The 70,204-nt window shown below is 49.1% G+C and overlaps 3 protein-coding genes, 1 long non-coding RNA gene and 3 pseudogenes across 7 annotated transcripts; 5 read left to right on the top strand and 2 right to left on the bottom strand.

The window, feature by feature from the left end:
- Window positions 1-32,327: 32,327 nt before the first annotated feature.
- LOC103646306 (uncharacterized) lies at window positions 32,328-35,495 on the bottom strand. Its single transcript, XM_008671036.2, has 2 exons — window positions 35,197-35,495; window positions 32,328-32,736 (listed from the first exon to the last, which is right to left on the bottom strand). Exons 1-2 carry the CDS (start codon window positions 35,345-35,347, stop codon window positions 32,474-32,476), a joined length of 414 nt encoding a protein of 137 aa, XP_008669258.1. The 5' UTR covers window positions 35,348-35,495; the 3' UTR covers window positions 32,328-32,473.
- Window positions 35,496-39,145: 3,650 nt separating this feature from the next.
- LOC118476303 (uncharacterized) lies at window positions 39,146-41,193 on the top strand. Its single transcript, XR_004856176.1, has 2 exons — window positions 39,146-40,280; window positions 40,395-41,193. It is a non-coding gene; the product is annotated as an uncharacterized lncRNA (long non-coding RNA).
- An 11,074-nt stretch (window positions 41,194-52,267) lies between these two features.
- On the top strand, window positions 52,268-52,759 carry LOC103646309 (histone deacetylase pseudogene; annotated as a pseudogene). Its single transcript, NR_161209.1, has 3 exons — window positions 52,268-52,455; window positions 52,551-52,612; window positions 52,695-52,759. The product of NR_161209.1 is annotated as a histone deacetylase pseudogene (transcript).
- A 233-nt stretch (window positions 52,760-52,992) lies between these two features.
- LOC103646310 (polycomb protein pseudogene) lies at window positions 52,993-54,407 on the top strand (annotated as a pseudogene). Its single transcript, NR_161208.1, has 4 exons — window positions 52,993-53,097; window positions 53,231-53,286; window positions 54,103-54,210; window positions 54,307-54,407. The product of NR_161208.1 is annotated as a polycomb protein pseudogene (transcript).
- Window positions 54,408-54,589: 182 nt separating this feature from the next.
- Window positions 54,590-55,382, top strand: LOC103648568 (histone deacetylase pseudogene; annotated as a pseudogene). The gene is made up of 3 exons (NR_161207.1): window positions 54,590-54,829; window positions 54,919-54,981; window positions 55,058-55,382. The product of NR_161207.1 is annotated as a histone deacetylase pseudogene (transcript).
- A 1,151-nt stretch (window positions 55,383-56,533) lies between these two features.
- LOC100304283 (Eukaryotic translation initiation factor 4B2) lies at window positions 56,534-60,868 on the top strand. Its single transcript, NM_001165725.2, has 3 exons — window positions 56,534-57,771; window positions 59,702-60,094; window positions 60,502-60,868. The coding sequence occupies exons 1-3, from the start codon at window positions 56,603-56,605 to the stop codon at window positions 60,524-60,526; spliced, it is 1,587 nt and encodes a 528-aa protein (NP_001159197.2). The 5' UTR covers window positions 56,534-56,602; the 3' UTR covers window positions 60,527-60,868.
- Window positions 60,869-61,152: 284 nt separating this feature from the next.
- LOC778428 (high affinity nitrate transporter) lies at window positions 61,153-62,724 on the bottom strand. The gene is made up of 2 exons (NM_001112454.1): window positions 62,542-62,724; window positions 61,153-61,881 (listed from the first exon to the last, which is right to left on the bottom strand). Exons 1-2 carry the CDS (start codon window positions 62,675-62,677, stop codon window positions 61,430-61,432), a joined length of 588 nt encoding a protein of 195 aa, NP_001105924.1. The 5' UTR covers window positions 62,678-62,724; the 3' UTR covers window positions 61,153-61,429.
- Between the last annotated feature and the right edge of the window lie 7,480 nt (window positions 62,725-70,204).

The following is a 70,204-nucleotide window of genomic DNA, read 5'->3' as shown; positions in this document are numbered from 1 at the left end:
GACAGTGTCCAGTGGTGCACCGGACTGTCCGGTGCACCACCCGACAGAAGGCAAGGATAGCCTTCCTGGATTGCTCTCAATGGCTCCTAGCTGCCTTGGGGCTATAAAAGGGACCCCTAGGCGCATGGAGGAGTACACCAAGCATTCTTTGATCATCTCTAAGCACCAAGTCTTCATTCTAGCGCATTTGATTCTTTGTGATAGCAATTTGACCTCCTCTTGTGTTGAGAACTTCGTGTGTGAACTTAGAGCTCAAGTTGTGACTAGTGTGCGTGTTTGAGCTGTTGCTTTTGAGACTTGTGTGTGTTGCTTTTCCCTCCCTTACATCCGTGCTTCTTTGTGATCATCATTTGTAAGGGCGAGAGGCTCCAAGTTGTGGAGATTCCTCGCGAACGGGATATAGTAAAAGGAAGAAACACCGTGGTATTCAAGTGGATCCTTGGATCACTTGAAAGGGGTTGAGTGCAACCCTCGTCCATTGGGACGCCACAACGTGGAGTAGGCAAGTGTTGTACTTGGCCAAACCACGGGATAACTCGCGTGTCTTTTGTGATTGCTTTTCTGTGATACTTGTGTTCACAAGAGCTCGCTATTTTGCCTACTAACACTTAACCAAGTTTTGTGGCTATAAGTTTCAAGTTTTTACAGGGTCACCTATTCACCCCCCTCTAGGTGCTCTCACCAAGCATCATTCTCGCCGTGTCTATGAGCGTCCTGTTCTTCCTCTCTGCCACACCGTTTTGCTGTGGTGTGTAGGGAGCGGAGAACTCGTGCTTGATTCCTTCCTCCTCAAGGTACTCCTCCACTTGAAGGTTCTTGAACTCGGACCCGTTGTCGCTCCTTATCTTCTTCACCTTGAGCTCAAATTCATTTTGAGCTCTCCTTAGAAAGCGCTTGAGGGTCCCTTGGGTTTCAGATTTATCCTGCAAAAAGAATACCCAAGTGAAGCGGGACAAATCATCAACTATAACAAGACCATACTTACTTCCCCCGATGCTGAGGTAGGCGACGGGTCCGAAGAGGTCCATATGCAGCAGCTCCAGGGGTCTTGATGTGGTCATCACGTTCTTGCTGTGATGAGCATTTCCCACTTGTTTACCTGCTTGACAAGCTGCACAAGGTCTATCTTTTTTTAAAGTTACATTTGTTAGACCTAACACATGTTCTCCCTTTAGAAGTTTGTGAAGGTTCTTCATCTCCACATGTGCTAGACGGTGATGCCACAGCCAGCCCATGCTAGTCTTAGCAATTAAGCATGCATCTAGACCGGCCTCTTCCTTTGCAAAATCAAATAATAGAGTTTGCCGTCTAGCACACCCTTAAAAGCTAATGAACCATCACTCCTTCTAAAGAAAGACACATCTACATTTGTAAATAAGCAATTGTAACCCATATTGCATAATTGACTAACGGACAACAAGTTATACCCGAGCGATTCAACTAAAAACACATTAGAGATGGAATGCTCGGATGAAATAGCTATTTTTCCTAGTCCTTTAACCTTGCCTTGATTCCCGTCACCAAAAATGATTGAATCTTGGGAATCTTTGTTCTTGACGTAGGAGGTCGTAACACCCTGAATTTGGGGGTATAAAATTTATTTTCCAATATCCACCAAATTCGGGTGTTACCCTCTCCTTTCTTTGATTTACTTCTCTTTTTCTAAATAGTGAGGAATTATTTTGTTGTATATCTATATGTAAGCCTAGTAAATTAAAAAAAACGAAGTGCTTTGATTGTCGCATCATGCCAAAGTATATTTTATTTGATGAGTGATTTTGTGGAGGATGCGTTTAATAAGGAATTCGGTTCGAGGTAGTAGGAAATAGAAAAGAAAGAAAAATAGCAAAATGTAAAAATACAACAAAGAAGCCCCAGCTTTCTTTTTTCTCTCTCCCCCTCTTGGCCTGCGTCGGCCCAACCTCCCCCTAGCCCATCTCGGCAGCGCCCCACCTCCTGGGCCGCTCGGCCACTCCGGCCCACGCGGCCTCACCTCCTTCCCCCCTCCGCGCGCCAGCCCAGCAGCCACCCCGGCCGGCCCATGTGCGTGCGCAACCCACCCCAGCGTGCTCCACGTCCCGGCCCAGTAGGCGCGTTGCGTCCCTGCGCAGCCCAAGCAGCTGCGCCCAGGCCTGCTCGGCCAGCGCCCTGCTCGCCCCAACACGTTGCGCGCTCGTGCATGTGGGCAGTGCCCAGCGCGCCCTGCTGGCCCACGCGCCTGCACGCTCTCCCAGCCGCGTTTCAGCCGTCACCGCACGTCTTCTTCTCCAAACACCTCATTCCCTGTGCCCACGCCGCCAAAAAAACCGCCAAGCCGGCCTCGACGGCGCCCATCTCCCTCTACCTCTCCTGGCCTCGGTCCCTCGCCTCCTTGTCTTCTCCACTGCGCGCGGCTGACCCCGGGCTCTGCTCGCGGTGCGCAGCCGTGCTGCAGCCATGGCCGAGCCCGCCCCGACAAGGTCCTCTGCAAATCGCGGTCTGGCGTGACGCGCAGCCCGCCTGAGCTTGTCGTTCCCCTTCTCCAGCCGAGCCCGGCGACCCGGCGCAGCCCGCGGCGTGCAGCTCGCGCGGCCGCCTCTGTGTCCTGTGGCTGGATCGCCTTCGCCGAGCCTCGCCATCATCGAGCTCGTCGACGCCTTCTCCCTCTCGCCATCGAGGAGGGAGCCACGCCGGGAGCCATGCCACGTTCACCATGTGGTAGTTGTCGCAGAGGTGAGATGTCTACCCCTGTCTACCCCTGCATGCATTCGCGTCACGCGTTATTAGTGCGTGTGGCGCATGCTATTTCGTGCGTTGTGACGCGCGTTATTAAATTGTTCCGCGTGTATCGCGTGCTCTGTTCTTCGTGTATCACGTGTCCCATTCGCACAACGTTCGTGCGTGTTGTGCACGTGTCGTCGTTCATGCGAGTTACGATTTACGCGCTTTAATAAAATCATTTCGCTATATCGTTCACGTTAAATAATTGATTACTTGTTTAGTTGTGTATTATTAAAATAACAATTCAATCGAATCTAATTAATGATTTTAATTATGCGTTTGTAGATACCTATTAGCGTGATTAGGATGACTTAAATGTTATATTTAATATTCGGCTAATATAAGAACGACATAATTTAGCAGTACTTGTATGTCGCGTTGTTCACACGTGTGGCACTCGTCGTCGTCACGTTGTTCACGCGTTATTCGTGTTGTTTCGCGCGCGTCGTCGTGTGTCGTTCGCGAATGTTGCGCGTGCTGTTCGCACGCGTTGTCGCGCGCCGTTCGTGCGTATCGCGCGTTGTTCGCGTACGATATTAAATCGTTCACTTATGATCACTTGGGTCAGTTAATTAACTATTGGTTCAATCGTTCACTATTAAAATAGTAATTTAGTCAAATATATGTAGTAGTTTCAATTTATATATGATATGATAACGTCAACTCATGTAATTATAATTATATTGAACTAATATTCTAATTAATACTTGCTTAGTGTAAACACGTTAACCTCTCGACTGTCGCGTTTCTTATCCCCACGTAATTGTAGAAGCACTCTCTATTTTATATTGCTCGCACGTTGTCGCGCGTGTCGTTCGCAAGCTGACGTGTTGTTTCGCGCATCGTAAACTTACCTCGCTTAGAATTTCTCGTGCTAATTATATTAGTTATTTATTTGATAGCTATTAGTGTAGCAGATTGAATCAAACTACATAGCAGTTATAATTTATATTTTATAATGTCGAATTAAATGTCCTGGCTATTACTTGGGTGGCGTAAACGTTATAACTTCTAGACCGTAGCTTCGACGATCACGTTTCTTTCCTCGCGTGACCATAGAAGCGAGCTTTATTTTGTATTGCATGTTCTTATATTGTTTTCCTTTGTATGGTGTGATGTTCTTATACTTGTATATGTTTGTTTGCCTGTGCCTGTTCATATTCACTGCATGTCGCGAATAGAATACGATCCGTTTTCGAGCTTCGAGGAATCGACGGTCAAGCTTCGGTGACCAAGAGATCAAACTCTTCGAGTTCCACAAAGTTGAAGACCTTGAGCATCTGTTTGGTGGAGGCAAGTGTCCCTTGACCTATCTCTGTCCTATACATTCTTTAATTCACCTCCCGCATTTCACAATTATACCTAAGGAGTGACTAGCTTTTGTTATCCATGTCCTTGTTTACCTATTTGGGTTGGATTATTATTGTTTAGCTTTATGTTATTGCTCAACACTAATCAATGAACATGATGAGATTTGTCAATGATATGCTGTTTTCCCCTCCTTTATTATGATTCTATACTGGTGGTATTCAAGGGGGCTCGAGCGGTTTCTCGAGTGCCTCTCCGTAAGGACCTGTTCGTTGGATGACCGCCCGGGAAAACAGTGCAACCATGAGGGTGGAATGGGATGCCCTTAGCTGAATAATTAGAGGAACTGGGGTGTAGTTTGCTTAGCCGTCGTGCCGTTAATGGGGCTCGGTGTATGCGGCTCGCTCTGCCAAGTTTGGTTCGCCCCTTGGGGAGGAGTGCGATGCATTTAGGAAACCTAACGAGCGGCTACAGCCTCGGGGAATCTTTGTAAAGGCTACATAGTGAAACCCTGCCTATTCACCTTGGTAGTGTTTAAGGGTTTGATCGGCCCGAGGCAAGAGGGAATCACGACTTATGGGTAAAGTGTGCAACCTCTGCAGAGTGTTATGAAACTGATATATCAGCCGTGCTCGCGGTTATGAGCGACCAAGGGAGCTCCATTGATTAGATACTTAGATCAGAGATGGTTGGTTTACATATGATGATGAGGATGGTTATGATCATGCTTATGGTAATTGTCGGCGTTTCGAAACCCGGGGGTCCATGGACCGATGAGTAAACTGTCGCCGCGTGCCCCAGCCCAGATGGGTCGGCGCGAGACGGAGCGCGAAGGGGGGAAGGCAGTCGGAGGGAGACAGGCGTGAGAGGTGGAAATCCCGCGGCCTTCGTGTTTGTCCCGCGCCCAAGTCGGGTGCGCTTGCAGTAGGGGGTTACAAGCGTCCACGCGGGAGGCAGCGAGCGGCCTCACGCGAGCGCCTATCCCGTCCTTTCCCCGCGCGGCCAACCCTCTGTAAGAGGGCCCTGGTCCTTCCTTTTATAGGCGCAAGGAGAGGATCCAGGTGTACAATAGGGGGTGTAGCAGTGTGCTAGCGTGTCTAGCGATGGAGAGCTAGCGCCCTAAGTACATGCCATCGTGGCAGCCATAGAGGTTTTGGCACCCGGTTCGTGTGGTGTCGTGGCCGTCGGAGGAGCGCTGGAGCCTGGCGGAAGGACAGCTGTCGGGGCTGTCGAGTCCTTGCTGACGTCCTCTTACTTCCGTAAGGGGGCTGAGAGCCGCCGTCGTCATAGAGCGTGCGGGGCGCCATCATTACTTGTCTGGTGGAGCGAGCCAGATGGGACGCCGGTCTTGTTCCCCGTAGCCTGAGTCAGCTTGGGGTAGGGTAATGATGGCGCCTCATGTTGACGTGGTCGGTCCGTGCCCTGGGTTGGGCGACATGGAGGCTCCTCCGAGGTCGAGGTCGAGTTTGTCTTCCGAGGCCGAGGTCGAGTCCGAGCCCCCGGGTCGGGCGAGGCGGAGACCGTCGGCTGAGGCCAGGGCTGAGTCCGAGCCCTGGGGTCGGGCGAAGCGGAGTTCGTCGTCTTCCGGGGCTGAGCCCGAGTCCGAGCCCTGGGGTCGGGCGGAGCGGAGTTCGTCGTCTTCCGGGGCTGAGCCCGAGTCCGAGCCCTGGGGTCGGGCGGAGCGGAGTTCGTCGTCTTCCGGGGCTGAGCCCGAGTCCGAGCCCTGGGGTCGGGCGGAGCGGAGTTCGTCGTCTTCCGGGGCTGTGTCCGAGTCCGAGCCCTGGGTCGAGCGGAGCGGAGTTTCCTATGGTGCCTGAGGCCGGGCCTGGCTGCCTGTCAGCCTCACTCTATCGAGTGGCACAGCAGTCGGTGCGGCGCAGGCGGCGCTGTCCTCTTGTCAGACCGGTCAGTGGAGCGGTGAAGTGACTGCGGTCACTTCGGCTCTGTTGACTGGAGGGCGCGCGTCAGGATAAAGGTGTCAGGCCACCTTCGCATTAAATGCTCCTGCGATTTGGTCGGTTGGCGTGGCGATTTGGCCAAGGTTGCTTCTTGGTGAAGACTAGGCCTTGGGCGAGCCGAAGGTGTGTCCGTTGCTAGAGGGGGGCCTCGGGCGAGACGTAGATCCTCCGGGGTCGGCTGCCCTTGCCCGAGGCTAGGCTCGGGCGAGGCGTGATCGAGTCCCTTGAACGGACCGATCCTTGACTTAGTCGCACCCATTAGGCCTTTGCAGCTTTGTGCTGATGGGGGTTACCAGCTGAGAATTAGGAGCCTTGAGGGTACCCCTAATTATGGTCCCCGACAGTAGCCCCCGAGCCTCGAAGGGAGTGTTAATACTCGCTTGGAGGCTTTTGTCGCACTTTTTTGCAAGGGGACAAGCCTTTCTCGGTTGCATTTTGTTCCGGTGGGTGCGCGCGAGCGCACCCACCGGGTGTAGCCCCCGAGGCCTCGGAGGAGTGGTTTGACTCCTCCGAGGTCTTAATGCCTCACGTAATGCTTCGGCTGGTCTGGTCGTTCCCTCATGCGAGCTGGCCGTAGCCCGGGTGCACGGTCGGGTCCCAAATTCTCGGGCTGGTATGTTGACGCTGTCAACGGTTTGGCCGGAGCCGGGTTTGCGAGAGCAGCCCCCGAGCCTCTGCACAGGGCGAGAGGACGGTCAAGGACAGACTCGACTTTTTTACATACGCCTTTGCGTCGCCTTTCCGCAAGGAGGAGGGGGGAAAGCGCCAAGTTGCCCTTAGAGGGCGTCGAACATGGTGTCTCCAGTGAGCTGCTGGCGGGTAATCCGAGTGGACGCCCGTGCCCCATTTGTTAGGGGTCGGCTAGAGGCCCGGAGGCGCGCTCAAAAGTACCTGCGGGTGATCTGCCGGACTCGGTCCCCTTTCGACAGGGTCCGAGGGCTCGATGCCTCCCTCTAATGGGATTCCATTACAAGATCGTTCCCGCTGGTCTCGGAAATGTCCTAGGGTACCTCGGGAGCATAGCCCGAGCCTTGGTTATGTATCGAACGTACCCAGGGTCATCCCTCGCTCTGTCTCTGAGGCGGCTGTGAACCCTTCGAGGGCCAGCCTACGAACCCCTGATCAGTAGTGGGCGCGGAGCCCGAGTGGCCTGAGGCGGCCGTTGAACCCTTCCGAGGGGCCGGCCTTCGAACCTCTGACCAGTAGTGGGCGCAGAACCCAAGCGCTCTGAGGCAGCTGTTGAACCCCTCCGAGGGGCCAGCCTTCGAACCTCTGATCAATAGGGAGGCTCGGGGCCTGTTTCCTTCACGGAGAAGGATCCTTTTTGGGGTATCCCCCTTTCCCGGTCCCTGTTGTAAGAGAGAGAAAGAGGAAAAGGAAAAGGATACGAAATCGAATGATGTGGCGTACCTTTTTTGACGCGGTCATTATGGCGAAGGCGAAGCGTCGCTCGCTTCCCCTGCCAGAGGCGCCGCCTGTCCCGCCGCGGAGTTAATGCGATGGGGCGAGTGGTTCGCGGGGCGGTCGTTGCGCATGTGCGAGCCGTTCGAGGAACGGCCGTTTCGTTTTGAGTTTTTGAAATCCGCGGCGGGTCCGGGCGAAACGTTGAACGGGTCTCGCCTTGGTCTTTATATACTCGGGGGAGGGTCTGGCGATGGCTCTTTGCTCCGCTTCTCGCCTCCTTCTTAGGTTTTCGCAACCTGAGAGGTTTAGCCAGAGAAAAGGAAACCGCCCACCCAGTCCTTTCCGCCGCCACCCCTTTTGCTCGGTGATGGCCGACCGGGTGACCATCGTCTCGCCGCGCGATCCATGGCCTTTCTCCACAGTCACGGCAGATGACTTGGAGGATCTTGTTGCTGAGGGTTTGCTTCGCCCTCTCTCTGATGAGAGGCAGCCGGAGTGGATTCCCCCCGCGAGCGGAGCCGCTCCGTCCCCGCCGCCGGGGTACGTCGTGAGCTTCGTCTCCTTCCACGAGCGGGGATTTGGTGTGCCGGCAAGCCGCTTCATGCGGGCGATCCTGCACAACTATGGGGTGGAGTCGCACAACCTCAGCCCCAACTCCATCTCGCAAGCCACCATCTTCGTAGCGGTGTGCGAAGGATACTTGGGGATCGCCCCCCACTGGGACTTGTGGACTCATCTCTTTTCCGCGGAGCTTTTTGCTTCGCCGACTGGGGAGAGAAGGGTCCGCGCCGCAGTGCGGGCCGGCGGCTGCATCCTCAAGCTGAGGCAGTCGCGGGCGTCGCAGTATATTCCCGCCATCCTTGCGTCCTTGAATAAAGGGTGGCAGCGCCGGTGGTTCTACCTCCGGAATGACGGCGAGATGCTCCCGCCGTTTTCTCAGCGAGTGGTCACCGTCGCCGCCGATGCTTGGCGCTACGGGACCCCGCACGACAGACAGAAGAACCTCGAGCCCCTTCTCAAGGCCCTGGAGGTGTTGCGGAAAGGAGGGCTCACCGCCGCGGGAGTGATTGCCGCCATTCACCGCAGGAGGGTGCTTCCCTTGGCGGAGCGGCAGTTGCCGCTTTGGGAGATGACGCCGGAGGCTGACTTGGAGGGCTCGTGGATGTCCTCGGATCCCCTTCCCATCGACGTTCTCCATGGGCGGGTGGCCGTTGCGTTGGGAAAACCGGACGCCAGCGCCTTCTCTCAGCCCTTGATGCGCCCCGACCACGGGTGTGTGACCCTGGTGAGTGCCCGCTCCTTCTTTCTCCTTGCATCGGATTGCCCTTGGTCCTTACGGTCGAGACTTTTCATCTGCCTCCAGGAGGTAGGGTGGCACAAGCCTTCCCGGCCATGGGTCCCGGAGGACGCGGTGGACCGAGCAGCGCGGCGGGTTGCTGCGGAGGAGAAGAAGAAGAAGAAGGACGCGGAGAAGGCTCGGGCCCGCGAGCGGACGCGGGCCCGAGACGCCTTGGAAAAGCTCCATCGTCGGTAGGAGAGGGATGGACTCCCGAGGGAGCCGTCGCCGGAAACGGCTGACGACGACGACGATGATGAAGACGATGACGAGGATGACGACATGGCTGCCTGCCTCGGCCTCAGCCCGGGTTTGAGGCTAGGCCAGGAGTCGTCAAGCCAGCCCTCGAGCGGGCTGGCGCCATCATTTCCCGGAGTCGGGACGCCGAGGTCCCGGCCCAAAGAGCGGGGGCAAACCGAGGGGGTACTTGACCCCTCAGCCGGGGAAGTTGAGGTGACCTCGGGGAGTCAGGCCGAGGCGTCTGTTCCCCGAGAGCCGTCGCCCACACCGGCAGCACAAGAGAGCGACCCTCAGATCGTCGTGGCAGCGCCTGGGCAGTCCGTCTCCCGGGCGTCCAAGGTGCCCAAGGCGAGGATAGTACCGAAGCTGGCGGCGAGGCGGACCTCGGTGGTACCTTCGGGGGTCGAGATCCGAGAGACCTCTCCTCAGGCGCGGCTGATCATGGCCCGGAGTGGGTAAGTACCTTGGAACGTCTTCGTCCTGGCTCCTCATTCGTATGTCCCGACCGCGACTTTCCTTTCTTCCTCAGCAAGCGAAGCCATGGCCTGACCGATCTGGCTCCCCGGAAAGCCCTTAAGACGGCGTCGGCTTCCGCAGCCGGTGCCGCACCGGGCCTCGCCGTTCAGCTGATCTTCTCGCAAGGTGCTCCACAGCGGGGGGCTCAGGCGGCACCAGTCGCCGTGGAGCGAGTTCCCGAGGCCGACTCTTCTGTCGAGGTGGCCGTCGCGCTGGGGGAGGCGGCTGGCGCGGTCGTGGCCTCGGGCCCACCAGACATGCCGCCGGCGCTGGCGCCAGCTGCTGCTGAAGCCGCTGCCGTCCCAGTCGGGGAGCGACCTGTCGCTGCCGACTCTGAGATGGCCGAGGCATCGGCGCTCGGTGCCTCGGAGGAGGGGGGCGTAGAAACGCGATCCGTCCCGCCGAGCGGCAGCCTTGTCCCTGCGTGGCGGAGCTCCGAGAGGCGGCGCCAGTTGCTCCGGTTCCGGACCCATGAGGCTTCGGATCCCTTCTTCGTTCTTGACGATGAGCGGGAGGAGCAGTCTTGGGACGAGCTCCACGAATGTGCCGAAGCAACGGTGGGGTCGCTCCGGTCATCCTTGGAGGTCTTTTGCAGGGACATCCCCAAGATCCTCCAGGTAATGATTTCAGGCATACCTTTTTTGTGACCAAGGCGTCTTTTGTGACGCCCCACTTCCTTCCCTCAGGATCTGACGGATCTGAGCGCCGCCAAGTCGTCGTTCATCCGCCACGAGGTCGATATCTGGGGTTCGCTGCGATCCCTGAGGACCTCGCTCGCCGGGGCTACTGCGCGCCTCTCCCAGCAGGGCGCCGAGGTGGCGGACCTTCGGTTGCTCTGCGCCGATCTGAGAGCAGAGGCGGCAGCGGCACACACAGAGGTGCAGCGACGGCAGTCGGAGTTTGACTAGGTCGTCGATGAGCGAGATCAATCTCGGGGCCGGGCTGCCGAGGCCGAAAGCCGGGCCAGAGCCCTTGCAGCAGACCTAGCCGTAGCCCAGGCCGCAGCCTCGGAGCAGCGTGCCCGAGCCGGAGGTATGTCCTGGCTATTTTCGGTTTTCGTTTCAGCTTGTTTCCTCCATTTGTGTTTGAGGCTTTGCGCTCTGGCTGCTCGCAGAGCTCGAGTCTGCCCTTGATGAGTCCACCAGGGCGCTTGCCCAGGCGGCCGAGCAGAGGGAGGCCGACCACGCGGCCATGTCCGAGGCCATCACGGACTTCTGCCGGGTCTTCGGCTTCGGCGACATCCCCTCAGGAAGCTCCCCTCAAAGTCGCCTGCAGGCCTTGGGTGACCACGTGCGCGGTAGACTCCGCGAGGCGCTACACCATGGCGTCAGGTGGGCCTTCGCCGTGCTCGCTTCCCACTATCTCGTGGATCTGGAGCGGGTCAGCGAGGGGTATTGCCTCCCTGACGAAGATGAAGCTGCCCTGGCTGAAGTCCAGAGGCTCGACACGGCCGCCGCGGGCCCGAGCGTAGTGCTGGCGACCACCTTCGAGGCAGAGATCCTCCCGCCTGCGCCGTCGTCCGAAGCCGGGGTGGATTCTGCCGAAGGCGGGGACGAAGCCGAAGGCGCGGCTCCTTCCCCGGGCGACGCCTGATTCTGCCGGAGCAGTTTCCTTTGAATGCACGTGTGTCTTTCGCGGCCGCTGAGGCCCAAAACACTTTATTATCGTAGCATAAAGTCATGCCCCTTTTCCTTTCATTTTGCGTGTCCGGCCCCGTTCGTCAGTAGTAGGGTGCCTTGCCCAAGTAGGAGTCATATTTCGTGGCAGGTGACGAGTGAGGTATCCGTAACCCAGAGGCGTAGGAGTCCCTCGGCTCAGTCGGCCTTGCCACTTACATGCACCTGCGTTCGCTTCTTGGGGTTCTGCTACCGACATAGCCGAGGGACCGCGGAAGCCTTTTTGATTGAAAATTTTGACGCAGGGGGGGTTCCCCCCCTTTTAGCCACCGAGGGAGGGTCGGGCTTTGCCGAGGCAAGGCTGACCCTTCCTTGATGACTAAACTTTGCGTGGGAATGAGGCATACGAACAACTTGAAAGCATCTTAAGGGTAGAAACGACGTAGCTGTTGGATGTTCCAAGCGTTGCTGTAGACCTCGCCTTGACTGTTGGCCAGCTTGTACGTTTCGGGCTTCAGAACTTTAGCGATGACGAACGGCCCTTCCCAGGGAGGCGTGAGCTTGTGCCGCCCTCGGGCGTCTTGTCACAGCCGAAGCACCAGGTCGCCCACCTGGAGGTCTCGGGACCGAACCCCCCGGGCGTGGTAGCGTCGCAGGGACTGCTGGTACCGCGCCGAGTGTAGTAAGGCCATGTCCCGAGCCTCTTCCAGCTGGTCCAGCGAGTCTTCTCGATTAGCTTGATTGCTTTGGTCGACGTAGGTCCTCGTCCTCGGGGAACCGTATTCTAAGTCTGTGGGCAAGATGGCCTCGGCCCCATAGACTAGAAAGAACGGCGTGAAGCCCGTGGCTCGGCTCGGCATTGTCCTCAGACTCCAGACCACCGAGGGGAGTTCCTTCATCCATCGCTTGCCGAACTTGTTGAGGTCATTGTAGATCCGAGGCTTGAGTCCTTGTAGAATCATGTCGTTGGCACGCTCTACTTGCCCATTCGTCATGGGGTGAGCCACGGCGGCCCAGTCCACCCGGATGTGGTGATCGTCGCAGAAGTCCAGGAACTTTCTGCCGGTGAACTGGGTGCCGTTGTCGGTGATGATGGAGTTCGGGACCCCAAAGCGATGGATGATGTTGGTGAAGAACGCCACCGCCTGTTCGGACCTGATGCTGTTTAGGGGTCGGACCTCGATCCACTTGGAGAATTTGTCGATGGCGACCAACAGGTGCGTGTAGCCCCCGGGTGCCTTCTGCAAGGGGCCGACGAGGTCCAGACCCCACACAGCAAAAGGCCAGGTGATGGGTATCGTCTGCAGGGCCTGAGCGGGCAGGTGGGTCTGCCTTGCGTAGAACTGACACCCTTCGCAGGTGCGGACAATTCTAGTGGCGTCGGCCACCACCGTCGGCCAGTAGAAACCTTGTCGGAAGGCGTTTCCAACAAGGGCTCGAGGTGCTGCGTGATGGCCGCAAGCCCCCCAGTGTATCTCTTGTAGGAGCTCCTGGCCTTCGGCGATGGAAATGCATCGCTGGAGGATGCCTGAGGGGCTGCGGTGGTAGAGCTCTTTCCCGTCCCCCAGCAAGACAAATGACTTGGCGCGCCACGCCAATCGCCGAGCTTCGACTTGGTCGAGGGGTTGCTCTCCTCGGTGGAGATATTGCAGGTACGGGGTCTGCCAGTTTCGATTAGGCGTGACCCCGCTTCGCTCCTCCTCGATGCGCAGTGCCTCACCCCCGGGGGCCGAGGGTACCTCGGGCTGAGCTGAGGGTGCCTCGGGTTGAGCCGAGGGTACCTCGGACTGTGCCGAGGGTGCCTCGGACTGAGCCAAGGGTACCTCGGACTGAGCCGAGGGTGTCTCGGGCTGTGCCGAGGCCTTATCGGGCTCGGGCGTATCGTCGGTCTTGACGGAGGGTTGATGCAGGTCTCGGGAGAAGACGTCGGGGGGAACCGTTGTTCGCCCCGAGGCTATTTTAGCCAGCTTGTCCGCAGTCTCGTTGTAGCGTCGGGCGATGTGGTTGAGCTCGAGCCCGTAGAACTTGTCTTCCAGGCGCCGAACCTCATCGCAGTAGGCTTCCATCTTCGGGTCGCGGCAGTGGGAGTTCTTCATGACTTGGTCGATGACGAGTTGCGAGTCACCGCGAGCATCGAGGCGTCGGACCCCTAGCTCGATGGCGATGCGCAACCCGTTGACTAAAGCCTCGTACTCGGCCACATTGTTGGACGCCGGGAAGTGGAGGCGTAGCACGTAGCGTAGGTGCTTTCCGAGGGGCGAGATGAAGAGCAGGCCTACGCCTGCCCCTGTCTTCATCAGCGACCCATCGAAGAACATGGTCCATAGATCCGGTTGGATCGGAGCTGTTGGGAGCTGGGTGTCGACCCATTCAGCCACGAAGTCCGCCAAGACCTGGGACTTGATGGCCTTCCGAGGGGCGAACGAGATCGCTTCGCCCATGATTTCCACCGCCCACTTCGCAATTCTACCCGAGGCCTCTCGGCACTGGATGATCTCCCCCAGGGGGAAGGATGACACCACAGTTACCGGATGAGACTCGAAGTAGTGTCGCAACTTCTGCCGCGTCAGGATCACCGCGTATAGCAGCTTCTGAATTTGTGGGTAGCGGATCTTGGTCTCGGACAGTACCTCACTGATGAAGTAGACTGGCCTCTGGACGGGCAATGCATGCCCCTCTTCACGTCTCTCAACCACAATCGCGGCGCTAACCACCTGAGTGGTCGCGGCGACGTAGATCAAGAGGGCTTCTCCGGCAGCGGGAGGCACCAAGATGGGTGCGTTTGTGAGGAGCGCCTTTAGGTTCCCGAGGGCTTCCTCGGCCTCAGGGGTCCAAGTGAAGCACTCGGCCTTCCTTAAGAGGCGGTACAGAGGCAGGCCTCTTTCGCCGAGGCGCGAGATGAAGCGGCTCAGGGCCGCAAGGCATCCCATGACTCTCTGTATGCCTTTCAAGTCCTTGATGGGCCCCATGCTGGTGATGGCCGTGATCTTCTCCGGGTTGGCCTCGATGCCCCGCTCGGAGACGATAAACCCCAAGAGCATGCCTCGGGGGACCCCGAAGACACACTTCTCGGGATTAAGCTTCACGCCTTTCGCCTTGAGACATCGGAATGTCACTTCAAGGTCGGAAAGGAGGTCGGAGGCTTTCCTCGTCTTGACTACGATGTCATCGACGTAGGCCTCGACCGTTCGGCCAATGTGTTCGCCGAACACATGGTTCATGCACCGTTGGTACGTTGCACCCTCATTCCTCAAGCCGAACGGCATGGTGACATAGCAGTACATGCCGAAGGGTGTGATGAAAGAAGTCGCGAGCTGGTCGAACTCTTTCATCCTGATTTGGTGATACCCTGAGTAGGCATCGAGGAAAGATAGGGTTTCGCACCCAGCAGTGGAATCCACGATTTGGTCGATGCGAGGTAGAGGGTAGGGAACCTTCGGACATGCTTTGTTTAAACCAGTGTAGTCTACACACATCCGCCATTTCCCTCCTTTCTTTCTCACAAGCACAGGGTTGGCAAGCCATTCGGGATGGAATACCTCTTTGATGAACCCTGCCGCCATTAGCTTGTGGATCTCCTCGCCTATGGCTCTGCGCTTTTCTTCGTCGAATCGGTGCAGAGGCTGCTTCACGGGTCGGGCTCCAGCTCGGATATCCAGCGAGTGCTCGGCGACATCCCTCGGTATGTCGGGCATGTCCGAGGGACTCCACGCAAAAACGTCGGCGTTTGCGCGGAGAAAGTCGACGAGCACTGCTTCCTATTTGGGATCGAGCTCGGAGCCGATCCGGATCTGCTTGGAGGCGTCGCTACTGGGGTCGAGGGGGACGGATTTAACCGTCTCTGCTGGCTCGAAGTTGCCGGCATGGCGCTTCACGTCTAGCACCTCCTTAGAGAGGCTCTCCAGGTCGGCGATGAGGGCCTCGGATTCAGCGAGGGCCTCGGCATACTCCACGCACTCCACGTCGCATTCGAACGCGTGTCGGTACGTGGGGCCGACGGTGATGACCCCGTTGGGGCCCGGCATCTTGAGCTTGAGGTAGGTGTAGTTGGGGACAGCCATGAACTTCGCGTAGCATGGCCTCCCCAGTACTACGTGGTAGGTTCCTCGGAACCCGACCACCTCGAACGTGAGGGTCTCCCTTCGGAAGTTGGAGGGCGTCCCAAAGCAGACGGGAAGATCGAGTTGTCCGAGGGGCTGGACGCGCTTCCCAGGGATGATCCCGTGGAAAGGCGCAGCGCCTGCCCGGACCGAGGACAGATCAACACGCAGGAGCCCGAGGGTCTCGGCGTAGATGATGTTGAGGCTATTGCCTCCGTCCATGAGGACCTTGATGAGCCTGACGTCGCCGATGATGGGGTCGACAACGAGCGGGTATTTCCCCAGGCTCGGCACGCGGTCGGGGTGGTCGGCTCGGTCGAAGGTGATGGGCTTGTCGGACCAGTCTAGGTAGACTGGCGCCGCCACCTTTACCGAACAGACCTCCCGACGCTCTTGCTTGCGGTGCCGAGCCGAGGCGTTCGCCGCTTGCCCACCGTAGATCATGAAGCAGTCGCGGACCTCGGGGAACTCTCCTGCCTGGTGATCTTCCTTCTTATCGTCGTCGCGAGCCCTGCCACCCTCCGCGGGTGGCCCGACCTTGTGAAAGTGGCGCCGAAGCATGGCGCACTCCTCAAGGGTGTGCTTGACGGGCCCCTGGTGATAGGGGCACGGCTCCTTGAGCATCTTGTCGAAGAGGTTGGCACCTCCGGGGGGTTTCCGAGGGTTCTTGTACTTGGCGGCGGCGACAAGGTCCACGTCGGCGGCGTCGCGTTTCGCTTGCGACTTCTTCTTGCCTTTCTTCTTGGCGCCGCGCTGAGTTGACGCCTCGGGGGCATCTTCCGGTGGGCGGCCTTGGGGCTACTTGTCCTTCCGGAAGATAGCCTCAACCGCCTCCTGGCCAGAGGCGAACTTGGTGGCGATGTCCATCAGCTCGCTCGCCCTAGTGGGGGTCTTTCGACCCAGCTTGCTCACCAGGTCGCGGCAGGTGGTGCCGGCAAGGAACGCGCCGATGACATATGAATCGGTGATGTTGGGCAGCTCGGTGCGCTGCTTCGAGAATCATCGGATGTAGTCCCGGAGAGACTCTCCCGGCTGCTGTCGGCAGCTCCGGAGATACCAGGAGTTCCCAGGGCGCGCGTACGTGCCCTGGAAATTACCGGCGAAGGCCTGGACCAGGTCGTCCCAGTTGGAGATCTGCCCCGGAGGCAGGTGCTCCAACCAGGCGCGAGCGGTGTCGGAGAGGAACGGGGGGAGGTTACGGATGATGAGGTTGTCATCGTCCGTTCCACCCAGTTGGCAGGCCAGCCGGTAGTCCGCGAGCCACAATTCTGGTCTCGTCTCCCCCGAGTACTTTGTGATAGTAGTCGGGGTTTGGAACCGGGTCGGGAACGGCGCCCGTCGTATGGCGCGGCTGAAAGCCTGTGGACCGGGTGGTTCGGGCGAGGGACTCCGATCATCCCCGCTGTCGTAGCGTCCCCCACGCCTGGGGTGGTAGCCTCGGCGCACCCTCTCATCGAGGTGGGCCCGACGCTTGTGGTGATGGTGCTCGTTGCCGAGGCGACCCGGGGCCGCAGGCGCTGTGTTGCGCGTGCGCCCGGTGTGGACCGAGGCTTCTCGCATGAATCGGGAAGTCGCGGCGCGATGTTCCGAGGGGTACCCCTGCCTTCGGGAGGCGGAGCTTTCGGCCCGTCGGACCGCGGCGTCCTCCAGGAGATTCTTGAGCTCTCCCTGGATTCGTCGCCCCTCGGTGGTTGATGGCTCCGGCATCGAGCGGAGAAGCATTGCCGCTGCAGCCAGGTTCTGGCCGACTCCACTGGAAGTGGGTGGCAGCCTTATCCTGACATCGTCGGCAATGCGGTGCTGGATACCCTGGGGTAGATGACGCACTTCTCCGGCCGGAGGTTGGCCCGCCCATTCCTGCCCGACGTCCCGGCGGATCGGCTCAAGTGTTCCTGCTCCCTCGTCGAGCCTAGCCTGCACCCCGCGGATTTGCTCGAGCTGTGTGTCATGACCCCCCGCCGGAACGGGGACCACAGCTAGCTCCCGTAGGATGTCAACGCGAGGCACAAGCCTAGGGAGATCACTGTTCTCCGGCATACCAATATGGTTGCCTTCGGAGGGACCCCCTAGATCGACGTGGAAACATTCACGACTTGGGCCGCAGTCCTCGTCGCCGAGGCTGCGGCTACCGTCAGAACAGTCGGAAAGGCAGTAGTCACATGCGGTCATGAAGTCCCGCATGGCACTAGGGTTACCAAGTCCGGAGAAATCCCAACAAAAGTTGGGCTCGACATCTTCCTCGGACCCTGAGGGCCCGTAGGTCGAGACGTCCGTCAGCCGGTCCCAGGGTGACCGCATACGATACCCCAGAGGGTTTGGACTCGCCTCTACGAGAACGTCCACCAAAGCGAAGTCGCTTGGTGGGTCGAGGCTGAATCCAAAAGGCGTGAGATGGGAATCGGTGGGTACCTCTTGGTCGACGGGCGGTGATGAAGTCACGTCAGGGACTGACTGCACCGTCGTCTCAGGTATGAGGGTGACGCCCAGCAAGCCTTTCGCGAGCGTGCTGGCGTCGTCCGTTTGCTTGGGATTGGCGTGTTGCGGGGAGACGGCGCTCGTCTTCGTCTCAGACGCGAGGTCGAACCCCGACGTGCCCCCCGTTGGGGCGCCGGCGCTGTCGACTCGCTTGACAGCCGACGAGGTGCCGCCTCCTGCTTGGCCTTGGTTGCCCCGCCTCCTCCTCCGTCGACGGGGGAGGGGACGGGGTGAGCTCGAATGTTGTTCTTCCACCACGCGGGGAAGACGTCGTCGATTCCGTCGCCAGCGGGCGGGCTGTCGGCCGCCATTGTCGCTGTCGCACGGCGGGGGGAGGAGTATCATGTCGTAGCTGCTGTCGAGGGACATGAACTCAAGACTCCCGAAATGGAGCACCGTCCCGGGCTGGAAAGGTTGCTGGAGACTGCCCATCTGGAGCTTGACGGGAAGCTGTTCGTCAACACGCAGCAGGCCCCTACCTGGCTTGCCAACTGTCGACGTTTCGAAACCCGGGGGTCCCTGGACCGACGAGTAAACTGTCGTCGCGTGCCCCAGCCCAGATGGGTCGGCGCGAGACGGAGCGCGAAGGGGGGAAGGCAGCCAGAGGGAGACGGGCGTGAGAGGTGGAAATCCCGCGGCCTTCGTGTTTGTCCCGCGCCCAGGTCGGGTGCGCTTGCAGTAGGGGGTTACAAGCGTCCACGCGGGAGGGAGCGAGCGGCCTCACGCGAGCGCCTGTCCCGTCCTTTCCCCGCGCGGCCAACCCTCTGTAAGAGGGCCCTGGTCCTTCCTTTTATAGGTGCAAGGAGAGGATCCAGGTGTACAATGGGGGGTGTAGCAGTGTGCTAACGTGTCTAGCGGTGGAGAGCTAGCGCCCTAAGTACATGCCATCGTGGCAGCCAGAGAGGTTTTGGCACCCGGTTCGTGTGGTGTCGTGGCCGTCGGAGGAGCGCTGGAGCCTGGCGGAAGGACAGCTGTTGGGGCTGTCGAGTCCTTGCTGACGTCCTCTTGCTTTCGTAAGGGGGCTGAGAGCCGCCGTCGTCATAGAGCGTGCGGGGCGCCATCATTACTTGTCTGGCGAAGCGAGCCAGATGGGACGCCGGTCTTGTTCCCCGTAGCCTGAGTCAGCTTGGGGTAGGGTAATGATGGCGCCTCCTGTTGATGTGGTCGGTCCGTGCCCTGGGTTGGGCGACGTGGAGGCTCCTCCGAGGTCGAGGTCGAGTCTGTCTTCCGAGGCCGAGGTCGAGTCCGAGCCCCTGGGTCGGGCGAGGCGGAGACCGTCGACTGAGGCTAGGGCTGAGTCCGAGCCCTGGGGTCGGGCGAAGCGGAGTTCGTCGTCTTCCGGGGCTGAGCCCGAGTCCGAGCCCTGGGGTCGGGCAGAGCGGAGTTCGTCATCTTCCGGGGCTGAGCCCGAGTCCGAGCCCTGGGGTCGGGCGGAGCGGAGTTCGTCGTCTTTCGGGGCTGAGCCCGAGTCCGAGCCCTGGGGTCGGGCGAAGCGGAGTTCGTCGTCTTCCGGGGCTGAGCCCGAGTCCGAGCCTTGGGTCGGGCGGAGCGGAGTTTCCTATGGTGCCTGAGGCCGGGCCTGGCTGCCTGTCAGCCTCACTCTGTCGAGTGGCACAGCAGTCGGTGCGGTGCAGACGGCGCTGTCCTCTTGTCAGACCGGTCAGTGGAGCGGCGAAGTGACTGCGGTCACTTCAGCTCTGTTGACTGGAGGGCGCGCGTCAGGATAAAGGTGTCAGGCCACCTTCGCATTAAATGCTCCTGCGATTTGGTCGGTTGGCGTGGCGATTTGGCCAAGGTTGCTTCTTGCTGAAGATTGGGCCTTGAGCGAGCCGAAGGTGTGTCCGTTGCTGGAGGGGGGCCTCGGGCAAGACGTAGATCCTTCGGGGTCGGCTGCCCTTGCCCGAGGCTAGGCTCGGGCGAGGCGTGATCGAGTCCCTTGAACGGACCGATCCTTGACTTAGTCGCACCCATCAGGCCTTTGCAACTTTGTGCTGATGGGGGTTACCAGCTGAGAATTAGGAGCCTTGAGGGTACCCCTAATTATGGTCCCCGACAGTAATGGTAAGTGGTATTCTTTCCATTTGGAAAGGGTACTTTGGGTTAAGAACTTGGGTTAATGCTAAAACCTGGCTTTCTACTAGTAATAATAATCTGACCAACTAAAAGCAACTGCTTGACTTAACCCCACATAAAGCTAGTCCACTACAGCCAAACGGGACATTTGCTGAGTACGTTGATGTGTACTCACCCTTGCTTTCACAAAACACCAGGTTGCCTTTGGTGCAATCTATGCTCAGGTAAAGAAGAAGGAGAACGGTGTCGAGGTGGATCTCCGGGAGTTCCAGGACTTCGACGAGTTCGAGGATTAGGCTAGCGACCTCCCCTAGTCAGCTGCCTGTGGTGGGTTGTTTACGTTGGCTACGTTTTGATTCTGTGTACTTTGATTTATATTATGTAAATGGCTCTAGTTTGTAATATTATTACTTACTCTTTATTGTAATTCGAAGCATTGTGCTATGATGAGTCATTTATGTAATCGCTGTGTATGTGAATTACTGATCCTGGCACGTACATAGTTCGCATTCGGTTTACCTTCAAACCCGGGTGTGACAGAGGTGAACATCTTCTTCTCCCCCGTCATGTGGTTTGTGCATCCGCTGTCGATAATCCATCTTGAGCCCCCGGATGCATAAACCTGCAAGGCAAATTAGGCTTGGGTTTTAGGTACCCAACTCTTGTTGGGTCCTACAAGGTTAGTAACAATAGCCTTAGGGACCCAAATGCAAGTTTTATCTCCCTTGCATTTTGCCCCTAATTTCCTAGCAATCACTTTCTTATTCTTCCTACAAATTGCAAAAGAAGCATTGCAAGCATGGTAAATTGTAGAAGGTTCATTACTTGCTTTCCTAGGTACATGAACAACATTTCTCCTAGGCACATGATGAATAACATTTTTCCTAGGCATATCTCTACCATGCACAAAGGAAGAACTCGAAGCAATCATGGCATTTGAATCATAAGCATTACAACTCCTATTATGATAAGCATTTCTAGAAAATTTTCTATCATAAATAAATGCATGATTCTTTTGACTATTACTAGTCATAGGAGCCTTCCCTTTTTCCTTGTTGAAAATGGGAGCCCCTTGACTTGTTAAGTCTTGGCTTCCCTCTTAAAGCCAAGCCCATCCTTAATTGAGGGGTGTCTACCAATAGTGTAGGCATCCCTTGCAAATTTTAGTTTATCAAGGTCATTCTTGCTAGTCTTAAGTTGGGCATTAAGACTAGCCACTTCATCATTTAATTTGGAAATGGAAACTAAGTGTTCACTACAAGCATAAACATCGAAATCCTTACACCTATTGCAAATCACAACATGTTCTACACAAGAGCTTGATTTATTAGCTATTTCTAACTTAGTATTCAAGTCATCATTAATACTCTTTAAGCTAGAAACAGATTCATGGCATGTAGATAATTCACATGAAAGCAATTCATTTATTTTAACTTCTAAAGCAAGAGAATTTTGCGCACTTACAAATTTATCATGCTCTTCATATAAAAGATCCTCTTGCTTCTCTAACAATCTATTCTTCTCATTCAAAGTATCAATTAATTCATTGATCTTATCAATTTTAGTTCTATCTAAACCTTTGAATAAGCTTGTGTAGTCTACTTCATCATCACTAGACTCATCATCACTTGAAGAAGCATACGTAATAGTACTTTGAGTACTTACCTTCTTCTCCTTTGCCATGAGGCAGGTGTGACGCTCGTTTGGGAAGAGAGACGATTTGTTGAAGGCCGTGGCGGCGAGTCCTTCGTCGTCAGAGTCGGACGAAGAACAATCTGAGTCCCATTCTTTTCCAAGGTGTGCCTCGCTCTTAGCCTTCTTGTAAACCTTCTTGTTCTCTCTCTTCCCATTCTTTCCTTGTTCTTGGTCACTATCATTATCGGGACAGTTAGCAATAAAGTGACCAATCTTACCACACTTGAAGCAGGAGTGTTTTCCCTTCGTCTTGCTCTTGTTGGAATGCTCCTTGCGACCTTTGAGCGTCGTCTTGAAGCGCTTGATGATGAGGGCCATTTCATCTTCATTTAGCACGGCCGCCTCAACTTGTTCCACCTTGCTAGGTAGCGCCTCCCTGCTACTTGTTGCTTTGAGAGCAACGGTTTGAGGCTCGTGGATCGGCATTGGGCCATTTAACGCCTCATCAACATATCTTGCCTCCTTGATCATCATTCGCCCGCTAACAAACTTTTCGAGTATTTCCTCGGGCATCATCTTGGTGTACCTAGGATTTTCACGAATAAAGTTTACAAGATGAGGATCGAGGACAGTGAAGGACCTTAGCATAAGCCGGACGACACCATGGTCCGTCCATCTCGTGCTTCCATAGCTCCTGATTTTGTTGACCAGGGTCTTGAGCCTGTTGTACGTTTGAGTTGGCTCCTCCCCCCTGATCATTGCGAACCTTCCTAGTTCACCTTCCACCAACTCCATCTTGGTGATCATGGTGGTGTCGTTCCCCTCATGTGAGATCTTGAGGGTGTCCCAAATTTGCTTGGCATTGTCCAAGCCGCCCATCTTATGATACTCTTCCCTGCACAAGGATGCTAAAAGAACAGTGGTAGCTTGTGCATTTTTGTGAATTTGTTCATTGATAAACATGGGATTATCCGTACTATCAAATTGCATTCCATTTTCTACTATCTCCCATATACTTGGATGAAGAGAGAACAAATGGCTACGCATTTTGTGACTCCAAAATCCGTAGTCCTCTCCATCAAAGTGTGGAGGTTTACCAAGAGGAATGGAAAGCAAATGAGCATTGGAATTTTGCGGAATACGATAATAATCAAAATAAAAGTTTGAGTTGACCGTTTTCTTTTTCTCGTCGTCGTCATCTTTTTGGGAAGAAGAGGACTCGTCGCTGTCGTAATAGACTATCTTCTTGATGCGCCTCTTCTTCTTCCCATCCTTCTTCTTGTGACTTGAGCCCGAGTCAGTGGGCTTGTCGTCTCTTGGCTCATTGATGAAGGACTCCTTCTCCTTGTCGTTGATCACCATCCCCTTTCCCTTAGGATCCATCCCTTCGGGCAATTAGTCCCTTTCGTGAAGAGAATGGCTCCGATACCAATTGAGAGCACCTAGAGGGGGGTGAATAGGTGATCCTGTAAAACTTAAAACTTAAAGCCACAAAACTTGATTAAGTGTTAGCACAATGAAATCAAGTGGCTAAGGACCGAGCTCTTGTGAAACACAATAGACACAGTGAGAACAAGCACAAGAGACATGATGGTTTATCCCATGGTTCGGCCAAGTATAACACTTGCCTACTCCACGTTGTGGCATCCCAATGGACAAGAGTTGCACTCAACTCCTTTCAAGTGATCCAATGATCAACTTGAATACCACGGTGTTTTTCTTTCTTTACTCTTTCCCGTTTGCGAGGAATCTCTACAACTTGGAGTCTCTCGCCCTTACAATAAGGATCAAAGTGAAAGCACTAGAGTAAGGGAGGGAAGCAACACACACAAATCCATAGCAATACGCACACACACAGCCAATACTTGAGCTCAAATGAATAGCACAAAGTTCACCATTAGAACGGAGCTCAAATCACTAAGAATGTCAATCGAGTGCGCAAAGACGGAGTGTGAATGATTAAGAATGCTTAAAGTATGCTTGGATGACTCCTCCATGCGCCTAGGGGTCCCTTTTATAGCCCCAAGGCAGCTAGGAGCCGTTGGAGGCATTCTTGGCAGGCAATACTTGCCTTCTGTCGGGTGGCGCACCGGACAGTCCGGTGTGCCACCAGACATCCCCTGTTCACTGTCCGGTGCAGATAGCCTTCCTAATTTGGCACAGCCGACCATTGAAGATTTGGAGTCATTGGCGCACCGGACACTGTCCGGTGCACACCGGACAGTCCGGAGCCCCCATCAGACCGTTGGCTCGGCCACGCGTCACGCGCAGATTGCGCGGTCGACCGTTGGCTCCGCCGACCGTTGGCTCACCGGACAGTCCGGTGAATTTTAGCCGTACGCCGCCGACGAATTCCCGAGAGCGGCCAGTTGACCAGACGCCAGCCTGGCGCACCGGACAGTCCGGTGCACCACCGGACAGTCCGGTGCACCCAGACTGCGCAGAGTCTTGGCTGTTCCAGCCAAGTCTTTTTCCTTTTGTATTTTCTCTGATTCTAGCACTTAGACAAATATGTTAGTACACAAAAACCAATGTACTAAGTCTAGAATCATACATTTGTATTGATTTGCACTTCATCCATCACTTGGCACACTTTAATACTTAAATCATTTGTGTTGGGCACTTAATCACCAAAATACTTAGAAATGGCCCAAGGGCACATTTCCCTTTCAGTTACAGGGGAGTTCTTTAGTATGAGGGATGCTAGAGAGCTGGATAGACGGCTAATGAGTGAGTTGTTGTTTGATGGGGTGCCCCCTAGGCCTTATATACTCGACCGTGGGGCGTTACATGCGGATATGATAACAACATGCACCTAAGTAATAGTGAACCGACTGAGCTTATCCTCCTATAATCCTGCCGACTTATCATCATTCAGTTTCGACGTCTGTGGGCGCTACACGGGAGAATCAGATCACTGCTGCGGATAACGTTTGAATCCATCGGGCCGCCTGGGTTCGAGTTGATCCAATTTTGCGTCGATCCACTCTTCCAGTGATTCCTCCCCTGGCCGACGAAGGGGTGGCCTTGCGAAATAATGGGTCTGGAGTCCTTCGCGAGGCCTTTCAACCTTCTAGTGAACTCGGGGATATCTGTCCCCCACATTGCCAATACTTCAACGAATAATGTACAAAATCGAAGGCTACATGGGTCCGCCGCGCCAGCTCTGCCCGCTCGATTCCCCTCCCAGCGCCCGCATTCCTCGCCGCCGTCCTCGTGGCCGCAGCGCCCCCGGACCCGGCGCCAGCAACGTCCGCAGTCCCCACCGTGGATCTCGTCCGAAGGCGCCGCGGTTCCCCGCCATGGACGCCCTAGATCCACCTCCTCCTCCTCTCCCCATCACTGTGCCGCCTGCCCCCGCCGCACACCTACAGCGCGCCCTTTCCCCCACCGTGGATCTCGCCCATACGCCAGCGGATCTCGCACTCTTTCCTTCGATGGCACGGTGGCGAGGAGGTCAGCGGCGGCGGCGTCGAGTCGAGGTCGGGCACGAAGGCGCGGAGGCCATGGGAGCGGTCGTGGCCTACGCACGCACGACGCCGCTCCCCCAGTTCAAACCGAGGTCAGCGACGACGCACGCACCACCCCTTCCCCCTTCGTCTTCCATTCCCAGCTGTGCACGCGCTTTCCGATCGCTTCATCTACCTTGCCACCGCGCTTCCGCCCAGCCCCAGTCACCAGTCCACCGCGCCCGCGCCCCGATCCAGCGATATGGCTGGCTCCGTAGCTCCCCACGTTGTGGTCCTCTGTCTCCTCCTAATCGCGGGGCTCGCGGCGGCGCAGAGGGGGACGGCGGCGGTGGCCCCCGCGCCCGACCCTGGCTGCAACGGCATCCAGCTGACCTACAACTTCATGGACCGCACCAAGATCCGACCCTTCGTCAGTGACAAGAACAAGCAGCCCTACGCCTTCCGCGCCAATCTCTGCTAGGTACTTTTCTACTACTGTAATTGCTACTGTGTTCTTAGTTGCGTCAGTTTTTTTGTGCCTAGAAAGAATCTGTGAACCACTTTAGAACCTGTCACTACTGCAGTTTTGTTGTGATGAACCACTTTATAACCTGTTAGAACACAGGGTAAATAATCTATTGTTATTTTTTGGCTACAAAGAATCTGTTGTATAAGAATCTGTTGTTATTTTTTTGGCTACAAAGAATCTGTTGTATCATGTTAATTTGATTACCCTGTGTTATACAAACCTCAAAACCACTTTAAAACCTGTCAGATGATCTACAACGTCAGGACCAATATCTATCATGTTTATTGAAGAGATAGAATTAGGAGGTTCACACATGAAGTGTCAACCATTGTTTCCTCACTTTAAATCCAAACCTTGCACAGAGGCATTACTTAGGAGCTTCATACTTGAGAGTTTCAGATAACCTTTTGCTGTAGAATCCTTCTGTAACGTGGTAATAAAGTTTTTGGAGCAACAAACTAGAGGACAATGTCAGCTGTTTTGATACTGTAGTACACAACCAAATAACTCTAGCAAGAATTGGAGATGAGGGCATGTCGGTGAGTTGACGTGGTTTCTTTTTTTGTGTTTTTGCTATCAACAGATGCATTTATGCATTCTCTATTAAAAGTGTTTCAACCAACTAACTGTAGTCTTTTTCCTGCTAACTTGAAATCAAGTGAACATATGGGGCCTTCTGATCTTGAGTTATTAACTGGGGCAATGAGATCTTTTATCGCAACAAAGCAATGCTTCACACACAGCTTTGGTGCTGATCGAAATGCATATTCACCACAATCTACAGACTCTGATATTGTTCTTGATGATTAAGTAGTTTGGGTATCTACAACGTTTGCCAAACCAAGGTACAATAATGGAACTGGTAGTTCAAACTTTAGTGACATGAAGCCTGGTGATACTGCTATAGTATATGCATGTGAGTTGCTGAAATTAAGGGAAATTTGGTCCATCTAACGCTGCTGCCCTTGGCCTTAGGCCTGGTCCCAAGTATCGTGAACTCCAACTTGGGATTTCTGTGTAGTCTGATCAATTGGATGAAATGGTTAGTCATGAATAAAACACTTTTGTTATGTTTCTTACCCTTTTGTAGTACCTTCTCTTGCAGCAACTTTATGATTTTTTATAATATAATTCCACTAGCTATTCTTCTATATGTTTGTGCTTTTGTGGAGGACTGACATAGGATCAACCAAGCATGATCGATAGTCTGAATAACTGTTGATATTTCTGCTACATGTGGAAATAAAGTGTTGCGAGATCATGCTAATGTTACAATCTCTACTACTCTTAAGCAGATAGTGTAGGCGTCCACACTGAGGTGGTGCACGGTTTTTGCCTCCCACCCGCAACATCCTCCGCTCCGATCCCGCACGGTGGCCGCGCTTTCGTCGCCGCCATCAATGGTCTCATTCCCACATTCGCTGCTGCCCCCGCAATCAACTCAATTGCCCCCGCGATCCCCTTCCACCGACGGCACTCACCTTCCATCGACGAAACGGCTCTTCCTCCATTCACCTCCCAAATCATGTGCTCTCCATTCACCTCCCAGATCCCGTGCTCATCACCACGTCGAGGAAGTGTTGATGGTCTGCGGCCACCCCCACAATCAATGGGATTGCCCCCGCAATCCCCTTCCACCTAGCCTTCCATCGACCCTGAGGCTACCCGCAGTGGCAAGCTCCAAAGCGAACGCTACCGAGATAGTGTAAAGAAAGGTGCCGCAGCGGAGCACTCTATGTGCGACGCTATTTTAGCGTAGGGCTGCAGGAACGGCAGATTGAGCGCAGTACGGAAACAACGCTATGCACTGTGGAAGATTGCAGGAACGGCAGATCGAGCAGAGCACTGCATGTGCGGCCACATGCGTTGAGATATAATTGGAAAGAAATGATATAATATGTGGTAGTAGGTATAGAGTTGAGATATAGAGTAAACATGACTGCAGAGGATTATGGTATAGAGTAAACATGACTGCTGACGGGGATAGAATATTTCTTTTAGAGTAGAAATTTAGAGTAGTATGAGTGCGGATAGCCTGAGGCAGCCGTCGACCGGGCATCAACACCCCTCATAGAGAGAACACCATCCTGCCCCTCGCTCGCCGCCCCACCTCACCGAGCCTTAGCCACCCCAGCCGAGCAGAGGTGGAGACGTCTGCCTCCACACACCTCGCCCTCGCCACCACCTCCCTTCCCGCCGTCCCCAGAGAAGTAACGGAGGTGCAGGAGCGTCGTATCCGATTGGGACGAATTCGGCATCGGCTTGCCGAAGGTACGTCATCTCTCGTGCCTCGCTCCCTCTCCTCCTGCGCTGGTATGGTTTTTGATCTAGCTCGAGCTCGCTGCACCGACACTGTGTTGTGTAGTTTGTCGCTGGCTCTGGGATTTAGGAATCACTGCCGCCGTGCCTGGTGTATTTCTGTTTTTTTGTGATGCTCGTGCAAGTGAATTTCTCCCTGGTTCATTTTTTGCCTTGTTTGCTATGGTTCCGGTCGGACCAGCAGTGGGGCCACGCTAGGCGAGGAAGATCTGGTCGACGTCCTGGTTCCGATCGTTAGGGGAAAGCTTACAGGGAGGTGGCGGAGGAAGGAGGCGTTTGCGGTGTTGGACTGGCAGGGCGAGCAGATCTGATGGCTATCGTGAGGTCCGAACCGGAGGTTGTGGATTTTCTGGGCGATCGTCGACGGCGGCGTGCTGAGGGTTCATGCGGACGTGGTGTGGCAACACGCCCAGCCACATGCCCAACTCTGCCCCACGCGGACATATCTGTTGCTCATCCTTGTTCTGCAGCTGTATCTGTTGCTCATCCTTGTTTAGTAATTTTATCCTATATATATTTCTGATGTTTGATTCCTACTTAACTCAATATCTCTTATGCATTAACATTTGCAGAGATGAACATATAATGTTCAAGGTCTTTGAAGAAGAGCTGAAAGATTTTCCTATAGATCTACAGAACGGGTCATTTGTCATGTTACAAACTGGAATCATGTTTTCTATTAACTTTATCAATGTGAATATTATAATATGCTAATGCTAATTCTTTCATTAAATGGTTTGAATATATAGATCCTAAACTGGTTGTCACATTATCCAACTGATGTGAAAAGCTATATTAGGCCTGGTTGTGTTATTCTAACTATTTACCTTCACCTCCCTAATTGGATGTGGGATGAGTAGTATCCCACTACATTAATAGTGAATTTAGATATGTATATGTTTTCTTTATAGTATACGGTGCAGAAGCAAATTGCTTACCTACTATTATTTTTCTTTTCTATTAAAGCTTGATGATGACCCAGCTTTGTGGATAGAAAATCTTATTAGCTTGTCCAATGATAGTTCTGGAGAACATGATGGTTGCATGCTAGGGTACAGGACTACCTAACACTGAGTTGCGATGGTCCGTTCATCTTATTTGGAGTAATTATTCATATATTCCAGGATCAACTTCATTAGTCTTTCTTTCCTTATTTTTGTTAGGTAGTCTTATGTTTGCATTCCCTCTGGCAACCAGTATTTGTGACAAGCATAAGAGACCACCAATTGCAGTTGCTTGTTCTTCGTATATAAAATTGTCTGTGAAAGGTTTCAATATAGTTCAACTAACCAGATTATGTATCTTTTTTCACATTTAAATGTGTCCCCGAAACTAACTTGTATTAACTAATTTTGTTGTAGATTACTTTGTGTGTTTGGTGAAAAATGTTTAATTCAAGAAGACTTGCAGATGCTACATGAAGATTCAACTATGCAACAAGGCCCTCAATGCTTAACCTTCTTTTGTTCCTTTCCTTGTACAAGTGGAAGAGAATTCATAGAGGTACATGTTCCGCGTATTTTTTATATCCATTCAGTTATTTACTTTTTAAAAATACAAGTTTAGTTTTCAGCTTAAGTAAACATGATTTGGCAGTAATATACAAGTTACAATGTCCCTGGGCGTGCTATGCTCTTGCAAAATATTACTGCTGCTAAATTGTTTCATAGTACCAAATTCATATGATAAATGATTAGTATTTTTTATCAGATTTGATGTAGTAACATATAGCACTATTTTAGAATTGTATTCTTTCTAGAACGGATGGGGTACAGTTTGAACATCCTTTGATGTAGCCTCTGTTTGACAAAGTACAAAATTGATGGAACTTCTAATTCAATTATTTGTTCTTTTTGTCTGTTAGGAAGCGCTTATTCAGCATTATGATTGATATTCCTTATTTCTTTAGAGCATTCGCGGACAGGAAACATGAAAGAAATAGGTCTGGGTACTGCTAACATGTTTTATGGACCAAGATGCTGGCATGCACTCTTTTGGTCATTCCGGAGGTACTGCTAACATATTTACATGACACTGCCTACCAGTATATTTGAACTATCGGCTACATGTTGTAGTTTTGTATAAATGTTTGTCCTTTAACTAAAACTCAGAAGTAAAGATCGATGCATCTAGCTGTGTTCTGCATTCTCGAATGACTTTGGAGCTAAACGCAGAAGGAAGATACTGAACTACAGAGTATTCCCCCTTTGATAGCTTCTTGTTCTCGCTTGAGACAGCCCTACCAGCTCTACACACATAACTTTGTGGCTGTTATTATATTGAACATGCTCCTTACACAATCGAGTTTAGAGGAGCGGATGGTTAGGAAGAAATAGATAACTGATATCATTTTGGACTACTTTATGTAGTCACTCCAGGGCGCCCAAAAGGCGTCGGATGTTGTAGTCATTGCATAATATTTGTTTTAGCTATCCATAATATTTGTTTCTCGTTATCATTGGTCTATGTTAGTTATTTTGGTTGTGTTGATGAGCTTCTGAGAGTTGGTACATAAAGTAATATTTTGCATGCTCTGAAATCTTAATCAGTGCTACAAAAATTTAATTCTTGAGAACTGTACTCTATCAGCGTGGAAGAATGATCTAGGAGATAAATCTTTTGTCCTATATAATTCAAATGTTTATATATGTGTGTTGATACAGGCTAATGTACATATTCTAAATATTTCTTTGCATCTTGATTTCAGGTTGGGGCCAACCTGCCGAGAGGATGCGAGAGTATTAGAACAATTTCTTTAATTCTCATATTAATTAGATTAGAAAGAGTGATAAGTCAATTTAATAGAGGTCCAATGTAAATATCATACTATCATAGCAAAAGTTATATGAATACACATATATGATGAATAATAATTGTGGATGACACTCTATAAAGTGACTATTTGTTTTTAAAATAGATTGATTTGTCATATTAGCTCGTGGAATGGTAAAAGGTTACCATGCATTTCCATTGTGAGTATTGTTCTCATACTTGGTCAACATCATTCTTCTATAACTACTATGTATATGCTCGTGCGTTGCTACGGAATCAATATGATAAAATCTATATATATGTAAAAACACTAATTGTTATTCTATATTCTTGCTAGCATCACTCATATTGGATGTTTACATACTTAAAAGATATAACAAAGTGTCCGTTCATTGCTATAGAGATGAGTGTGAATATGGTTTCAAGGAAACAACCATACAATGCAATACTAAAATAGAAATAACAATTAAAAATCTACAACAAAACATAACGTAAAGATAACCATTGTGGAATAACATCTTTACTCTTTGACTATTTGTTGATGGTTCCAAGTGCAGGAGTACTTGGAGAACTGATCCTGAGTCTCTGACCATCAGAAAGACGCACTACCATCGATTAGTTTCAACGATGCAGAAAAAGAAATGACGAAAGAAACATAGGCTGCATGAAACTTCAGTAGAGCAAATGATGTTAGAAACATAGCATAAAAGTGAATAACCTTGTCAGCAGCTGCTTGTAGCGTGACATGGTCACCCCATTCACCATACCTGGAAAAGATTATTTTCAATAATAGAACAGTCAGAAAAATCACAAATTCAAGGACTTCTATTATTGAAGCGGCAAAGTTAATATAGTAATATCCATACTTCTTCATTTTCTTGCAATAATGTTTATATTTCATTGGAACGTAACCTTCATATAAGGAGTTACATTCCTTGAGCTGCAAAAAGAGAAAAACAGCACATATAAGCATGCAGGCCTCTCAGGAATGAAAAAAAATATTAGACAATGGTTAGAAAATTATGTTTCTGAATACTTTATCTGTTCTTTTTTCGATAGGAAATGTTTTATTTGATTTTGTTCTCAAATAGAATGAGCCTGATAAGTTGCTTAGGACAATAAGGTTTTGTTATTGTTGTTGCTGTATCAAAGAAATACTGAAATAGAATGGGCATGAGTTGGTGTACCTGACAATTTCCATCACCAGATACTCTCACCTCAAACAAGCTGTATGCATTTAGCCTACAAAGAACACTTAATCGTGAACACATGTTGATGTTTTATCTATAACCGAAACAGGCACAAGTTACAAGAGACTGAAGTTCCATATCCCCAAAAGAGTTGAAAGAAATTTAATATCTAAAAGGGAAAAATTGGAAATGCAGTTTATGTGTTGTACAATTATCGATATCAAGGAAGAAAACAGAACCACAAAGTGTAGGCTGAAAATTATATAACATTAGTGGACATACACACAAGGGAAAAGAAAAAGAAAAGTGTATGCAGGGAAAAAGAGAGAGGCCTAGCTGAACAAAGTTAACTGTAAAAGAGAGGAACGATGATTTGCATAACTTGTTTATATCCACATTTATCTACAATACTCTCATGATGTCTGTGATGGCATTTCAAATATCTTTCTCCACAAACACAACTTGCATCCATTCCCAAGTATTTCAGCATGCATTTAACATATGACATGATAAAATATCCACATAGACTTAAAGTGATGTTCCATGTATGTAATACTCAATTCTGCATGTATGGGATGACAATGGCCTCTCAAATGTACAAATATATATGTACAGTAGAGGCACTGATATTGCGCTTGATGCACAGGGACCTATGATGATACAATAGAAAACTTGATGGCTTACCTCAGGCGTCAATGGGCAAAGGCCATCTTTTCTTTTCAAGTATGAGTCAATCACTTTTTCTTTCCACCATGGATAAGCATACCTGAAGCCAAGAGCAGTTCAGAGCATGTCACTTCAACATACCATCCTCGCCGCTCTTCCCATCGGGGTAGAAGTAGATCGCCCAGTCGAATCCCCCCACGTTGAAGGGCTCGAAGGCGATGAACTTCCCCAGCCAGGGAGCGGTGTGCGAGACCGGCGCCGAGGCGAACGCTGCCACGGACGCGTGTGGTGTGGCGGTGCTACGGGAGGACAGTCGAAGCCTAAGCTCCTCATCATTGCTTGGGATCCACTTTAGTAGTGTGTCTATCAAGTCTGATGGAAGTTCATTTCCTACAAATTAGCAAGGGCAGTGGATGAAATAAAATACAGAGATGGGGAACAGTATACCTCTGAGAAACTAAAATGCTTGCATACTAAAAGATAGATGTTCGATATTTGGAAATGTGTTAACACCTTAGTTCAGAAAAAAAAACAGATTAGTCTCTAATCTTTATATGTAGGTTATGATGTCAAAATAATAGTCATGTAGCAGCGTCATTATATCCAATGTTACAAGAGAAGCTGTAAACAGTGAATGTAACAAATTAGATACAAATAATGTAAGAATCGTGCTTCATCAAATCAGCAAATGATATGTTTTGAAAATTTGATCAATTCATACTTGCCAGTGGCCATAAGCAATCTTTTTCAGTGTTAAAGTTGCTATTGCAAGATAGGCGAAAAATCAAGTAACAAAAATACTACATGAAAATTAAGGAGCTCAAAAGTTCTAGCATAGTTTATACTTTACCAGAACTCTTTGAATGAAGCTGAATACCAGTTCAGTACAAGAAGAGACCGTGTACAGTGAGTTCTCTGCTTGTTCTGTAACTAATAGATTGATTGATTTTTATCAGAATCAAATTGGTAGGTACGACCATTAAGAGATATGGATATCTGACAATATATAGAGAACATATGTGTAACAAACGATTGCGACAGCAACGGTGCAACACTACATTTCAAAAGTGCATCTTCTGCCTAGTGTTGCTAAGTGCTATCATGTTTCATAAAAGATCCAGATGCAATATCAGTTGGACCTCTCCCATGGTTGCAAAACATACTTTATGCTTTCAAACATCAGATCAAAGTTGTGCGACAGCAGGACTAACTGTACTTCAGTAAAACACAATATGTTGCTTCCTGGCAGATTACTCATTTTCCAATTACGTCAGTGCAATAATCTAAGACACAAGCACTGAGCAGAAGCAAATAGTAGTTGCCAAAAATTGAGTTGGGAGGTTACGTCAAATTAAGTTACCAAGGACACGAATGACGGTTTGAGAAGCTTCCATGATTGAATTAATCATCACACCATGCTCGCCAATAAGGCTTGCTGCCTGCTCACTTGGTGCAAGAATCTGCCTCACAATCACATTATCGGGTCCCACATCTAAAGAGTCATTGTTAATTGTTTGCTGATATACTCTTAGTAGGGCATCCATGGCTGGAGGTAATGGCTCATCAAGCTGCTCCCTTCCAAAAATGATTACCTTTCCAAAAATTAAAGCAAATTTTAGGATTTCTTTCTTTTCAGTTGAGCCAAAACATAAATCATGTTTTTTCTTCTCATGAGCCACCAAGACATATTTAAAAGAATTTTTAACTGTAGAGGATCATTTGATGGATATCTTACAGCTTGCTCTGCCTCACAAAGATGACCGCCAATAATACGAACACATGCTCTTGTTTCCTCACACAGTCTTCTGACCCTCTCACCTTTGTGGCCGATTATTGCACCGACCTTCTGTGCAGGAATCAGCATCCTGAACACAGTAGTTCCAGGCCAACCAGGATACTTGCTTTCACCAGCAGAGGAGGTATTTAGTTCCAGTCTTCAGTTTATATTGATCGATGCAAGCTACTTACTTAGCAAGAGATATTAATCGAATGTTACTATTGCTAGTTACAATCTACACAAGGTTCTTTGATCAAATATAAACAAAGGTCTTCTTAATGTGGGTCGAGTTTTTTAATTAGACATTGATGACACTTATAACTCTACCACCAATAGATATTTCAACATTCAATAATTTGAATCAGAATCTTCTCAAAACAATACTCTAACAAAGGCAGAACATATTTTTTATAACACGTAGCAGAATATATTATTACCTTTCTCTGAATAAATGTTGTGCAAGCAGAACCATCAGATATGTCAAGGTTTACATCAAGGTGCAAGAAGATTAGCTCAAAGAGAATATAGGATGAAGGGTTCACTGGATCAACAATACTATCATGCTTTAATTTACTTACTGAACTGCAGTCAATACTCAATGCTACATTTTAGTGAGAACTCATGCTCGCCTATCAGGTGATCACTCAGAGCTCAAAAATTAGGCTACAGATTGCAGCTACGTTATGTGGTTGATGCATAAGGAGTTACCGATAGTCTTTACAAGAGCAGAATCCATGTCTAAAATGATGGAAGCGTGTTTTGTCCCTCACAACAACCTCCCTTCCATACAACCTTGAAATCAATTTGATTGTGTTATGGCAGTCTAAACACATCCTCAAGTTTTTCACAATTCTTATCATAGTATTAGGTTCTGAACTAAGTAATGCAAAAGCAACTGTCAGCTTCTCGTTGTGCCAGTAAAGAACATTCTGCTGTTCTTCTTCTGTGACTTCAACAAAGACCTCAGTTACGTCAGGAAAATACCCAACAATTTGTTTCTCTAATGTTTCTGATGGATGAATATATAGTAGTCAGAGAAGAGAGAACTCAGTGGTGAAGAAGAGGGAAATCACCATGCTGGACCATCTCGTCGGGCTGCTGAAGCTGCGCGTGGTGAGGGGGGTGAACCTCGCCATCCGCGACCTCCAATCCAGCGATCCCTACGTCGTCATTCGCATCGGCAAATAGGTCCCGCTCCTCCTCGCACTCCGCGGCTTCGGCCATCTCCACCAGCGCGACGAGATCTGCTTGGATGAATATATAGTAGTCAGAGAAGAGAGAACTCAGTGGTGAAGAAGAGGGAAATCCCCATGCTGGACCATCTCGTTGGGCTGCTGAAGCTGCACGTGGTGAGGGGGTGAACCTCGCCGTCCGCGACCTCTGATCCAGCGATCCCTACGTCGTCGTTTGCATAGGCAAACAGGTACCGCTCCTCCTGTGAATGTCGTCGTTCGATGGAAGCGCAACGAGATCTGCTAACCTCCGTCCTCTTCTCCTACACTGGCAGGTGGGGATGAGAAGGAGAGGCGCGGGTTTGTTGGCGACCCAGGCATGGTGAGCCGCTGCGTGCTTATCCGCCAGCGGGACGCTGCGTTCACGAGATGCGTGGAGCTGTGCGCGGTGGGGGAGTGGAATCCATCCGCAGGCGGTGGTTAGGGACGAGCAGGACGGCGGATGACGATGCCGTTTTGCGGGGGCAGTGGTTTGCGATGGTGGAAATGATCCTTACCTGGCCCCAGCAATGGGGAGGGGTGAGCGTCGCGGGCAGGTGAGGGCGAGCGGTACGCCTTCCATCGAAGTCAGTGAGAGGCGAAGATTGCGGTGGCGGGGCGGGGTTGGTGAGAATCGAGATGCGGGCGTGCCTTCTATCATGCGTGGGCGAGCATCACGGTGAAGGGGTCGCACGGGGATGGTGGGATGCGGGCGCGGATTGCAGCGGCGGGTGCGCGGTGGGGCAGAGCTGCGGGGGGAGCGGGACGCGACTGGGGGAGGGGAGCGGGCCACGCGGGGCACACGGGAGCGCGATTTGTGGGCTCGATCTCCTTCGCGCAAGGAAAGGGAGTCAATCTCGCGTCGCACAGCCATGGGAGTCGGCGCTGCGGGGGAGCGAGACGCGGCTGGAGGAGCGAGGCAGAACCAAAAAAATGTGGACGCCTACACTGCTGGCTTAAGTAGTAGTAAAGAATTGTCTTTACTGAGTTTAATGTTGTCTTATACCAAATGTACAGACTTAAATATACTGATGACTAAATTCTTGGTAGAATTGATGAAATACATGGAGAATTAATGTAATGACAATATTCCAGAATAAATACAAAAAAATATTAGGCGCATCAGTGTTTAGTTGGTTTTCAGATATACATATGTTATTTGTAAATACTCGAGTTTAGGATAAAAAACAAAGATTCAGAATTTTTGTTCTCACTTGCTATTCCATCGTTTTGGTATGAATTTTAATGTGTATTCACTTTGTTACGATTACAATTACCGCCTTTTAGGTTTGTCGTAACGTTATCATGGACACGATTTATGGTAACGTGCGGCATTATAATTTAAGAAATTATTTTTTATAATCATATTAATACAATTTGAACTTATGTATGTAACACAAAAAATAAGTATATTTTGCCACACAATTGAAAACGATTTATTTTTACAATTTAGAAGGACAGTGCACTTCGATGTTCGTGCCTAGAAAAAATTGAGTGGTTCGTTAGAGATGTATCAAAATATTTCTTATCTAGAGCTCGTATACTATATTTGTTTCATAAACTTGATTTTGTTGTTGTATGACTACCACAAAGTTATAGTGATAGCTTATTTTTGATTAACAACACAACATATGGCTATATATATGTTATCGTGGTACTATATGTTTCCGTTGCAACGCACGGACACTCACAGTATATATATATATATATAGTATATGTATTTAGAGCCCTAGGCTCTATTTAACTATAGGAAGCCCCGACCACGTACCGACCAGGTGCGCGACCGCACCGGACCCTTTTTGGCTTATTGTACCTAACTGCTTACGCCAAAATATAATACGAGTTATGCTAATGTGTGTATCAGTTTATGCAAATATAGTCTGCGCATATTACGTGCATCGGGCCCACGATCCGGCCCACGCCACCACTATAAAAACACCCCCACGCCGCCAGGAATTAGGTTTTAGCGGCGGCGGCGGTTCTCTAAGGCGTGCGAGCGGCGGTGATCCTGGGGGCCAGCAGCGGTGTCACCTCGAGGCAGGCGACCGACGGCGGCGCTCCACCAGGAACGAGCGACAACGACGCTCCGAGGCAGGCGAGCAAGCGGTGACGGCGCTCTTGAAGCGGATGGACGACGGCAGCGCACCCTAGGCCCGGTGACAACGGCGGTTGTCCCGTCCGTCTCTGCGATGGCCACCGCCACCGCCACTCCAGCATCTGTGGCGCGACGACGGATCTGGGGACACGCTCGCGACGGCGGATCCCTGAGGCGCGACGGCGGATCTGGGGACACGCTCGCGATGGCGGATTCCTGTGGCGCGACGGCGAATCTAGGGACACGCTGCGGCATCGGATCCCGAGGGCACGCACGCGGCGGCGGCCCCATGAGGTGCGCACAACGACGATGTGCCAGCGGTCGCGACGGCGGATTTCCCTAGGCGCTAGCGACGACGACATCCTCCCCTAGGCACGAAGTGGTGGCGCATCCCAGATGCGAGGCGCTGGTTCCGCAGGACGGCGATCCTATTTTTATGCTATTTTGTATACATATTTATGCCAATGTCAATAGGATTTTATGACCTATATTTCAGTTCATGGATCCGCTTCCATCTATTTGTCTGTTTCTGATATTTCTATTCATTTACGCTAAAATTTATACTCATTTACGCTGTTTTGGTTCACGATTTACACTTAAATCCGCTCGAGCCAGAACCCGTCATTTACGCTGTTTTGGTTCACGATTTACACTTAAATCCGCTCGAGCCAGAACCCGCGCACGATTTTTACGCCGTAATTTGTCCCCATTTGCCGTTACGAAATCAATCGATGATTTACGCTAAAATTCATACTCATTTACGCTGTTTTGGTTCATGTTTTATGCCGAAATCCGCCCGAGACAGCGCCTGTGGCGATTTTCATGCCGTAATTCGAGACCCATTTGTTGTTACGAAACAGATCGATGATTTACGATAAAATTTGTACTCATTTATGCTGTTTTGGTTCACGTTTTACGCTAAAATCCACCCGACCCAGAACCCGCGCACGATCGGGTGCACACGATTTTTACGCCGTAATTTTAGGATCCGTTTGCTGTTACAAAACAGATATAGGAATTACGCTAAATTTCGTACTCATTTACGCTGTTTTAGCTCACGTTTTACGCTGGAATCCGCCCGAGCCAGAACCCGCGCACGATCGGCTGCATGCGATTTTTACGCCGTAATTTTAGGCCCCATTTGTTGTTACAAAACAGATATAAGATTTACGCTAAATTTCGTACTCATTTACGCTGTTTTAGGTTACGTTTTACGCTGTAATCCGCTCGAGCCAGAACCAGAACCAGAACCAGATCGAGCGCGCGTAGATATACCTGACTGGGGCTTCCCATACTAATGGAAGCCCAGGGCTCCCATTACCATCACCCTATATATATATATATACACACACTACTTATTAAGGCGGTAAGGGTAGCCTGTCGTTCTGCCTTCGTTCAATCTGGATCGTCCATCGCTGTTGTTCAATCTGGATCGTCCATCGCCACACTAACCTGCTAGACGCGCCCTCCTCACCCCGCCCCATCCACGCGCGCTCGCTTCGCACAAAAAATCAACACAAGTTGACAATACCAAGAGCTGATTACACGAGCTGACTGCTTCCCCTGTAGCAGGAAGGTTTATAAGTTGCTACCGCAACCTTTGACTGGCCGATATGGTACATTATATTTGCGCCATGGTAGCCTACGTGGGCTACGTTATTTGGTTAACGTATGAGGCCCATCTATCAATTAAATTCTATAAGGCCCATCTACTTCATCAACGCAGGCAGTCGCGCGACGCTCTCATTCATGCAGCCAGTCGCGCGACACAAAGCAACCGCGAGCGCCGCCACCGGGGATGGCCCAAGCGCTGTCGCACCCCCTGGCCCCTCACCGCGGTCCTCCTTCCATCGCCCTGCCTCCCCCCGCATCCCCCGCTGTTCCTTCATCCACAATCCCTCTCACGGCTCTGCAATCCCACCCAGCCCCAATCCCCACTGCCCTCGCCGCCACCCCCGAGGACTCCCCAAGCAACCGACCTTCACCAAGTGCTTCGACTATGCTCCTCAGCGCCCCGATCCGGAGCCTCCGAGCCTCGATCCCTCCTCCTCAGCGCCGTCGGTGCCCCGCATGCTCCCGTTCTCCAGTGCCGGCCATGGTGCCCCCCGGTCGTAGCAGCCTGCGTCGGATAAGCCTCTGGAAGAGAACCGGTTCATCCGGCGCAGCGAGGCGGCGAAACAGGCTGCCGCCGAGGCCGAGCGGCCCTCGGCTCCCAGCACGCAGCAACCGAAGTTGTCGCCATAGGAAGCCGTGAAACGTGCGGTTGAACTCCTGGGCGGCGGGGGCCGCAGCGGCGAAGATGGCAGAGGGCGTGGTGGCGGGGGTCGCGGCTCCCATGGTCGTGGCTTGGGCCGTGGCAGGGGACCGCGGGGACCACGAGTCTGTTGATGTGGAAGACGACCGGGAAGCGATCTACTTGGGGGACAGCTGATGGCGATAGGCTAGAACAGCGTCTCAGCAAGGACAAGGTGAAGATTCTGGAGCAGGCGTTCATGGAGGCAGCAGATAATGCGCTGCCACATCCAATGGAGGATGCTTACCTCGAGGCTTGTCACACAAACAACATGGTTTGATTGTCTTGATGAATGTTTGATTGTCTTAATTATCTGCCATTATCATGGTATTATTCGTCTTCAGTACAATGAATGTTTGATTGTCTTGATGAATGTTTAGTTTTGATCTTTGATTTCAAATATATTTTATGGACTATCTATATGTCGGTTCTCTATACAAGTATTGTTGGGATTCTTTATACTGATACTCAGTTGTATATATGTTTCTCAGGAATGGAAAATGTGCATATATGGTGCTGGTTGTAGTGAGATTATCCTCGTCCAAGTTAGGGGATCTGGTATGTTAAAGGATTCTGCCTGGTTATATTGATTTTATTATTAGATAATTAATTACCCTCATAGACACACCTGTGTTTTACTTAAGCATGTTTTGATTTTGTTTCCTGTTTTAGCCATGAACTAGACAAGATTAGAAGTTTAAAGAGGCCTTACATCAAGAGAGTACAAGATCGCCATAAGGAAGTACAAGTCTTTGAGGAAAGTGGCCTTATGAGAAGCTTGAGAAAATCAACTTGAAAGTGACCTTCATGATGATGTATGACCATTTTCTTATTTTAGCAAGACACATTGCAGACGCAGCCCTGTTTTGCCCTGCTTTCTATCACTAATTTAAATTGTTCTTCTTTCTTATCTTGTGCAGACAGTAAATTGTCTCAAACGCAACGCTATTGAAATGGAGGGATACATTCGCCCTCCTGACGTAGTAATAATTGTGTCGCAGTATATACCTTGCTCTGATGTTAGTTTTTTGTTTTAATCAATAATTAACAGTAGACAAGCTTTTATGTTATATCATTCATTAGCATACATACTCATTCTTTTATTATATTTATATTTCCAGGACCAGCATTCTGATGGTGTTGCAGATGATCATCCCAACGATTCCTTATTCTCTCCAACATACCATCATCACAAGGTTCGTGATTTGAATAAATAACCTAACGAAAGGTATAAAGATAATAAAATTGTCTGATTTGTTGCCCTGTATATTTGTTGCCCACATCGTAGTTAAATTGTTTACCTTTGTTGAAATTAGTTCTTCTAGGCAGCGATTTTTGTATAGCCTTGATCTTGTGAGATATTGTATGAGACACTAAACATCTTAAACAAAATGCTTCCAATTAAATATCAATCGGTGATTATTTCTATTATGCACCATTGTATAAGAGTTGTTTAACATAAGGCATATTATTTCTGTTCATTAATTCATGGTAATTTTGTGCTAGATCACAACGCCTTTATAACATATAATGATAACCACTTGAAAAAACTTTTTAGTTCTATTTTGGTTGTTTATCATACTTTTTCGAAGTTTCATGTTGTTGCAGTTGTTCGGGTTGGTTCTGTTACAGTACTAAACTTCTTACGCATCCTTTTTGGACAGTTTGCACTTAGGATGTCATATTGAAATATTTCATTGATGTTTGGCTCATATTATTTTATTTCCATGTTTCTCCTTTCTCCTGAGTAATTTACTTCTAGAAGAAAACTTGGAGAACATTTTATGGATAGTTTGTTTTAAAGATCATATTTTTATGTCAGGCTTTCGTGGTAGGAAATTTGTAATATTTTTATGTCAGGCTTTCGTGACGACCTAATTTGTTTTAAAGATGGAACAATCCTTTTTAGACTACCAGCAGGCACAAGAACTTAGCTTTGGTTCTGAACTTTGTTATTTGCAGCAGCAAGCTCAAGCAGTTATCTTATGTTCTGAACTTTGTTATGCACATGAAATTTGTTCATATTTTAGTTTGCAAGTTATTTTATTTATTTACCAGTTACTTTCACTTGTCTAAGTTGTATTGGTTGTAGCAGTTAGCATGCATGAGTGTTGATATGAACATTTTAAATATGGAACAATCCTTTTTAGACTACCAGCAGGCACAAGAACTTAGCTTTGGTTCTGAACTTTGTTATTTGCAGCAACAAGCTCAAGCAGTTATCTTATGTTCTGAACTTTGTTATGCACATGAAATTTGTTCATATTTTAGTTTGCAAGTTATTTTATTTATTTACCACTTACTTTCACTTGTCTAAGTTGTATTGGCTGTAGCAGTTAGCATGCATGAGTGTTGATATGAACAGAGTAGTTCAATACTAGGTACAGTGACTACTTTCAGAGAGTTCATAGTATGTTTCCTTTATTGCAATTTGTGAGCACCTAGAGGGGGGGTGAATAGGTGATCCTGTAAACTTCAAAACTTAAGCCACAAAACTTTGATTAAGTGTTAGCACAGTTAATGCCAAGTGGCTGGAGAGAAGATCTTGCACAATATGATAATCACAAGGAGTTCAACACAGAGAAGACACAGTAATTTATCCCGTGGTTCGGCCAAGTACAAAACTTGCCTACTCCACGTTGTGGCGTCCCAACGGACGGGAGTTGCACTCAACTCCTCTCAAGTGATCCAATGATCAACTTGAATACCACAGTGTTATGCTTTTCCTTCCAATATCCTGTTTGCGAGGAATCTCCACAACTTGGAGTCTCTCACCCTTACACTTGAGATTCACAAAGAAATACGGAGTAAGGGAGAGAAGCAACACACACAAATCCACAGCAAAATGCGCACACACACGGTCAAGAATCGAGCTCAAAAGACTATCTCAAAGTTCTCACTAGAACGGAGCTCGAATCACTTAGAATGACAAACGAATGCGCAAAGACTGAGTGTGGATGATCAAGAATGCTCTAAGGTTGCTTATTATTCTCCTCCATGCGCCTAGGGGTCCCTTTTATAGCCCCAAGGCAGCTAGGAGCCGTTGAGAACAAATCTGGAAGGCCATCCTTGCCTTCTGTCATCGGGCGCACCGGACAGTCCGGTGCACACCGGACACTGTCCGGTGCCCGATTTCCTTCCTTAAACAGCGCAGTCGACTGTTGCATATCTGGGAGCCGTTGGCGCACCGGACATGTCCGGTGCCCCTTTCCAACCGTTGGCTTGGCCACGTGTCGCGCGCAGAATCCGCGGCCGACCGTTGACCCTAGCCGACCGTTGGCTCACCGGACAGTCCGGTGAATTTTAGCCGTACGCCGTCGGCGAATTCCCGAGAGCGGCTACTTCGGCCGAGGCAGCCTGGCGCACCGGACACTGTCCGGTGCACCACCGGACAGTCCGGTGCCCCAGACCGAAACAGCCCCTTGGCTGTACACAGCCACCTCTTTCCTTTTCTTTTTCTTCCTGTTTCCAATACTTAGACAAGTATATTAGTACACAAAATCAATGTACTAAGACTTAGAAACATACCTTTGCTCTTGATTTGCACTTTATTAATCCATAGGCATGAATTCACATTTAAGCACTTGTGTTGGCACTCAATCACCAAAATACTTAGAAATGGCCCAAGGGCACATTTCCCTTTCAATCTCCCCCTTTTTGGTGATTTATGCCAACACAACATAAAGCAACTAGAACAAGTGCAAAATCACTTCAAATAACACTTAAATCTATTTTGATTCATTTTCGGCATATATGGATCATCCTTTGCCACCACTTGGTTTGTTTTTGCAAATCAAACTCAATTCTCTATTTCTAAGTCAAACACACATGTTGAAGCATAAAGAGAGTCATTCCAAAAGAGATTGATCAAAGGTTTCAAAAACTTCCCCTATTTCCAATAATTACAACTTCTCCCCACAAGAAGCCAACTTTTGACAAGAGACACAATAAAAGAGTTTTGCCAAAACAAAAAGCTCTATTCTACTATTTTCAAAATCTCTCAAGTGGTAGCTGATCCATTTATCGCTTTGGCCTTTATTTTCTCCCCCTTTGGCATCAAGCACCAAAACGGGATCAATCTTGGCTCTTTAACCTCATTGCCTCACCAAAATCTTCAATTAAGAGTACAAAGGCAATAAGATCATAGAGATGAACTTGGAATAAGTTACCCTCTCATCGGAGTGCAGTGGAAGTCTTGCATGGTCCAAGTTCACCTTTCCCTTTCAATCCACCTTCGAGACTAAATCAAGCAAACTCAAGCAAATGGTTAGTCTCAAAGGGTCAAGTTGTAACACATCTCCCCCTAAACATGTGCATCACTTTGCAATGGACTTGTGAGGTCCAGGGAGTGTTTGTACAACTTGAGCACCACAATAAGCAACAAAATGCAGAATGAACCTGATCAAGGGCATAAACACATGTATGCTACAATTCAATCCAAGTTCCGCGAATCTAAGACATTTAGCTCACTACGCAGCCTGCAAAAGGTCTTCTCATCTAGAGGCTTGGTAAAGATATCGGCTAGCTGGTTCTCGGTGCTAACATGAAACACTTCGATATCTCCCTTTTGTTGGTGGTCTCTCAGAAAGTGATGCCGGATGTCAATGTGCTTTGTGCGGCTGTGTTCAACAGGATTTTCCGCCATGCGGATAGCACTCTCATTATCACATAGGAGTGGGACTTTGCTCAGATTGTAGCCAAAGTCCCGGAGGGTTTGCCTCATCCAAAGTAGTTGCGCGCAACACTGTCCTGCGGCAACATACTCGGCCTCAGCGGTGGATAGGGCAACGGAGGTTTGTTTCTTAGAGTTCCATGACACCAGGGACCTTCCTAAGAATTGGCACGTCCCTGATGTACTCTTCCTATCGACCTTACATCCAGCATAGTCGGAATCTGAGTATCCAACCAAGTCAAAGGTAGACCCCTTTGGATACCAGAGTCCGAAGCAAGGCGTAGCAACTAAATATCTAAGAATTCGCTTCACCGCCACTAAGTGACACTCCTTAGGATCGGATTGAAATCTAGCACACATGCATACGCTAAGCATAATATCCGGTCTACTAGCACACAAATAGAGTAAAGACCCTATCATTGACCGGTATGCTTTTTGATCAACGGACTTACCTCCTTTGTTGAGGTCTGTGTGTCCGTCGGTTCCCATCGGCGTCTTTGCGGGCTTGGCGTCCTTCATCCCAAACCTCTTTAGCAAGTCTTGCGTGTACTTCGTTTGGGAGATGAAGGTGCCATCCTTGAGTTGCTTCACTTGGAACCCAAGGAAGTAGTTCAGCTCACCCATCATCAACATCTCGAATTTCTGCGTCATCACCCTGCTAAACTCTTCACAAGAATTTTGGTTAGTAGAACCAAATATTATGTCATCGACATAAATTTGGCACACAAACAAATCACCATTACAAGTCTTAGTAAAAAGAGTTGGATCGGCTTTCCCAACCTTGAAAGCATTAGCAACTAAGAAATCTCTAAGGCATTCATACCATGCTCTTGGGGCTTGCTTAAGTCCATAGAGCGCCTTAGAGAGCTTACACACATGGTCGGGGAACCGATCATCCTCGAAGCCAGGGGGTTGCTCTACGTACACCTCCTCCTTGATCGGCCCGTTGAGGAAAGCGCTCTTCACATCCATTTGGTACAACCTGAAAGAATGGTGAGCGGCATATGCTAGCAAGATTCGAATTGACTCTAGCCTAGCCACAGGAGCAAAAGTCTCCTCGAAATCCAAACCTGTGACTTGGGCATAACCTTTTGCCACAAGTCGAGCCTTGTTTCTCGTCACCACCCCGTGCTCGTCCTGTTTGTTGTGGAACACCCACTTGGTTCCCACAACATTTTGCTTCGGACGAGGCATCAGCGTCCAAACTTCATTTCTCTTGAAGTTGTTGAGCTCCTCCTGCATGGCCAGCACCCAGTCCGGATCTAGCAAGGCCTCCTCTACCCTGAAAGGCTCAATAGAAGAGACAAAGGAGTAATGCTCACAAAAATTAACTAATCGAGAACGAGTAGCTACTCCCTTGCTAATGTCACCCAGAATTTGGTCAACGGGATGATCCCTTTGAATCATCGCTCGAACTTGGGTTGGAGGTGCCGGTTGCGCATCTTCCTCCATCACCTGATCATCTTGTGATCCCCCTTGATCATCCGCCTCCTGTTGATGAACCTGTTCATCGTCTTGAGTTGGGGGTAGCACCATAGTTGAGGAAGATGGTTGATCTCGTTCATCTTGTTCCTGTGGCCGTACTTCTCCAATCGTCATGGTTCGTATAGCGGCCGTCGGAACATCTTCTTCATCTACATCATCACAATCAACAACTTGCTCTCTTGGAGAGCCATTAGTCTCATCAAATACAACGTCGCTAGAAACTTCAACCAAACCCGATGATTTGTTGAAGACTCTATACGCCTTTGTATTTGAGTCATAACCTAATAAAAACCCTTCTACAGCTTTGGGAGCAAACTTAGAATTTCTACCCTTCTTCACTAGAATGTAGCACTTGCTCCCAAATACACGAAAGTAAGATACATTGGGTTTGTTACCGGTTAGAAGCTCATACGACGTCTTCTTGAGGAGGCGATGAAGGTAGACCCTGTTGATGGCGTGGCAAGCCGTGTTCACGGCTTCCGACCAAAAACGCTCGGGGGTCTTGAACTCTCCAAGCATAGTCCTCGCCATGTCGATTAGCGTCCTGTTCTTCCTCTCTACCACACCATTTTGCTGTGGTGTATAGGGAGCGGAAAACTCGTGCTTGATCCCTTCCTCCTCAAGGAACTCCTCCACTTGAAGGTTCTTGAACTCGGACCCGTTGTCGCTCCTTATCTTCTTCACCTTGAGCTCAAACTCATTTTGAGCTCTCCTGAGGAAGCGCTTGAGGGTCCCTTGGGTTTCAGACTTATCCTGCAAAAAGAACACCCAAGTGAAGCGGGAAAGTCATCAACAATAACTAGACCATACTTACTTCCTCCTATGCTCAGATAGGCGACGGGTCCGAAGAGGTCCATATGCAGCAGCTCCAGGGGTCTTGAAGTGGTCATCACATTCTTGCTGTGATGTGCTCCTCCCACTTGTTTACCTGCTTGACAAGCTGCACAAGGTCTATCTTTTTCGAATTGCACGTTAGTCAAACCTATCACGTGTTCTCCCTTTAGAAGCTTGTGAAGGTTCTTCATCCCCACATGTGCTAAGCGGCGATGCCACAGCCAGCCCATGCTAGTCTTAGCTATTAAGCATGCATCTAGACCGGCCTCTTCTTTTGCAAAATCAACTAAATAAAGTTTGCCGTCTAATACACCCTTAAAAGCTAGTGAACCATCACTTCTTCTAAAGACAGACACATCTACATTTGTAAATAGACAGTTATACCCCATGTTGCATAATTGACTAACAGATAGCAAATTATAACCAAGAGACTCAACTAAAAACACATTAGAGATAGAGTGCTCATTAGAAATTGCAATTTTACCTAACCCTTTTACCTTGCCTTGATTCCCATCACCGAATATAATTGAATCTTGGGAATCCTTATTCTTGACGTAGGAGGTGAACATTTTCTTCTCCCCCGTCATATGGTTTGTGCATCCGCTGTCGATAATCCAGCTTGAACCCCCGGATGCATAAACCTGCAAGGCAAATTTAGGCTTTGGACTTAGGTACCCAACTCTTGTTGGGTCCTACAAGGTTAGTGCAAATATCCTTAGGGACCCAAATGCAAGTTTTGTCTCCCTTGCATTTTGCCCCTAACTTCCTAGCAACTATCTTCCTATCCTTTCTACAAATAGCAAAGGAAGCATTTAAAGCACAATAAATTGTAGAAGGTTCATTTACTACTTTCCTAGGAGCATGAATAGTATTCTTTCTAGGCACGTGATGAATAGCATTTCTCCTAGTCATACTTCTACCATGCATATAGGAAGAACTAGAAGCAGTCATGGCATAAGAATCATAAGCATGTGAATCAAAAGCATCATAACTTCTAAAAGCATTTCTAGAATTTTTCTTATCATGATACAAAAAGGCATGGTTCTTTTTAGCACTAGTAGCCATAGGGGCCTTCCCTTTCTCCTTAGCGGGAATGGGAGCCTTATGGCTTGTTAAGTTCTTGGCTTCCCTTTTGAAGCCAAGTCCATCCTTAATTGAGGGGTGTCTACCAATCGTGTAGGCATCCCTTGCAAATTTTAGTTTATTGAAATCATTCTTGCTAGTCTTAAGTTGGGTATTAAGACTAGCCAATTCCTCAGTTAGTTTGGAAATTGAAACTAAATGATCACTACAGGCATCAACATCGAAATCTTTACACCTAGTGCAAATCTTAACATGTTCTACACAAGATGTTGATTTACTAGATTTTTCTAGTTTAGCATTTAAATCATCATTTATGCTCTTTAAACTAGCAATTGAATCATGACATGTAGACAACTCATAAGAAAGCATTTCATTTCTCTTAATCTCTAATGCAAGTGATTTTTGTGCTTCTACAAACTTGTCATGTTCTTCATACAACAAATCCTCTTGCTTTTCTAAAAGCACATTCTTATCATTCAAGGCATCAATCAATTCATTGATTTTGTCTATCTTAGATCTATCTAAGCCCTTGAATAAGCATGAATAGTCTATGTCATCATCATCACTAGACTCATTATCACTAGAAGAAGCATAAGTGGAGTCTCGAGTACTCACCTTCTTCTCCCTTGCCATAAGGCATGTGTGACGCTCGTTGGGGAAGAGGGATGACTTGTTGAAGGCGGTGGCGGCGAGTCCTTCATTGTCGGAGTCGGAGGAGCAATCCGAATCCCACTCCTTTCCGATGTGTGCCTCGCCCTTGGCCTTCTTGTAATTCTTCTTCTTTTCCCTCTTGTTCCCCTGTTCCTGGTCACTATCGTTATCGGGGCAGTTAGCGATAAAATGACCAATCTTACCGCACTTGAAGCATGAGCGCTTCCCCTTTGTCTTGGTCTTGCTTGGCTGCCCCTTGTGACCTTTTAGCACCGTCTTGAAGCGTTTGATGATGAGAGCCATCTCTTCATCATTAAGTCCGTCCGCCTCAATTTGTGCCACCTTGCTAGGTAGCGCCTCCTTGCTTCTTGTTGCCTTGAGAGCAAGGGGTTGATGCTCGTTGATCGGTCCATTCAAGGCGTCGTCCACGTATCTTGCCTCCTTGATCATCATCCGCCCGCTTACGAATTTTCCGAGTACCTCCTCGGGCGTCATCTTCGTGTACCTGGGATTCTCACGAACATTGTTCACGAGATGAGGATCAAGAATGGTAAATGACCTTAGCATTAGGCGGACGACGTCGTGATCCGTCCATCGCGTGCTTCCGTAGCTCCTTATTTTGTTGATAAGGGTCTTGAGCCGGTTGTATGTTTGGGTTGGCTCCTCGCCCCTTATCATTGCAAACCTTCCAAGCTCGCCCTCCACCAACTCCATTTTAGTGAGCATGGTGATGTCGTTCCCCTCGTGAGAAATCTTGAGGGTGTCCCATATCTGCTTGGCATTGTCCAAGCCGCTCACCTTATTGTACTCGTCCCTGCACAAAGAGGCTAGCAACACAGTAGTAGCTTGTGCATTTTTATGAATTTGTTCATTAATAAACATAGGGCTATCCGAGCTATCAAATTTCATTCCATTCTCTACAATCTCCCATATGCTTGGATGGAGAGAGAATAAATGACTACGCATTTTGTGACTCCAAAATCCGTAGTCCGCCCCATCAAAGTGTGGAGGTTTGCCAAGAGGAATGGAAAGCAAATGCGAATTCGAACTATGTGGAATACGAGAATAATCAAATGAAAAATTCGAATTGACCGTCTTCCTGTAGTCGTTGTCGTCGTCCTTTTGAGAAGAAGAGGATTCGTCGCTGTCGTAGTAGACGATCTCCTTGATGCGCCTTGTCTTCTTCTTCTTCCCATCTTTGCGCTTGTGGCCCGAGCCAGAGTCGTTGGATTTGTCATCTTTTGGCTCGTTGACGAAGGACTCCTTTTCCTTGTCGTTGATCACGATTCCCTTCCCCTTAGGATCCATCTCTTCGGGCGATTAGTCCCTTTCTTGAAGAGAACGGCTCCGATAACAATTGTGAGCACCTAGAGGGGGGGTGAATAGGTGATCCTGTAAACTTCAAAACTTAAGCCACAAAACTTTGATTAAGTGTTAGCACAGTTAATGCCAAGTGGCTGGAGAGAAGATCTTGCACAATATGATAATCACAAGGAGTTCAACACAGAGAAGACACAGTAATTTATCCCGTGGTTCGGCCAAGTACAAAACTTGCCTACTCCACGTTGTGGCGTCCCAACGGACGGGAGTTGCACTCAACTCCTCTCAAGTGATCCAATGATCAACTTGAATACCACAGTGTTATGCTTTTCCTTCCAATATCCTGTTTGCGAGGAATCTCCACAACTTGGAGTCTCTCACCCTTACACTTGAGATTCACAAAGAAATACGGAGTAAGGGAGAGAAGCAACACACACAAATCCACAGCAAAATGCGCACACACACGGTCAAGAATCGAGCTCAAAAGACTATCTCAAAGTTCTCACTAGAACGGAGCTCGAATCACTTAGAATGACAAACGAATGCGCAAAGACTGAGTGTGGATGATCAAGAATGCTCTAAGGTTGCTTATTATTCTCCTCCATGCGCCTAGGGGTCCCTTTTATAGCCCCAAGGCAGCTAGGAGCCGTTGAGAACAAATCTGGAAGGCCATCCTTGCCTTCTGTCATCGGGCGCACCGGACAGTCCGGTGCACACCGGACACTGTCCGGTGCCCGATTTCCTTCCTTAAACAGCGCAGTCGACCGTTGCAGATCTGGGAGCCGTTGGCGCACCGGACATGTCCAGTGCACACCGGACAGTCCGGTGCACACCGGACAGTCCGGTGCCCCTTTCCGACCGTTGGCTTGGCCACGTGTCGCGCGCAGAATCCGCGGCCGACCGTTGACCCTAGCCGACCGTTGGCTCACCGGACAGTCCGGTGTACACCGGACAGTCCGGTGAATTTTAGCCGTACGCCGTCGGCGAATTCCCGAGAGCGGCTACTTCGGCCGAGGCAGCCTGGCGCACCGGACACTGTCCGGTGCACCACCGGACAGTCCGGTGCCCCAGACCGAAACAGCCCCTTGGCTGTACACAGCCACCTCTTTCCTTTTCTTTTTCTTCCTGTTTCCAATACTTAGACAAGTATATTAGTACACAAAATCAATGTACTAAGACTTAGAAACATACCTTTGCTCTTGATTTGCACTTTATTAATCCATAGGCATGAATTCACATTTAAGCACTTGTGTTGGCACTCAATCACCAAAATACTTAGAAATGGCCCAAGGGCACATTTCCCTTTCACAATTCCAGGGAGATTTGAGTAATGCAAGTTCTTCAAATTTAAGCATTCATCAGTATTATGTATCAAGATGTTGTATATTCACCTCTCCGGACTTGTGTAAATGTTTCTTAGTCCTAATGCACTAAGGTTCCTTTTTTGCTCTTTTAAATCTGCAAGGTGGTGTCTGTTTTTTATTCAACAGGAGGTCTACATGGTGGTGTCTATAGGTTAGTAGTTTAAATTTGAATTTATGTGGGTTGTGATGACTCCTGAGTCAATTTCTCACAATTTGCAATGTCTTTTCTATTCTGTAATTATAAAATCGACTCCTTCCATTTGTGTGAGGAGTTGAATTTAGTGCTATTGTTTCCTGTAAAGTTTAATACAATGGACAGTATAGGTTTAGTATATAGTGTTTTACTCTATTGTAGCACAAGCTGAAGAGAATTCATTGTTTCTGTTAGTATCTATATATGACTGCATTTACCTGAACTGGATTTTGTGTTATTATTTTACGTACATTTATGTACATTTTTTGGGGTGAGAGTGATAAAGGTATAGGGGTGGAAAACAACGTTTTGCTTTTTGGATTTGGCTGCTATATGGCTAAAGGTTAGTTCGTTGTTCAGATATGTCAGAAATATAGAACTTATATCTAGATGAGTAGATAACTCCTAAAATCTCTACTACTTCTTAAGAGAGGGTCGTAGGCGTCCACACACAGGCTATAAAGATCCATCACCATCCAAGGCACACTTACCCCTGCTACATGAGTGGCATTTCCGATCTGGCCTCGATCGATACATATGGATTATTGGAATGATTTATGCTTACTACCACTAGCAATGTGGCATTGTCTATTTGCCCAGTGTGTTAGGAAAGAGTAGATTAAATGGTTGAAATCGTACATGAACGAGTTCTATTTGTTTAGTGTCTTATTATTATAGCACGTGATGCCAATGGATTTCGATGTTTGCAGGTCTAGATGTCAAGCCTGGTTCCACTGTTAAGTGTGAGCCTGGATATGGTTTTATGTTGCACCTTTCCCAGGTAAAACTTGTCGCTACTGTACTTACTTTCATCTGTTAGATTGTAGTTGCTTTCGTCTGTTGGATTGTATTTACTTTTCTCTGTTTTACTTTTGGATTGCTCTGCATACTTATGATTTGATCTGGCAGGCTGCTCTTGGGAATCGAAGAAGAGTGATAATGCGCTATTGCCTTGATGTATGTCAAAATTGATGATCAGAAACTTGCCATTGGAACCCTCTCTGTTGACAAGAACCCACACATACAATTTGATCTGGTTTTCGATAAAGAGTTTGAGCTGTCGCACACATCAAAAACTACCATCGTCTTCTTCACTGGCTACAAGGTTGAGCAACCATTCAAGGAAGATGGATATCCTTTTTTATTTAGCATTTAATTAGTTCTATTTCAAGTAGAAGTGATCATAACTTTTTTGTTTCCTTGACCTCTTGTTTGCCTTCTTCCACAATGGATCTTGATTCTGAAGATGAAGACGAGGAGCTGAATGTTCCAGTAGTCAAGGAAAATGGTATTTATACCTTATCTGTTGCCTGTTTTTGCTGGTGGTGTTTTGGGTTGTTTGGATTATGAACGCATTTACTTGTCTCAAGGCAAAGCTAGTGGGAAGATACAGAAAAGTCAAGAAAAGGCAGTTCCTTGATTTTTTCAAAAAGAAAGGTCATTCTTTGTTTCCTACCTATTATAGTTTCTTGGTTGTTCTATGAGAACATAGTTGAAGTAGAATTGGCTGTTGACAGCTATGAAGTTACTCTGATGTCATGTCAGAATTTCTTCAACCGCTATTTTTACCTAGGGATAATCTTGTATATCCTGTGAAGCCATCTCACATCTTATTGTGGAAAAAACAGTTAATTGATTTAGCATAGTAAAGCATAAGAATATTTGGTTGTTCATTTTTTAATAATGTATATGTTTCTGATTCACCTTCGATTTTTACAGATTTTTACAGATATTTTTAATAATGACCTCGGTGGACCCTATGCATTTCTTGAGGTATGAATATTGTGTGCATAAGCTAGAGCATATGATTGTCATAGTCACTTCTGATCAATTTTACTTCTAAGGCATGTGTTGGCCTCAATAATGTCATGAGATACCAATAATAATTATTCTCTATATTTGGCAGCCACTTTTTGTTCAAAGACCCCTTCTATATAAGATACAGACAAGGAGAAAAAAGAGGTTTGGCCCTTAAACGATTTGTCAAATATTTTGAACATTTGATCTCGCTGTGTACCGTTCCATGTTCAGTTCAACAGCTTGATAAGTGGGTTCAATATCGTGCCTATGTCTCCTATGTTTAATGTCATGGCATGGGCACAGCCAAGAGTGGTGAGCACCAGCGGTGCACTTTACCAATTTAGGATTAGGACTATAGTTTCTTTGTTAGTTAGTTTTTTAGCTGTCGCCGTTGTAAGTCATTTGAGGCTTGGCTTATTGGGGTTTCTCTTCCAGTTTCCTTTACTATTCTTTAGGAACTATGTACATAGAATAAGTAATATAAATTGTTGGTGTCTTCTTCTCATGATTCTGTTTTTACTTGGCTACAACTCCAAAGGTTGTAGGATTAATATATCATTTTGGTGTCAAATAATTGGAGTTGGTCATTTATTTGTTTGTGTTAGAAATCTGGAGTCTTTTATTGCTCTGAATGCCCAGCAGCTAAATAAGGGTATTGTTCTGAATTTAGTCACACCTTTTCATTAATAAGACCAAAACATTTTATTCCATAAATGCCAATGAGGTTTGGAGAAGAGAAGAAAGAGCAATAACCAAGTAACCAACAATCCACACACTGTTATGCTTCTATTTTTTTTATACATTCAAGTTTTCAACTTCTAATAGACGTCTTAACTAGATGGCTTCATATTCTTCATGTGCATAGTAAATAATTACTCAGGTGTTATCTTTTTTATGAACTACCTGCACTATTCAAACAAGAAACTTGTTTGTTGCTGTTATTGGTCTGTGTTTGACAGTTTATCTCTACCAATGCAGGATTCAGATAACTGTATCACTTTCTGCAAGTACAAATACACAAGCACAGAATATCTTTCCCCTTTATGTACTTTTAGCTAGACCTACCAGTAATATTTCGCTTGAGGGGTAGGTGCAACTCTCCTCAGTTTGTGAAAACGAGTAATGAATTTTTAAGTTTGCCTACTATAGGATCTTATTTCTGATGCACGATTCATTTTTCAGCATTCTCCGATATATCGAGCGGGATGATGCTTGGTGGACGTGTACATACTAATGTGATGCACCTTAGCCACACCAAGGTGGACGACAAACCTAACTCTACTGGATTCTAATGTCCACTCGTCTTTTGTCCTCTTGTAGATTAATCGGTCTCGAAGCTTCCGATACACTCAGTTCTCACATGAACGAGTGGGATGGACCTCCCTAGAAACCAAACACTCCTGAATCGCAGTCATCATCAGCGAACGACAATCTGTGTGATGTTGCGATGTAGTAGTACTACTGAAGCACGGAGCGAACCGCACAGGCTAGCCCACACGGAGCGAACCACACGGGAAAAGTTGATGGGAAGAAACAAAAAAGTCAAGAAAAGGCAGTTCCTGCAGCTTCAAAATCAAGTCCGGCTTCCAAGAAGAGCAAGGATGACGATGATTCTGATGAGGACGAGACTGATGATTCTAACGAGGACGAGACAGACGATTCTGATGAGGGTGAGGGTTTGTCTCCTGAAGAAGGCGATGATGATGTGAGTTAGTTGAAAGATGGAGAAATGGTTTGTCTTCATCTCAGGGCTGTTCCATATTTATGAACTTTGATTTGATTGTCCTGTTGTAGGATTCAAGTGATGAAGATGATACCAGTGACGATGAGGAGGAAGACACTTCAACTCCTAAGAAGGTATGGCCTTCATGGATTTACTTATTTTTCTAATTTATTGTTATTAGATAATATCGATGTGTTGTTGTTTCTTCAGCATGAGGCAGGCAAGAAGAGAGCTGCTGAAAGTTCCGTGCTGAAAACTCCTCTATCTGATAAGAAAGCAAAAGTTGCCACACCGTCAGCTCAAAAGACAGGTGTGCCATTGAACGGACTAACAAAACTGTCGTCGAAGATTGTATAGGTGTGACTCTGTTCAAGGATAGTCTTGAGGTTCTAGAACAGAAGAGTAGTGGTGTGCATCAGTGTATCTGTTTACCGGATAATAGTGGTTGGTTAGGTGTGTGCAGAAAAAGTTTAGTGTTATGGTTTGTATGTGATACATATTAACTGTGCCTTGGAATGTTCATGTGTTGTCCTGATTGCGTGTGATCTCTTGTTCAGTTCAAGTTGCGTTTTCTACATGGCCATGGGGACCATCTACCGACATTTTCTTTTTTTGATTTGGTGAAAAAGGAAAGGATGTGCACCTTTGCAAGCGGGCATGGAGATGAGCTGCGCTAATTTTTTTTACAAAATTTCTGCTGGGATTGAACTGTCTATTTTATAGAAAGATATTTTCTTTTAATGTCAATGGAAAAATTACGGACTGTATAGATCCCATATATCTAAGGCCAGCGAGTGTTACAATGTTTTGTCAGTTGATGTTATGTCAGTCTTTCTATTGTCTTTCTATTGTTAATTCCGAAAGTAGATTTTATGCCGATGAACCTTTATAAAAAAAGTCTCATTATCTCTCCTTTTATAATAAACTGCCAAATCATCAAATCTACTGATGTATCACAGTATTACAAATTATGAAATCTACTAATATGTCATAATATTGGATACAGATAAAACTGATGTTATAAAAGATATGTACGCTCGTAAATCTTCTTTACCAATTTCTTTAATCATACTAATCTTGATGTTTTTATTAATGTATACTGTAAGTGTCATACCAATCTTATGCCGAACGGCTATGACCAATCTTACTCTCAGTGTCATACTAATCTCCTGTCAAAGTCTCGATAATGTTTTTAATGGGTGCATCAATGACTTTTTAATGGGTGGTCTTTCCACAAAGGACATGCCAGTGATATTGATAATGTTTACCACATAAATTTTGTATATCACAGTGATATGTGTCGTTCCGTTTATATATTTCATACAATGTTTTTACTTCCATCGCAACGCACGAGCACTCACCTTATATATATATATAAAAGCCACGCCCTATCGAAGGAATCAAGACCACATGCCACAGCTGCACAGCAAGCAGCCCGCAGCAGTGCAGGCGTGCAGCACCCTCATCGGCCGTGACAGCTAGCTGCGAGCCCGCAGCAGTGCAGGCAGCAGGCGTGCAGCACCCTCGTCGGTCGTGACAGCTAGCCGCGAGCCCACACGAATACACGAAAGCGCGGCGCGGCCGATTTTCTGTTCCGCCCCCTGGGAAACGCTGGATTTTAGCGTGCACCACGCCACCACCCGACCCCAGCCAACAAGACCCCCCTGCCTCGCCTCGATTCCACCCACACCCACATCCTCACCTCCCTCCGCCTCCGAGTGCCACCAAACCCTAGATCTCGCACCGGCGGCAGCCATGTCCAAGCCATGGGGTGGCGTCGGCGCGTGGGCGCTGGATGCCGAGCGCGCCGAGGAGGAGGAGCGCGAGCAGGTCCTGGCCTTCCCGGCGCCCGAGCCACCCGCGGCCGCGGGCGGCGCCGCCAGCTTCCCGAGCCTCCGCGAGGCGGCCTCTGCTGGCGGCAAGGGCAAATCGAAGAAGAAGAACAAGGGCACCACGCTGTCCCTGTCCGAGTTCACCACCTTCGGCGCGGCCGCGGCCCAGCGGCGCGCGGCGCCCGTCGAGCCCAAGGGCCTGACCCACGAGGAGATGATGCTGCTGCCCACGGGCCCCCGGGAACGCTCGGCCGAGGAGCTGGACCGCTCTCGCGGGTTCCGCTCCTACGGCGGCGGCGGCGGCGGCGGCTTCGGCGCAGGCGCTGGAGGGGAGCGCCGCGGCGGGTTCGACGACGAGGGCCGCCGCGGGCCGGGCAGAAGCTCCGATCTTGACATGACATCCCGAGCGGACGAGGCTGACGACTGGGGCGCCACTAAGAAGTTCACCCCGGCTCCCGCCGACTCCGGCCGCCGCGATAGGTTCGGTGGGCCTTCCCCTCTCGGCCGCGCTGATGATATTGACGACTGGTCACGCGACAAGAAGCCGCTCCCGTCGCGCTACCCCAGCCTTGGTTCTGCAGGTGGCTTCCGTGACTCGCCGGGCTTCCGCGACTCATCAGCTTCTTCTGACGCTGACCGTTGGGTCCGTGGAGCCACCCCTATGCCACACAACGGCCAGGGGGCGGGGGAGAGGCCACGCATCGTCCTTAATCCACCTAAACGTGACCCGTCAACTGCCTCTACCCCACCTGCTGAGGTGGCTCGCAACCGGCCAAGCCCTTTTGGGGCTGCAAGGCCCCGGGAGGATGTGCTGGCTGAGAAGGGGGTGGATTGGAAGAAGTTTGAGAATGAGATTGACCAGAAGACCAGCCGCCCTACCAGTTCGCACTCCAGCAGGCCGAATAGTGCTCATTCCTCCCGCCCTGGCAGCCCTGGGTCACAGGTTTCGGCCGTTGGGAGCGAAGGAGCACCAAGGGCACGGCCAAAGGTTAACCCATTTGGTGATGCCAAGCCAAGAGAAGTGGTGTTGCAGGAGAAAGGGAAAGACTGGAGGAAAATTGATGTTGAGCTGGAGCATCGTGCTATAAATAGGTATGATGTCCATGGAATTACCACTTGATTGTGCATAGAATTTATGTTACTTGTTGCAATGCAATGCTGAGTACTGACGTAAACGCTCCACTCAAAACTCGGTTTTGTAATGGAAGCACTTGCTTATGGCATATTTTTTTTTATCGTTTGTATCATACAAGTTTGCTTTGCTAAAACTGACCAATACCCCTGGTATGTTGCGATGTGATCACAAGACTGTCATGTTTTGTCATAGCACCCTGATGCTTAGTACATCCAATGATCCAAGCACAATCTTGGCATGCCTGCAGATTGGTAGCACATCCATTTGATCTCACTCCATGTAAGTGGGTCAACACTAAGGTATTATATGTTTGCACCCAGATCATTATGTGATAGCATGCTACCACCACCATAGCCCACCATATGACCACCAGGAATACGCTGGGGTGATCATGCCTGAAGCATTGGATATTGATGTGGATTTTGATCTTATAATGTCATCCTTACTAATAATTATTTGAACGTTGTGCAGGTAATCAATGCTTTAGTGAATTTTATTCTTGATATACTTGTCATAATGTAGCATTCTTGTGAGCAAATCATTATCTGTGTTAAGGTCATGGTCATGGACCTGCAGCAATATCAAATGAAACAAATGTTTGAAATGATATCTGGTGTGACATTTTTAGTGAGATTGTAGTGGTATATTGGTAAAGTTGTATTTTGATCACTTGGAGTTTTCGTTTACTTCACCCACTGCTGTATAATTTCCTTGTTCTGAATAAGCATTAGAACATAACAATTCTAACTAGCATTTTACACGATTGAACAAACCCAAGCACCCCAATCTCTACATCAATAGCTCTGTGCTGCTAATCTGCTAGCACTTCAATATTTCTGTTATTTATTTGCCTAATTTGGTTGAGTCTGGCTTGTGAAGTGTATTAACAATAGTTAAAAATTGTATATTGTGATATTTGTTGATGACTTGGTTATATTTGTGGTGTTTGTTTGAATTTATCTGACTATAAGCAAAATTTCAATATTTTTTGTTTTAATGTGCTGACACACTCAAGTGGATTTGTGCACATAATATCCATCAAAAGAAGATGCTTGTATAATTTTATATTTGATACTGTTGCCATGAGTACACCTCTTTTCAGTTTTTAGTTGGAGCTTTTTTTCCCTACATACACTTAGCTCATGTTTAGATTGCCAGGATCCTAGCACATTTCATGTGAATTGGTGCTGATTTGATGCATCTAAACAAGCATTAAAAGTGTGTATTTATGATTTTTATTAGTTTTTGCTAGCAGACCTTCAGGCTGCTGAAATTTCTTCAATGTATAGGTTCTGTTTTCTACTTTTCTTCCACATTGGTCAGGCAATATGTTTTTGTGTCACACTCAAAAAACACTTCTGAATTTTATAAACAGTGATTTCTGTATAATTCTGATTCCAAACAATGGTGGTATGTCTTCTTGTACTCTTATAATGTACTGATGATATCGGGTTTTATCTTCTATTATGGTTGTAAGGCTTGATGCCTGAAACTGCTGATTATTAAATCACTTTCAAGTTTCAACACACCTAAATTTGGGATATGGGATAGATTACATTATGCTAGGGTAATCGAATTTTCTTTTTTTCTACCCTTTCGCTGTTGGTGGTTAAATGATTCTTAACATGATCTGATACCCACATTTTATTTTGGGAAAATAACATTTTTTGTTCGTCTAATTCAGTTTAAGTGTTTTTAGGGCAATTCGGTTTCAGTATCTTTTTCAATCTTCCGTGAACAGTTAAAAATTGAAGTTATTTAACTAATTTGGTACTCTAGCCTGTCAAAAAAAATACTTGTGTTGATTCCTTCTCTGAAAATTTTTCCATTTAGTTTCTCGGGCTGTATTCCCGTCTGATTTGAATATTCGTTCACCAAACCTTTCAGGCCGGAGTCTGATGAAGAAAGAAATTTGAAAGAAGAAATCAACCTCCTGAAGGTGGATCTTAAAGAAATCGAGGGAAAGATGAGTAATGGTTCTGAGCAGACATCGGTAGATGCAAAAGATTTGTCTGAGAAGATATCTATGTTGGAAAGCCAGCTTGAGCAGCTTTCAAGGGAGTTGGATGACAAGATTCGATTTGGGCAAAGGCCACGTTCTGGTGCAGGCAGGGTTACAACACTTGCACCCACTAGTTTAGGGGAGGAACCACAGGCTACAGTGGTGGACAGACCACGTTCTCGTGGTGGTATGGAACCACCCCCAAGGCAGGAAGAAAGATGGGGATTTCAAGGAAGCCGAGAAAGGGGCTCGTTTGGTGGAAGCAGAAATTCAGACAGGTTTGTGTAATTTGCTTCCTTAACTTGATCATGTGTTTTAGGTTAAATGGCTGTCCTGTCAAGATACTTTGCTCAGGAACTTTTTTTAGAAAGTAGCATGTTTTAGGTTAAGTGGCTGTCCTGTCATCAAAGTTACTTGCCGTTATGTTATTTCTTATCATGTTTAGCTCATGCCAAGCCAGTGATTTTGTTTCAGGATTGATGCACATTGGTAGACTAAGGTTGTAGATTAGTCTTAACCATGAGCATGGTTTTTGCACAATGATCCTTCAGATATTATGGCCTGAGTTCAGTGTGCCTGTGCCGCTCTTTATTGTGTAGCAGGTTTCAACATAGCGTAATATGTCCCTTTTAGAACGCTAACCAGTCTTCTTTCTACTCTCCATCGTTTTTTCTTTTCTTTTCAGGCCAATGGCAAGACAGAGATGGTGAAGTTGGGACAACAAGCATCTCTTAGGGACACTTCTGGATCGCAGTCCCTTTTTTGTTCTGAAAGGATGGGCAAAAATAAGTCGTTTTCTGTTTGTCGTGTTTGTTTGGTCTTAGAAGATTGTTGAGGGTGGAGATAACTCCACATGAAGCTATTGGTTGTCAAGTCTGTATGCCGTAGGATGCTTTACATTTCCCTTTTTGCCGTCTTCCATGTCAAAACAATATCTGGCAACCTCCGATACTAACTGTTATTCATGGGTCACTGAATTCCGGATCAGCTTTTGTCATAGGTCGTTTATTTCAGCATTGAGTAATGGAAACCTTGAATTTGCACTTTTACTACTGCCATGCCTTCATTCTGTCCGTTTTTTTTAACTAGTGTCTGTATGTTGAGGCAACGAGCTGTGACTCCCAGTCGTCTGTATTAGTTTCAGACTGCGGGAATGCTTTATCACGGGTTTATATGTGGGAGATTGGCTGGTGGCTGATAAGTTACCCACATGTAGAGCAAGGGGCGGTTCTCTATTTTTGATTTAGTGGTTCCACAATGGCTACTACATACATGCATGTAATAATATCGGGCCATGAAAGAAGGAAGGCTTAGCTCTAGCAGTCACTGTTCATGAAGCAGAAGGTGCCATGTAAATTAGTATGATACAAGTTCTATATGCTGTAGACGATAGTATTAGTATGATCCAAGAAGAATTTTGGTTGACAGGCACCATGCAGGTCCAGCTTGTGACTGACGCTGGGTTTGGATTCATGCTGGAGCTGGATACATGGTACGACTTGTGCTTAGCTTAATACTTGTGTTACAACTGCACTACACAACATGACGGCTCACCAAGCGCTAGCTCGCACGGTGGCGCCTCCCTGGTATATATCGCGTGTGCCGCTTACGGCCTACTCGTCCTTCCTCCTCTTCTCGACGACGACAAAGAAGGCGAGCGCGGCGATGGAGAACGCGGAGAGCACGGCGGCGGCGACCCGGAGGGACGCGTGGACGCCCGAGACGCCCGCGACGTGGAAGTAGTAGGCGGGCGCGGTCTGGCCGTAGCCCACCGGCGCCCCGGACGCGTCCAGCGCGTAGGCGCGCACGTGGTAGGACGCGGTGGGGACGTCGCGGGCGACCCTGTACCGGAGCGTCCCCTGGCCGCCGGCGTATGCATGCCGGGCGATCCTGAACTGGCACGCCTTGTCCTTGCTCAAGTCGTCGTTGGCCTTGCGCCACCCGCGGTCCTCCTGGCTCGCCGGCGCGTAGCAGAGGGTCACCTCCAGCGCCTTGTACCCGACGCTGGACGCCGACGCGTTGAGGTGCCATGTCACGGTTATCGTGTCCTCGCCGGCGTGCAGGACTGTGAGTTTGGCAGGGATACCACAGCATGACATGTTTGAGTTTGTGTCCATCACATCAATTATACACAACCCTGTTTAATTTATTAGTACAATATATATACAAAGGAAAATAAACCTCTACCACTCATGTGCGCTTCACACAACCGGCAGCACGTTATAATTATTCTGTTAACATCTTATGATTTAGAACGCATTTTAAACTTTTGATACATTATATTATAAGCAACATATATTAATATATAGCATAAAAAGGATTATTCTGTTAACATCAAATCTTATTTATTGGATCCATGATCTACGGCTAAGTGCAATATAATTCCACCTCCATCGATCCTTAGACTATTTCTTTAAGGAACCCCTATATTTGTAAAAAATAAATCTCGTATTTTAAAGAGAGGGGCTGAGATTGCATGACATAGATGACCGATCCGATGAATATAGTTTGATGTTGACATTTAATTCTTTTTTACATTCGATATGTTGCCTGTATATTATAAGACGGAGAAAGTACAGGTAATAATAGAAATAGTATCGTCGAAGGATGGAATCGAAAGGGAAAAAGAAAAAAAAGCAAACGACAAATCGATATCCCAGGCTCCGTCACAGCAACTGAACACATCAGAATCCGTCTCCGAGCGCGCGCGGAAACAAGAACACACCTTGTCCGGCCTTCGGCGACGCCTCGACGATGAGTGTCCTGCCGAGCGCGGAGAGGTGCACTGCCGCCGCCAGGCGCGCGCAGCAAGCGCCGACCACGACCAGCAGCAGCGGCAAAGCCGCCCCAGGACGAGCCATCGTCATGCCAGGCGCGCGCTCTACACAGCCTGTGGTGTGTGACGAGGTGAACTTGCGCGCGCGGTCGCCATATAAATCCGCGCGTGGGTGTGTGCCGCCGTGCGTTCGCGCCCGATGACTCGTGGCAAGCGGCCGGAGACTCCAAAAGGTAAAGGCGGCTCTCGAGTGACGACTGATCGGATGCTGCTGGGCGGGACGACGCGACGCGTGTGAAGGTGCACCAATGCAGCTGCACCTGCACCGGTCACGGTCTCTGCTCGTCAGTGAACAGTATCGTCGCCTTGACCGAATTTTTTTGCAGTTTGACCCTTTCTTAGAAAAAAAATCACGTTTGGACCCTAAAAAATTTTAATGTCATTTTTGGACCCTTTGCTCGGCGCCATAGGCTATGGTGCCGAGGTAACACAGCTCGGCGCCATAGGCTATGGCGCCGAGGTACGTGCTGCGATGGCACAAACAGACACCGTGGCGCTGATGTGGCACCGAGCTCGGCGCCATGATCTATGGCGCCGAGCTCTGTTTTATAATTATGAAGCCCTCTAGCTCAGTTGGTAGAACACAAGGCTCTTAACTATGTGGTCTTGAGTTCAAGCCCCACGATGGGTGTTTTACTTTTTGTCTTTATCACTGATTTGTTTTTTTGTTGTCCAAATTTTTCGTTTATGTCGCTGATTTGTTCGTTCAAATTTATTTCTCATCCAGTTTTTTGGTTGGATAGTTTTGGTATTACAAGGCCGTTAAACCGTGGCGCGTCGTTAAAATAAAATAAAACAATATAATATACTTAATATGATCTACCGTATTACAAGGCCGACCATTGGTACACGATGATTTTATTAGATGTAATAACAGGCATGTTCCGTCTTGATTTATGTATGTTATTTTTCTCTATTTTAACAAATTACAAAACATTTTTAGTTTTCATAAAATATCTACATACAACCATTTAGTGTTTAGCTTAATCGCATGACCTTCATTCGTATATGTATTTGTAATTAAGCATCGTACGTTACGTGTGCATCATATATGTCGTCCTAGCAGCTTACTCTTTGCTTTGCTTGACCATATTAGGTCATATGATGACGTTAACTCTTAGAGTATAGCTTCCTTTAAAGCTGCTTGCCCCATATATATTATTAGTCTACCTTACATGGCAAGCTCCATCGCACGTATATATAGTTGCACCTAAACGCATGAGACATATAATAATCACGTACTATATTATTATAATATTATACCCCAGTAAATATATATATATATATATTATATATAGAGAGAGAGAGTTACATATTATAAAATTAATTATGTCATAAAGAGTCTAATAATACTGGTGATATTTCTTTATCTTATCCAATTAATATACATAAAATCTGAGATATTGACACGGAGAACACGCTAGAAAAAAAACCGAGAACACATTTATAGATGCATGCATGTATGTATTCGTATGCATGCCTATCTAAATAGTAGCCAAGTTGTGCATCTAGATATAGGTCGTATGTAGATATTGTATGAAAACTAAAAATGTTTTGTAATTTGTTAAAATAGAGAAAAATAACATACATGAATCAAGACGGAACATGCCTGTTATTACATCTAATAAAATCATCGTGTACCCATGGTCGGCCTTGTAGTACGGTAGATCATATTAAGTATATTATATTGTTTTATTTTATTTTAACGACGCGCCACGGTTTAACGACCTTGTAATACCAAAGCTATCCAACCAAAAAACTGGATAAGAAACAACAAAAAAAACAAATCAGTGATAAAGACAAAAAGTATTTTAAAAACACCCATCGTGGGGCTTGAACCCAAACCACATGGTTAAGAGCCTTGTGTTCTACCAACTGAGCTAGAGGGCTTTATGGTTATAAAACAGAGCTCGGCGCCATAGATCATGGCGCCGAGCTCGGTGCCACATCAGCGCCACGGCGTCTGTTTGTGCCAGCGCAACACGTACCTCGGCGCCATAGCCTATGGCGCCGAGCTATGTTACCTCGGCGCCATAGCCTATGGCGCCGAGTAAAGGGTCCAAAAATGACATTAAAATTTTTTAGGGTCTAAACGTGATTTTTTTTCCAAGAAAGGGTCAAACTGCAAAAAATTCGGTCGCCTTGACACCCTGCTCTTTGACGCCGAGCCAATCTGGTGGTCCAGAGTAGTCCACGTAACACGCGGGCCGCCATGCTTTTCAACCTGCTGCCGTTGAATTCAGAGGTAGCCCTCCCGCAGTCAGTTCACTGTCGGTCGGTTGGCTCCACACTGAAGACTACCGACTACCGAGTGATCGTGAGATCCAGAAATGAAGATAAATATACAATAGTCTTGGAAGGTTTAGATTTGTTGATACTCTCAACAATGTTGGGAGATAATACCCTACATTTTCTGTGTCATAATGTCTATTGTCTATTCAATATAATAAGATGATATGCCCTTTTAGAGCGTTTCATTCATTCTTTAATAATCCAAAGAAGGGAATACTTACACAAAAGTTACCTAGTCTCTCGCCAGATAAGGATACAGATTATCCTAGCCAAGTCAGTCCCTAGTTATAAGGACTCTTATATCTATATTTACATGTAGATTACCCTTATCATCTGGCTTTACCATATTTACATCGATACCAATCTAATCTATCGACCTTGATAAGACATCGTGTCCTTATCTCCTCTAGACGAGTCAAGCAACTTGTTGACATGTGGTTCAAGCCCTTGGGCACCGTGGTCGAGCCCTTAGACTCACCTGTCAGGGTCTTTGAAAGCTCCCTTGTGGGTTTTGTTGATTTGGATGACAACCCAATTAAAGGACCGATGTGTGTGGTAAGTGTCGAACATGTGCTTAGTGCAAAGCTCATAAGGCCCAACACAAGTGATCAAGTCTAATGGTCCAAAGGTTGAGATACCTATGGATAATGAACATCACAAGCTAAGTGAAGGATGGACATTGCTTATGTGAGAATCGATGTGCATAACTTGGAGACAAGTGGTCAAGGCGAGGATGGAGGCAAGAATAACTTCGAGGTACCGAGTGCAAGGGAGAAGGTCAAGGCCAAGGGTGAAGAAGAAGACTTATAAAGTCAAGGTTGATCGAGTTGAGAAAAGTTATGGTGCATGGAAGATCACTACCTAAGGACGTGACTTGGTACCACTGAGGTAATTCTTATGATTTATGGTTCAAGTCATAAGGCTCAAGATCAAGCTCAAGTGGTAGGACAAGGTCACTAGAAGTAGAAGTGTCAAAGCTAGAACCTAGAAGCCACCCAAAAGAGCTAAGTTCACTCTGACTTTAGTTTGGGTTATTCCTGTGTTTGGATATGTTCTATGTGACCATTGCAGGGTGTTGGGGCTTATGGATAGCAATCTAGACCAAGTTGAACCAACTTGGTGCTTTGGAGTCCAATCCCGACCTCAAATAGGCCAATAAGGACAAAACAGTGAAAAATGTTAAGTGTGCAAGGTTTGAGTACTTTGATAAGTTGTGTCGGCATTTCGACCCCGGGGGGTCCCTGGACCGACGAGTAAATTGTCGCCACGTGTCCCAGCCCAGATGGGTCGGCGCGAGACGGAGCACGAAGGGGGGGAAAGGGGAGACAGGCAAAAGGGGAAACCTGCGGCCTTCGTGTTGTCCTGCGCCCAGGTCGGGTGCGCTTGCAGTAGGGGGTTACAAGCGTCCGCGTGGGAGGGAGCGAGAGGCTTATTCGCGCCGTCCCGTTCTCCCGCGCGGCCAACCTTATCGTATGAGAGCCCTGGACCTTCCTTTTATAGGCGTAAGGAGAGGGCCCAGGTGTACAATAGGAGATGTAGCAGTGTGCTAACGTGTCTAGCAGAGAGGAGCTAGTGCTCTAAGTACATGCCGTCGTGGCAGCCGGAGAGGTTTTGGCACCCTGTTCATGTGATGTCGTGGCCGTCGGAGGAGCGCTGGAGCCTTGCGGAAGGACAACTGTCGGGGCTGTCGAGTCCTTGCTGACGTCTCCTTGCTTCCGTAAGGGGCTGAGAGCCGCCGTCGTCATGGAGCACGCGGGGCGCCATCATTATTTGTTTACCGGGGCGAGCCAGATGGGACGTCGATCTTGTTCCCCGTAGCCTGAGCTAGCTAGGGGTAGGGTAATGATGGCCCCCCTGTGACGTGGTCGGTCCGAGCCCTAGGTCGGGCGCGCGGAGGCTCCTCCGAGGTCGAGGTCGAGTCTGTCTTCTGAGGTCGAGGTCGAGTCCGAGCCCCGGGTCGGGCGAGGCGGAGACCATCGTCTGAGACCGAGGCTGAGTCCGAGCCCTTGGGTCGGGCGAGGCGGAGTTCGTCGTCTTCCGAAGCCGAGGCCGAGTCCGAGCCCTGGGGTCGAGCGAGGCGGAGTTCGTCGTCTTCCGGAGCCGAGGCCGAGTCCGAGCCCTGGGGTCGGGCGAGGTGGAGTTCGTCGTCTTCTGGAGCCGAGGCTGAGTCCGAGCCCTGGGGTCGGGCGAAGCGGAGTTCGTCGTCCGAGGCCGAGACGGGGGCCGAGCCCTGGGGTCAGGCGAGGCGGAGCTTCCTATGGCGCCTGAGGCCGGACTTGGCTGCTGTCAGCCTCACTCTGTCGAGTGGCACAGCAGTCGGAGCGACGCAGGCGGCGCTGTCTTCTTGTCAGGCCGGTCAATGGAGCGGCGAAGTGACTGCGGTCACTTCGTCTCTGTCGACTGAAGGGCGCGCGTCAGGATAAGGTGTCAGGCCATCCTTGCATTAAATGCTCCTGCGATATGGTCGGTTGGTGTGGCGATCTGGCCAAGGTTGCTTCTCGGCGAAGACTGGGCCTCGGGCGAGCCGAAGGTGTGTCCGTTGCTTGAGGGGGCCCTCGGGCGAGACGTGAATCCTCCGGGGTCGGCTGCCTTTGCCCGAGGCTGGGCTCGGGCGAGGCGAGATCGTGTCCCTTGAGTGGACTGAGCCTTGACCTTAATCGCACCCATCAGGCCTTTGCAGCTTTGTGCTGATGGGGGTTACCAGCTGAGATTAGGAGTCTTGGGGGTACCCCTAATTATGGTCCCCGACAGTAGCCCCCGAGCCTCGAAGGGAGTGTTAATACTCGCTTGGAGGCTTTTGTCGCACTTTTTTGCAAGGGGACCAGCCTTTCTCGATTGCGTTTCGTTCCGGTGGATGCGCGCGAGCGCACCCGCCGGGTGTAGCCCCCGAGGCCTCGGAGGAGTGGTTTGACTCCTTTGAGGTCTTAGCGCGTTTCGTAATGCTTTGGCCGGTCTGGTTGTTCCCTCATGCGAACTGGCCGTAGCCCGGGTGCACAGTCGAGTCCCAAGTTCTCGGGCTGGTATGTTGACGCTGTCAACGGTTTGGCCGGAGCCGGGTTTGCGAGAGCAGCCCCCGAGCCTCCGCACAGAGCGAGAGGACGGCCAAGGACAGACTCGACTTTTTACATACGCCCCTGTGTCGCCTTTCCGCAAGGAGGAGGGGGGAAAGCGCCATGTTGCCCTCGGAGGGTGCCGAACATGGTGTCTCCAGTGAGTTGCTAACGGGTAATCCGAGTAGACGCTCGTGCCCCATTCGTTAGGGGTCGGCTAGTGGCCCGGAGGCGCGCTCCAAAAGTACCTGCGGGTGATTTGCCGGACCCGGTCCCCTTTTGACGGGGTCCGAGGGCTCGATGCCTCCCTCTGGTGGAATTCCGTTACAAAATCGTTCCCGTCGGTCTCGGAAATGTCCTAGGGTACCTCGGGAGCGTAGCCCGAGCCTTGGTTATGTATCGAACGTACCCAGGGTCATCCCTCGCTCTGCGTCTGAGGCGGCTGTCGAACCCTTCGGGGGCCAGCCTACGAACCCCTGATCAGTAGTGGGCGCGGAGCCCGAGTGGCCTGAGGCGGCCGTTGAACCCTTCCGAGGGGCCAGCCTTCGAACCTCTGACCACTAGTGGGCGCGGAGCCCGAGTGCTCTGAGGCGGCTGTTGAACCCTTCCGAGGGGCCAGCCTTCGAACCTCTGATCAGTAGGGGGCTCGGGGCCCGCTTCCTTCGTGGAGAAGGATCCCTTTCGGAGTATCCCCTTTCCCGATCCCTGAGGCAAGAGAGAGAAAGAGGAAGTGGAAAAGGATACAAAATCGAATGACGTGGCGCACCTTTTTTTGACGCGGTCATTATGGCGGAGGTGAAGCGTCGCCTGCTTCGCCTGCCAAAGGTGCCGCCTGTCCTGCCGCAGAGTTAATGCGACGGGACGAGTGGCTCGTGTAGGATTACGGGGAGGCTACGCTAGCGCAAAACAAAATTTTCATCCCCATAATACCAAGAACTACTGCGGTTATAGGTCATGGAATTACCACTAGACGCGCAGAGCAGCGGAAGACGTCTCGATGTAGACGAACGCGTCGAGCAGTGCCGTGCAGTCGTCGGCGTCCTTCACGTCCTCGCACGGTTCGTCCCAGTGCTCCAGATGCAGCACCTCCGAGGTATCCACACGTACAGGGAGGAAGCGCCGCGTACCGAACTGCTAGGTTCGCGACGGCGGCTTGGCAAGGGCGAGAGGTGAGCGACGGCTGCTCGTTTGCAGGTGGCGAATTAGGTTATATCTTAACCGCGCCCCCGCCCCTCATTATATAGGCGTTATGGTGGGCTTCTGACACCGAGGCCCATCATTAACCCTAAAGCCCAGTCTAATTTCGGATCTAATCCGAATTAGGCTTCCTTCCCCTTAAGTGTGTGACCCTATAGGTTCACGTACAAATAGACATAGCCCGAGTACTCTTACTTGGCCCAATAATTGACAGCGGCCTCTAGCAAGACATGTCAACTCCTATGTGCACGTAAAGATCATATCAGACGAACCATTGCGACATTACGTACATGCTGTTCCCTTTGTCTCACGATATTTGGTCTGGCTCTAAGCTGACCTCTCTTTCTCGATACTGTGAATTGGAATCCTTTCAATGGTTAACTCTTAACCCTAGCACGACCATGCATTTCTTGATCCAATCACTCGAGGGGCCCAGAGATATCTCTCTCACAAATAGGGATGGCAGCGGGTCGGGTTGTGTTCGGGTCTGATAATACCCGACCCGATATCATACCCGACCCTTATACAAATATCCATACCCACCAAGTCAATCGGGTAAAAAAATGGACCCGTACCCATACCCACCGGGTATCCGTCGGGTATCGGGTATCCGGTGGATATGGTACTGTAAAATATAAATCTTCATGCAAATTGATCAAAACCGGTCACAGTCGCAGTCGCAGTCGCAGCTTGGGGACGGTCGCCGGTCGCAGCCGCGCAGGCGTAGCTCGACCGCTCGGGGCTCGGGGCTCGTCGCAGGCCGCAGGCGTAGCTCGCGCCGTCGTGCGGGGCTCCTCGTCGCAGGTCGCAGCCGCGCAGGCCGCCGCCTGGGAGTGCCTGCTGGGCGGGGATGTGGCCTGGCTGCCGCCGCCCGCTGGGGACTGGCTGCTGGGCGGGGGCGCGGGGATGTGGCGACTGGCGTGGGGCGCTGCTGCGCTGGGGACTGGGGTCCTGCCTCCTGGCCTCCTGGGACTGGGATGGGAGTGGCGGCTGGGATGAGCGCCTGGGCGGCC

This window comes from Zea mays, chromosome 2 (assembly GCF_902167145.1).
Source record: "Zea mays cultivar B73 chromosome 2, Zm-B73-REFERENCE-NAM-5.0, whole genome shotgun sequence".
In the NCBI taxonomy this organism is placed as follows: domain Eukaryota; kingdom Viridiplantae; phylum Streptophyta; class Magnoliopsida; order Poales; family Poaceae; genus Zea; species Zea mays.
This window is presented reverse-complemented; position numbering and strand designations above follow the sequence as displayed.

Coding starts and splice junctions, on each gene's coding strand:
- LOC103646306 (XM_008671036.2), bottom strand. CDS start 35,347: ATGGCCGAAGCCGCGGAGTGCGAGGAGGAGCGGGACCTATTTGCCGAT. Junction 32,737..35,196: donor CGACGAGATGGTCCAGCATG/GTGATTTCCCTC, acceptor GCTAATTTGTAG/GAAATGAACTTCCATCAGAC.
- LOC100304283 (NM_001165725.2), top strand. CDS start 56,603: ATGTCCAAGCCATGGGGTGGCGTCGGCGCGTGGGCGCTGGATGCCGAG. Junction 57,772..59,701: donor GAGCATCGTGCTATAAATAG/GTATGATGTCCA, acceptor CAAACCTTTCAG/GCCGGAGTCTGATGAAGAAA. Junction 60,095..60,501: donor GGAAGCAGAAATTCAGACAG/GTTTGTGTAATT, acceptor TTTTCTTTTCAG/GCCAATGGCAAGACAGAGAT.
- LOC778428 (NM_001112454.1), bottom strand. CDS start 62,677: ATGGCTCGTCCTGGGGCGGCTTTGCCGCTGCTGCTGGTCGTGGTCGGC. Junction 61,882..62,541: donor GTCGCCGAAGGCCGGACAAG/GTGTGTTCTTGT, acceptor CCAAACTCACAG/TCCTGCACGCCGGCGAGGAC.